The sequence below is a fragment of the Pyxicephalus adspersus genome, chromosome 3 (assembly GCF_032062135.1).
Source record: "Pyxicephalus adspersus chromosome 3, UCB_Pads_2.0, whole genome shotgun sequence".
Lineage (NCBI taxonomy): Eukaryota > Metazoa > Chordata > Amphibia > Anura > Pyxicephalidae > Pyxicephalus > Pyxicephalus adspersus.
The window spans coordinates 1,918,561-1,978,329 of record NC_092860.1 but is presented as its reverse complement, the minus strand read 5'-3'; the positions used below and the strand labels follow the sequence as shown (position 1 = coordinate 1,978,329).

Sequence of the window (59,769 nt, the reverse complement as noted above, 5' to 3'; positions counted from 1 at the left end):
CACAGAGTGATCAGAAGGGGAATTTGAATGGCACATGAGTGATCAGAAGGGGAATTTGAATGGCACATGAGTGATCAGAAGGGGAATTTGAATGGCACATGAGTGATCAGAAGGGGAATAATCTTTCAGAATCTTTTTTTTTCTAGATTTTCCTCCTTTAAAGTTGGGTGCGTCTTATATTCCGGAGCGTCTTATACGGCGAAAGATACGGTACATATTGTGTGTTAATGAAAGGGCCAGGGTTATAGTGTAGGCTACACAGTGTTTGCAACTATCCTTGTACCCAAAAAATATTCTGCAATTACATTGCCAGAAGGGATAGTGTTACAGATGCACATAAACCCTAGGACCAGATAGCTATGAAAACATTCTTTCATTAAATGACTTGACTTTTTTGTTTTGTTTTAGCTTACCTTAAAGAAAAGATTGTTATTAAAACACTTGAGGGCTATTTAAGAATCTGCAACTCTTGAGACAATAAACACTTTGATCAGTAGTATGTAATGTACAGCTCAGTGTTACGCTTGGGGAGACAGCCTCTAGAGGGCGCTATGGCTTTCACAGAAGTGCCAAGGCACAGAGTCTGAGTATTAACCAGATCCAGAGCCTCTAGTGGTGAGGATGTTGCTCTGCTGGCTGCCGCCAGGTTGAGGTCCTTGGGCACCCCAGATGAGCAGGAAGATGCACGGTACCAAATCACTAGGCAGGAGAATTGTCCAGGAAGGCCTGGGTCAAGGCAGGCAGCAAGCAATAGAGGTCAGGAACAAGCCAGGGGTCAAATATCAGAAATCCGGGAAATAGACACTGGTGCCATAGGGGCCACCGCAGGATACTGCTGACACAGAGGAACACTGGAACAGCACAAGGGAACAGGCAGGGAAATACCAGACTGGGCAACAAGGGATTAACATTGGAGCTGGACAGGGAAAGCACTGAATTAAACAGCAGGTGTAAACAAAGTGCTCAGCAGAGCTAGGGGGTTGGCAGCAATGGAGACACTTTGCATAAACACAGAGTGCTGTGCTTGAGACTGCTAAATACTTAAGGGTGGTTAAGAGGCTATTTCCTGATTGGCTGGTGGGAGGAGCGATATTGATCAAATCTGAAAGTGCAGGCAAGTCTGGGCTCAGAATTGCCCTTATGTGCAGGAGAAAGGAGTCTGCACTTTAGCAAGGAAGAGGTAAGTGTGACACCCAGCTTACAGAATGCATCAGTAAGGACTATGTAACTGATGCCATAGTGTAAAGAATGAGAAGGGGCGGACATTTGGAGGTGTAACATGTACTGCTGCCCAAGGCCCCCGCACCCTTTACAACCTTAAGTCAGCTACACAAAGAAAGGGGTGGCAAGTTAGTTTTGCACAGGGGCCCACTTTTAGCTAGGTCTGCATTGGTAAAACGGTAGGCTTATAATGTACAACATAGCATATACAATGCGGAGGTTAGAAGTATAACATACAATATAGTGTATACAATGCGGGGGTCAGTAGAATAAAGTACAACACAGTGTGCACAATGCAGAGAAGGGAGAATAATGTACACCATGGGGTATAAACAATGCAGAGATCAGAAGAATAAAATACAACATACTGTTTGCAGTGTAAGCTACAGTGTTTTCATTTAGAACAGAATTCAAGATACAGCACTGTTTACAGAGTGCATGGTTGGTAATATTGTGTCTCTTATTGCTGGGCAGCTGGTAAAAATATATCCTAAAGTTGGTATTATTGTAAGGAAATGAAGTAATAGATCCTCCGCTACTCCTTTTTGACCCCCCCCCCCCCCCCCATATAGGACCCTCAGCCCCCCATCCACACACAGAATATGCTGGGATGGAATAGGGGCAAAATTGGCTTATAAATGAGCTGGGGACAAGAGGTAAAGGTTTAGGGTTGCTGTGTAGATATGTAAAGGTACAAGTACAAAAACCTGACATAGAGCAAGTCCTGGGGGGCAGAAAGGGCGGATCATAAAAAGGGCAGATGTACACAGTGCCATCACTCTCTGCCCCCCTGCATGTGCTAATATTAAAATGTTGTCATGGTGTAACTCTGTACCCAAATATAGTTATTTCTAGTACGCCATTTCATATTTTGGCTGTTTTTGTTTGCTAGTGTCTTGTTTTGGGTATATTATTGATTCTGCACATATTAATAAATTTACAATTTTTGCTTATGGTGGTGTGGATTTTCTAAGTTTTAATTTGTGTCTTCAATTTCCAATAATAAAGTTTTTTTATGGCTTTGTACCATGACACCCATACAGGGATGATGCAGTTGTCATTAGGAGTGTAATCCACAGACCACTAGGTAAATGGGTTTTGTAGTTTTGTATTGAATTGTTCTATGTTACTGAAATTTCCTATCAGTTCCCAAGACTGGAAAATGGGGGGAGTAGTGGAAAGTGGAAGAGAGGAAGAGTAGAATACAGATGGGAGAGAAGGAGAAGGAAAACGAGAAGAAGAAAAAGAAGAAGGAGATGGAGAACGAGGGAAGAACGAGAAAGAGAAGAGGAAAAAGGAGAAAGAGGGAAGAAGAAGAAAGAGAAGAACGAGAAGAAGGAGAAAGAAAAGAAGGAGAAGGAGAAAAGGGCAAGAAGGATAAAAATGAGAAAAACAAGGCGCAAGAGGAAGAAGAGAAGGAGGGGAAGAAGTAAGAAGTATGAGAGGAAAGAAGAAATGAACAAGAAGAAGGATGAAGAAGAAAAGAATTTACTCTCAGTACAGGTCCAATCACCAGATGTATTATACTCATTCACCACTAGATGGTACATACTGCAAACCCATAATAAGAACATAAAATATATATAATAAATATAAATGAGGATATAAAATGAGCAGCAAGCTTTATGTGCTGGGATGATCAATGTCTGATGGATAATTATTTACATTAAAAAATCTGTTTTGTGCAAAATAAAGCTTCAGTCCCAAATGTACAGTTATAATATAAGATTTCAATATCATTGGTGTGAATGGGCAACACATAAAATTGATTATTTACAGCAAAAAACAAAGTAATATATTCTATGAGCTAAGCAATTTTTGAAATTTCTATTTTTTTTTTACATTAAAATGACTCCAGTGGTAGAATGTAGAGTCTCTGTGACAGTGTTAATCAAACTTTTGTACACGGGAACCGATTGAAATAACTTTCAGATCTTCCAGGGAAACTTTACTATAGTTAGTGTAACCACAAATCACAGTACATTGGTGTGGGGTCAGTAGGAAGAATGCCTCTTTCATTACTGGGCAGTGGGAAGAATGTCACCCTTACAGATAGCTCAAGGAACTCCAGCAATCTCTGGAGTAACCCCAGGGTTCCGCTTTATGTTACAGCTAAATGATTTGCTGCTGTCATTTTCTGAGTAAGCCTGTTGCCACAGAAACCAGTTGAAGGAAATAGGTCTGTTACCATGGCAGTGGTGAGGGGGTTACTATGGCAACTCATGTAGTAATCACCAAGGCAACAGAATACTTTGTACTATGTCAATTTTTCAATAAATATTCATTGGAGTCAAACATGGAGATTGCTTTACCCTCTCCTATGGAAAATGCCAAGTCACTAGCTGTCAGGTTGAACCTTTGGATTCAGCAATGATATTGTGTACTATAAGGGTTTCATTTTGACAGATATCACGGCTTACTGAGTCTTTAAAACAGGTTTCCATGGAAATCGCCTTTACATCAACTGCTTTCCATGACAACTTCCACATTACTATGATAAACTGCTTTGCTCCAGTTGTTACCATGGCTACGAGTATTTTTCCATCAGCCAGTTAGCGCCACAGCTGCGGCTGAGTTTTCTGGGATTACGTATTGGCTGTTGTATTGATCTGTTGATTGACAGCTTTAATTTTATCTATACACCAATACAAAAATGTGATGGATGTATTCTTTTTTTTTCATTCATACATTCATTTTTACATTCATACTTTTTGCAGCAACTACAGAAAAAAAAACCTGTTGATGTTTCCAGAAATGTGGTGTCCTTTCCACCCATCAGAAAAGACATAAAGATTCTTCATTGTATTGTGTATATTGATGTAATGTCAGTCCCCTATGTTATAGAAATGAACCAAAGAAGACGTTTCAAGTCCAGCCTGCATGGCAGCCATGCCCGCCCCATAAATAGTGAATAGAGAAAAAAAGAAAACTAATGCAGCTTGACATTCATGGACTGGTAAGCTGCAATTGAAAACATTCTTGTTTTTGGATTCAGATATGAATTTGAATTTCTGCCACGTCCACCCCGCCGGCAACGTTCTCGCGCACCGGCATCACCGGGAATTTCCCTGGTAACTCATCGAGTGCAGAGGAAGCCGGCCGGAGGAAGAAAGAAGACGGACATCACGGAGAAGGACATCACGGGAAGCCCGCGGATCAGGTAAGTAGTAATTTACTATCACTTCCCATAGGTTTACCCATCCTCAGTGTGACTCGGGGTTACCGCTTTTAGCATCTTTTTTCTACCCACACTCGGGGTTACCGCTCAGGGAGTAGGGCTCCCAACTTTCCCTATAAAGTGGTATACAATACTGAACATTTTACCCAAGTTTTACATAGTTACATAGGTTGAAAAAATATATGTCTATCAAGTTTAACTATTAGGGAAATAATCATATCCCAGATATAAAACACTATAGATATAGTTGGTCCGGAGGAAGGCAAAAACCCTTCTAAACCCGGGTACAATTCCTCCATCAGTGGAAACAATTCCTTCCTGATCCCATGAGACAATCGGATGTTCCCTGGATCAGCAGTCTCTTTTTTTTTTTACTTTAAAGCTTAATTCCCCAGTTATATTCTGTGCTTCTAGAAATCATCCAGCTTTTTCTTAAAGTAATCTTTAGAACTTGCTGAAACTACTTCCTGAGGGAGCCGATTCCACATTTTCACAGACCTTACAGTGAAGAATCCCTTCCTTATCCGGAGCTTAATCTTCTCCAGACACGAAGAGCGCCCCCTTGTGCTTTGTAATGATCTCAAAGTGAATAATCAGGAAGAGAGTTCTCTATATGGACCATTTATATATTTATACAGAGTGATCATATCCCTCCTTAAACGTCTCTTCTCAAGGGAGAATAGATTCAGTTCAGCTAATCTCTCCTCATAGCGGAGCTCCTCCATTCCTTTTATTAGTTTAGTTGTCCTTCTCTGCACTCTCTCCAATCCCACAATGTCCTTTTTGTGAACTGGGGCCCAAAACTGGACTGCATATTCCAGATGTGGTGTGACCAATGCTTTGTACAGGGGCAGGATAATGTCTCCATCTCTGCAGTCTATTTCTCTTTTATTACAGGAAAGTACCGTATTTTTCGCCGTATAAGACGCTCCGGAATATAAGACGCACCCAATTTTAAAGGAGGAAAATCTAGAAAAAAAGATTCTGAAAGATTATTCCCCTTCTGATCACTCATGTGCCATTCATACCGGTATTCCCCTTCTGATCACTCATGTGCCATTCAAATTCCCTTTCTGATCACTCTGTACCTTTCAAATTCCCTTTCTGATCACTCTGTCATTCAAACTCCCCTTCTGATCACTCTGTCATTCAAATTCCCCTTCTGATCACTCTGTGCTTTTTTTCTATTGTACGGCAGTTAGGACAGGGAACAGCAGGTGGCGCTGTGCCGGCTTCTTTCGCTTTGCTTTACAGACAGGAGAAAACACGATGCTGGCAGAGGAGAGACGAGGAGACAGACGCTGCTGCAGCCAGAGACACACGCAGGATCGGGTATCGGGTGAGTATAATATTTTAATTATTTTTTTTAACACATTTGTTGTATAGGACGCACTAACTTTTCCCCCCCAGTTTTGGGGAAGAAAAAGTGCGTCTTATATGGCAAAAAATACGGTACTTTACTTTCCAAGAGACAAGAAACTCATATCCTAAATTTGAGATGTGAACAGATGTATGGATCCTAATATTGGCCAAATTGAGCAGAAGATGAATGATATATGAAAATTTCAAACATAAATCATTTATTAAAAAGCACACTAAGGAAGAAGTTTATCCTCATGGTATTAAATGAAACCAATAAATTATACATTTGATGCTTCTCAATAAAGAATAAACTATATCCACATACCCCACTTATTTTGTTGTCTTTTCACTCACTGTGTTTCACAAACAATGCTTCAGCAGGGGTGGACAAGATTATAATTCAATGGACTGTGTGACAAAGACAAGAAATGTTGTTAAATGTACGGCTACATAAACACATTAGATTTTTGTCATTCATGAAAGATCCTTTCCAACGACAAAAGACTGAAAGATGCATGAAAGAGTGTTGTACATAAAGAGTCATTCTGCTCCATGGAGAGAGGAGGGGGAGAACGAGCGAGCGGCACCCTGCTTTGCTCTCTCCCCTTCACTTGCATTGCGGTCCTTAGTCTTTCGTCGTTTGTGAATCCGCCAGGATGGATCCATGAATGACGTCAGATGGCCACTGTACAGACGTCAGATTCTGGACCTGAGGCGAGAATTGGACAAGAATCATCTGACGGATGTACATAGCCTAAGTCATGATATAAAAGACTAACATTTACCGTGTGTAGTGAATTACCCAGCATCAAGTAAACTGGTCAAAGACCAAAGATGGAGATAAAAGCCTAATGGCTCGAATTTATGATTGTCTTATATTGCATCAATCTAGGTATTAGAACATACAGGGATCATATTCCCTTAATCTTTTTCCCCCCTTCATGTTCTCTCACTTTCACTATATGTATTCTGCTACACTCATTTGCAATATTGCTTAAATTGCAAACAACATTTTATCATGTGTACAATTTTATATTCACTTTAAGGGCTCTTTCACACCTGCAGGATGAAACAGTGTGGTTGGCAGTTTCTGTGTCTGGAAGCAGCAAACCAATACATGGGTTCACCAAGTTCGTCAGACAGCAACATGTTGCTTTTGGTAACTGGACTGCAATCAGGAGCATCCATGTGCACTCATGTGCAAAAATAGTTCCAAAGTGGCCCTATGCACATTAATGGGGGAGTTTGGGACTGCTGTTGACCCGGCGGTATAACTCTACCTTTCGCCACAGGTCTGCTCTCACTTTGACTATATGTATTCTGCTACACTCATTTGCAATATTGCTTAAAGCCTCAGAATCTATCTTATGTCTAATGCTTCAGCTTCTGTCCACTTTCCTAAATTCCTGGCTAGCAAAGCTCGCACTCAAGATTAAAAAAAAATGTTTAGGACTACATTCCTATTATCCACTCTACTATACAAAGGGCATGTAGTTGTATATGAATGGACAACATTTACGTAAGAGTTGCGGTTCATTATTTGCATTGTAGGAGGAACGTGTGTAGATTTTGTCTTCAGTTTGCGGGAAAACCCAAGCTGTGGGGGAAAGCAGCATTTTTACTTTGGGATTGTTTCAAGCCGGGTATAGGACTATGTAAGTCAATGTACCCACCCAAAACAGGAAGAGGGGCAATTAATGTAAGATTGTTGGAAGAACATAAATCAAATGCAAGCTGGTTAGAAAGAAATGCTGTGGTGATTAGCTAATTACCAATTACCTTGTTTTGCATTATCAGGGTTTAATTACACTTTAAGTAAAAGTAGTGTTACAAAAGTACTTTTTAGTTTACCCAATCATGCTTTATTTATTCTTCATAGTTCCTGTATCTGGGGAGTGGCAGTCTCCTTTGTTCATATATTTTGTGCCTGTTAAGGCTGCACCCCCTGGCAGGTGACACAGGATTACCTGGGGCATGGAGTCTAAGTGTCTAAGTCAGGGGTGATGGGTCAGCAACCCTAGTGGCCACCAAACCACTTCGCTGCATGGAGAACATCAGGTCGTGGGCCCTAGGCTCTCCCCACCAGGGCTGCCATTGGCCATTGGCTGTTTGGACATTATGGCCTCCCTGCTCCCCGTCACTAGTGCCTGTTGTAGCACTAGCTGGGTTTTCTGTTCTAACCTTTGCCTGTTTCCTGACATTCCATTGAACTCCGCGTGGACTGACCTGTACCTACTCCCTTGTACCTTGCTTGATGGACTGATTACACGGTTTGACCTTGGCTTGTATTTTGGATCACCTGGTATTCCTGTACTGTTTATCCGTGGGCTCCTGGTCTGCTGCCAGCCCATCCCCAGACACCATTCCTAGCGGAGTTGTAAGCCGTGTACCGGGGGCTTTCTAGGATACAGCGAAGTCACAAATAGGGAAAAGCAGCCCACTGACACCAATTTATATAAAACAGGAAGTACTTTACTGCATACTATCACAATAAACAAAATTCCAAACAATAACCCAAAGAAAACACATTAAATACATTCACCCCAGAGGTCAGCACAGCGTCCTTTTTCAAGATTGGTTATTATGACCTGCCACATACATAGACCCTAACTCACTAACTATTGCAGGTATAATCTCAGTCTCTGGTATTTCAGGCGCCAATCCTATAATGCGGTGCGTGCACGATTTTACTGACCCGGGTCTTGTTCTGGATCCATCAATGTCTTTAAACTGAAAAAAACAGCAACAAGTCTCTTCAGCAAACATGAGGTCCTGCAGGACAAACAGCTCTCGGTTCCTCAGCTTCTCTCAGCCTTTCTGGACAACAATCCTCTTTCCTCTGGACAGGATCTACCTTGGATGGTTGTCAGTTTCACTCAGCCACAGCTTCTGAGTCTCTAGGAACACGCTGACCCTTGGATGCGAATGGATTCTCTTTTACACACCCAGTCCTTGCAAGATGTCTGCTCTCCTCCTTCCTGTTTCCTCTCTAGAACAACCACACTTCCTGTCAATATGAAAACTGGCAACCTATTCAGCTGTGTTAAGAAACAGCGACATCTTGTGGTTGAAATGCAAAACGTCAGTAGTCTTATATTTAATTACAACCATTAAACAGTGAATGCTATCTTCTCAATCTCACACAGTAAGTCCTGGGGGCAACCAAGTGCAACCGAGTGCTGGGAGATGCAACCAGTATACCGAGGCTGAGCGGGGGCTTACTAAAGGCCAAGAGAGAGTGGGGGACTGGTGTCTGGTCAGGGCCTTACATTCTGTTTTTATTTTGCTTTTTAAAAGATGTGCCAAAAAGGTTCTGAAATGCTTATATTGCAGAAGTGTATGGTGTTTGTGCATGGAGTAGACAATTAGACATAGCATCCAAATCTATTTGATTGTAGTTACATTAAAACACCATATACTGTAAATTCCATTAAAAACATTCATACTCAAAATCCAGCAACATGGCGCCTCTACACAACGAGTGCTTAGGGACCTTTGAGGCGCCTCTATTATCCCACCAATCACTCCTAAAAGATTTCACTTTAGGGGACCAAGGTCATTAAGTGTGACCATCTACCAAAATACATTTCTGCCTGTATTCTCCACATGCTTGATGTGAAGTTGTGTATCATTGTGATGGTTTACTGCATTCCACCCAATTTACTATCCTTTACTATTTAAGGCTATAAAAAAGAAAAAAAAGGGAAAAAAAGGAAAGAAAACAAACTGTTATATATAGGATTCTGCTGCCTCACCCCCTGCCTCCTTTGTTTTTTCCACTGTCCACTTTTTCCCAAGAAGGATAATGATACAGAGCTGCACTTTGATCTCTCTCCTCATTCAGACTGTGGGTGGATTATCTGAGAAGGAAAGTTTCCAAAGTCTTCTGGTGACCTGGGACTTGGGTTCAGTGTAATGGGGTAGTTTGGGTTCATAGCCTTGAAATCAGCTGCTGGCCATACACAGAGAAAGCAGGTTTTAATCATGAAAAAATAAATTTGTGCTGTCTCTGTCATAAAAAATATTAACGTGTTGCTGATAGGTGTCCTTAAATAGTCTGTCTAGACTGAAAGTTCTATAGAAAAAGTTTTTTTTAAATTAGAATACTTGCACAAAAGATTTGTGTCCTTTATGTGTCTCCTGCAGTGTTAAGAGACAATCCATAAAAGAGTTAATATAAAAAAAAAATAAGCTCACAAATGTTAGTTTTCATTACTTTTTCTGCAAACCAGCTCTGTGTAATAAAAACAAATACAATAATTAAGAGGTTGGAAGTGAATGTCTAGCTAATTTTTTTGTATTAAGGTTTACAATAAATTTGAACTGTGATTAGATGACTACTTATATGTTTAAAATGTTGCATGGTTTATTAGTCAAATTTTATAGATATCTAAACTTCAGTCTAATAAACAGAAAGACAACTAATGAGGAGCAGAATAGGAGAAATGAAGAACAAATGAGGAACAGTTGGGAGCTTGTGTCCTATAGGAAATTTCAGCTGCAAACTAGAGACAGAAATACTTTCCCTCTTTTTAAAATCTCTCTGTGTCAATGACAACGTGGGCTGCCTTCAGAAATGCTATAGGGATTTCCTGTGAAAATGGTGCAAGGATTCCCTGCATTATTAACACAGAGCAAGGGAACTAATATTTAGTGATCACAGTTACCATTATTGGTTGGGTAGTTGCCATGATTGGCATGGACTTCTGTTGACATAAATAGTATTCTAAAAAAACATTCAGTGTTGTTTTTATTGCAAACAACATTTTAGTATGTGTACAATGTTATATTCACTTTAAGGGCTGTTTTCACACCTGCAGGATGAAACTGTGTGGTTGGCAGTTTCTGTGTCTGGAAGCAGCAAACCAATACATGGGTTCACCAAGTTTGTCAGACAGCAACATGTTGCTTTTAGTAACTGCACTGCAATCAGGAGCATCCATGTGCACCCATGTGCAAAAATGGTTCCAAAATGGCCCTATTCACATGAATAGGGGAGTTTGGGACTGCTGTTGATCCTGCGGTATAACTCTACCTTTTGCCACAGGTCTGAAATAGTCCTGGGAAGGGTTAGGGTACTAATGTACTCTGTACTCATTGTCCTGGGTGAAGTGGTGGATAAATGGAAGTCCCCTATTCAGGTTCTCCAAGAAGCTCACACATTCTTTTAGGGAAAAAACATGAAAAAGAGACCCAGTAATGTGACTACTTCCTAATGTTGGGACAAAGCATTTGTCCTGGTGTTGCACTAGAAAGGGGTACACAAGAATGTACAAAAACCAACTAACAAAAAAGAGTTTTAAAAGAAAAAAATGAAAATGGCCCAAATATCTCCTAAATTCACCTTGCGGGGTCACAGTCCAATTGCTCTAAAATAATCAGTGAAATAAATGTCATCAACAATCCCCATATTTAATCAGCTTTGATGGGTGATATGACAGTGCTTTCACTGCAATCAGGGAAGTGCATCTTCACTGTGGTCTTCAAAGGCCGGGATTAAGTTATTAAACTGAGCCGCTTTAATCATGCAGCCTAGAAATGAGTGTAGAGGATTAAATGTATTTTTACCACACAATCCTGTGCGTCCATTAACATACATACACCCTCTGCTCCCTCTCGGAGCACAGGGGTATTCCCGAAAGCCCTCTACCTCGCACTGGAGCAGAATATGGGCCGTAATGGAGTTTTATTTGGAAATTGACCCTGTAACGCTGAACTTAATTATACTGGTAGCTAGTTATGTTATCCTTCTGCTCGTCTTCCTCGTGTCCTGCGTGCTATATGACTGTCGGGGCAGGGATCCCAGTAAGGAGTATGCCCCGGAGTCCATGCCAGAGAACCGATCGCCCATCCGCTTGGTGGTGATGCAGCAAAGTGCTACGTGGGGCAAGGCATATCGGAACACCACAGACCTGCTAGAGAAGAAAATTACTGTTGTCTAAAGAGATTATCAGACACTTGTTTGACGCAAGTTACATCTTCACAATGCTGGCTTTCAGGACGAACAAGTGAGTACATGAGGCTATTGTGCTTGGTTTGCTTTGCTTTATTGACACATGCATCATCTTAATAAATACCAATGTATAAAACAAGATAAAGAGAGGCCAACATAATCAGTAGACATTTTATTGGTGAATACGTTTATATTAAAAAAAACAAGTTTTAAATAACATTTCTTATCAATGTCTTTTGGTTTAGGAATTGACTGAACAGAAAAAGTATTTAAACTTAAATTACTATAGTGAAGGGGTAGAATTTTTCAGCACAATGCTTACTTACCGTCATATAAGGAAACTGTCATTTTGCTTTACTTGTTACTTACAGACAGCCACAAGCTAGATGACAAAGTTGCACAAGTTCCAAATATCTATTTTTTCCCTTTCTACAGGTCTGTATGCCCTGACTCTTACCCTTGACCCAACGACTAAACTTCACCCCCTCCTTATAATGCACCTTCAAACTAATCCCTAAAATGTTGCACTTAACCCAAGCCTGAAAATAAAAGGATAAATATGTATATATATAATAGGATATATACAAATAAATATAAATAAAAAATCAAATATATTGCAGCTTGCCAGTACTTATAGAAGGAGGCTGCAGTCATTTTTTTGGCTTCTTTTATTTACCATAGTAATGCTGACAGTAAGAAACTTTCTGCCCTAGGGTGACAAAGCATCTACAGAGGAACATTGTTGTCACCCTAGAACAGGATAACAGAATACTTCACCTTCTCTTTATTGTCATAATATGAAGAAGTTATTACAGTCAACAAAGAAATGAAAATTAAGTAGTTATCAGCTAGCTCATAATCCCAACCTAAACCTGAAGCTTTATTCTTGAACGTCCACTTAACTTAACCCGAAGGCCTCTTGTGTGGTTAGCTGCTCCTAGGAACATAGCAAACTGCACCATAGGTTATTGTGTTTGCATGGGTTACCTTTGCAGTTGTAGTGGGGTTCTTCCTCCAGAGGTGGAAAAACAACCACACTTCCAGAAGCCACATGTCGCTTCCAGGAACCACGCTGCAACCCCAACTAATTCTTCAACCTGATCACAATCTAACACCTTACCCCTAACCTTTAAAATGCTAATGTTACCTCATTGGATGGCAAACTTGTTTTATAAAGAGAAACAATCTTTTAGGAAATCGTTGAGCTCCTGTCATCGTTGAGCTCCTGTCATTGCTGAATTAGTTTTCTGATTGTCATGCTAATCCTCTGACGTCCATAACTTTCTGAGTCACTGTCAACAGGAGCTTTGATTTTATTTTGGTGGGACCTGTAGCATACTATATTGGGGTTAGTGACTCAAAAACAATTAAAGCCATTGGATCCGCATGACAGGTCAGCAATTAGCATTTTCACAACGAAGTACGCAACGTCAATAATAATATTATTTGAACTTGTCACACACCTAGAGTTGAATGAATAAGAGATGAGATACATTTCTAGCCTTGCACAAAGATCAGTTCAGCTAAGAAACATCAAAACTGTCAAAGAAAAATATAAATTTTATATTATAGATGTTATAGTAAAGTGATAGATAGTGAAGAAATACACAAATGTATTATAATTTTAAACAGAGAAATACAATACAGAAACACAAACTGTAAAGTAAAAGTAAACCCTAAATGTATCATAAAATACTGTCATTAAAAAAAATATCAAATACTTGATTCATAACTTCTTGGTTTAGCTAATCCATTTCAACCTCCTGACAGCCTGATACCCTCTACACGCCATGCTGGACAGCATTTGTTAGGACAGGTTTCCTGACTATGACAAAACTGGAGTAATGAGTGTTGTCCTAAATGAAATTATCCTAAATAATTGGTTCTGTTTATAAAACAAATTTGTGATCCAACAAGATAACATAAGGTTAGGGGTTAGAATATGATCAGGTTTAAGAATTACGTAGGGCTGCAGCATGGCTCCTGGAAGTAACGTCTGGCTCCTGGAATTGTGGTTGCTTTTCATTTTAATCTCCTCTGAAAGCCACGTGACAACGCAGGAGCACAGTTAGGAGAAAAGAGTAATATTTGGGAGGGTCGAATTTGTAGATTCTTGATTTGAATCGACAAACATTTAGTCAAAATTTCTATTGGCTTTTGGGCCAAATGCATTAATAATGTTAATAAAAAAGTTTGATTCAGCTTTTTTAAGTCAAAGGGCTAACAAGTAGAATCAACTTGGCGAGTCGTGTATTACATGTGTACTACAGGGATACACGATACAGTAATGTACAACTACATTTGTAGAAATTGATAGTTTTCTAATAGAATTTTGGTAGCTTCAAGTAGTAGAATTGTTCTAGATGGAAAAAATTCTGCTTGATTCTACCTGAATGCCCCACAGTGTACAGTGCAAGTACACAATACAATTAGGTCTGCATACAATAATTAGGTCTGGACACGACTTACAGCAATGTTCCATTCTATACAGAGCATTTAGGCTGGCATGTTGTTGGGGGAAAAGTCTGCAAATTGGCTGCAATGTGCCTAATAGGCTTATTCCTATGTAAACTTGCAAAAAAAGTCAGTTATCTAACGTTTTTAGGAGATTTAATTTGAATTGATTTAACCTTGAATCTCTAAACTCTTCGGGGCAGGGTCCTCTCCTCCTGTGTCACTGTCTGTATCTGTCATTTGCAACCCCTATTTATTGTACAACGCTGTGTAATATGTTGGCACTATATACATCCAGTTTTTTTTATTATTATTATTATTACTAATAATAATAATAATATTAATCTCCAATCCAAGTTTTACCTAATAAAAAATTCAATGCTTGTTCTTAGTTTTTACCCACTTGCAGCAAATACCTAACCTAGCCCTTCATGGCTGTTTATAGAGTTGATTTTATTAAAAGCTGCAAATTTAAACATATCAAATAATAATTTTCATAAAAATTTTATTAACAATGTGAAGCTGAAATGAGATCATAGTGATTGGGTTTTCATCTACTTTAGGTAACTTTGGACCAATGCCAAGGAAATTAGTTCCACCTCCATGATAGAAAATATGTCCCGTTCCTCTAAGTTATTTTTTCCTGATATGGCAGATGTTCTTCCAATCAATGGAGAATTTATCTGGCAGCGCATTGTAGGGGCCTGGAATGATTGAAATGCAACACTAGCACAAACTCAACATGAATGATGTAGTAATTAAAGCCGACCAGGGATCAGAGAGTGTAAATCAGGAAGATAAAGGGCAAACAAGCGTCTGGCCAAGGCAGTTAGTTTTTTCTATCATTTACCTTGATTTTTGAGTCTCTTTTAAATAAACATGCAAAAATGTACAGTAGTTTTAAATATCATGAGACTTCAGTGGCTTTCTTTTCGATTCTTACTGTTATGTTTGAAACAGAAGGATGAGTACATCCCTCTCCTATTGTGTGTAAATTCCCCCACCTACTAGATTGTAAGCTCTTCGGGGCAGGGTCCTCTCCTCCTGTATCACTGTCTGTATCTGTCTGTCATTTGCAATCACTATTTAATGTACAGCGCTGCATAATATGTTGGCACTATATAAATCCTGTTTATTATTATTAATAATAATAATTATAATAATACAAGTGTACAAGTAATGAAGTTAATGTCCCAATACATATGTTGCATTACAGAACTTTATTTGCCACTGATTGTATAGTTCGTCATTTTTCAGTGCAGCAATAGTCATACCAGTAATGTGAAAACTAGGATATGTTTTTCAACCTAAGGCACATCTGAACTTTAAGGTTAAATCTGTTAAATACAGTACATTGCAGATAACTCACCATAAAAAAGGTTTCAATACCTTATAAATCATTTTCCTAATAAAACAACCATAGTTGTTGTTAGAGTAGAAAGCCACACACCATTGGCTAATGTGTTTGCAAGGGATACTTTGGCGGTTGTGGTGTTGTTCTTCCTCTAGATAAAGAAAAGCAACGACACTTCCAGAAGCGATGTGTTGAGTCCAGGAACCACCCTGCAACAGCACCTAATTCTTAAACCTAATCATAATCGAACACCTTACCCCTAACCTTAAATATTCTATAACCTATAATTCTAAACCTTCTATAAAGTTACTTAGTTCGATTGCAAATGTGTTTTATAAAGCGTTTTATAAATAATTTTAAGCGTAGGTAGTCACACTCGGGGTTGGAACACCTATGGAAGGTTAGTAAATAGAGCGCTTACCTGATCCGCCGGGGTCCTGCGCCGCCCAGCGCCGCAATCTCGTCTTCTTTCTTCTTCCTGCTTCTGCATCCGATGAGTCACCGGGGGAGTTCCCAGTGACGACGGTGCATGTGCACGTCCCGGCCGGGATTCAAAATCTATTTGTATTGCACTCAATACAAAATAACTGTAATGAATGTAATACATTAGATTTATATGTGAAAAAGTAGTACATTGTTTTCAAGAACATTTTTTACAGTATATATAATAGTATGAGTATATTATGTATTTTTTTTTTATTTTTATTTTTTAATATTTAGATTTTTCAATTTGTTCAATTTATTGTTTTTAAATGAGTTTGTGTTTCAAACTTTATTATACTCATACTATTATATTATACTGTAAAATAAATTTTCATGAAAAACAATGTACCGCTTTTAGACAAATAAAACCAAAAAGAAATGAACCACTAGAAAGGTTAAAAAGTGTTTCAATTTTCTTCAGTTTTGGGATTCACAAGTTTTTGTCATACTGTATAAAGCAGTGTTTCTCAACCATGGTTTCTTGGAATTTAGAGTTCCTCCAGAGATTGTTAAGGTTTCCTTCAGTAATGAACAATTTGTACCTCTCAGGTCAGATTTACAGGTGCCAATGATCTTTTTGTAGGGGTGACATTCTTCCTAATGGCCAGCAATGTAAGAGACATTCTTCCCACTGACACTAATGTACTGTGAGCTACGGATACAAATTGTAATTATAGCAGGGATTCCCACAGGACCTGAAAGTTAATTCAAGGAGTTCCCATGTGTTAAAATGAACAAAAAACACGGCTATAATGTACAGATATCATTATTTTCTGCCCAAGCCTATCAGCGTCCAGTGCCACTACTCTACAGACAGCTCATTGGGCAATAAATATTCATCCTGGTCCAATTTGCAGGTGGATGTCAGATTCTTTATATACATAATGGTATTCACCTTGGCAAACCACAGCCCCACAGTTGGAGGGAATATTTATTTCCATTTTGTGGGTATGCCTGCTATTGCAGTATTCAATAAATGTTTAGGAGACTTACAATAGCATTGCTGCATGAATCTAGCTCAGGCAGGAGCGTTAGTTCTGGCTGGGGATGGATGGAAATGCCAGGGATTTTGAAAATGATTATATGAAAGAAAGGAGGGGCGCAGATGATTCTTTTGTGTGTCCTGCTAACTCAGTGTTGTTTTAATGTTTTAAGGCTTGTTCACAAAAATTAAAGTTTCTTATAAGGCAGAGTTGTAAAAGATAGCTAAAGTCAATATTTAAGAGACAAAATCACTTTTTCCCAATTGCATTTTGACCAAGTAGACATAGTGCATACACAAGACATGTAGAAAATAAGTCCCTGGTTACCTAGTTCTGTCCATAATGTCCAGCTTTCTCCTTCTCCCTGACTCCTGCTGCTTGTCTATGTGTGGCAGACAATCGTCATATATTACACTAAGAAATAATTAAATTAAAAAGAGTAAGAAATAATTCAAGCTGATAGTGAATGATTTTTTTTTAACATCACTGATTCTGGCTTTAACTATGATGGCAATATTAGGGCTGGATTTCTCATAGCTTAGGGTACATGGCCAATGTGGTGGCTTTTGTATTAATATTGTGGTGGTAATATTTATATTATAATAGATAAATGTACTCAGCATAGGGTGTTCTGCTCACAACTATCATAATTCCCACCAATGACCCTCCACTATCATTGTGGCCACTCTTCTATATCCCTCAAGCACAAGCCAGCTGGCCTAAGGGGGAAAAGGTACAAATCCTACCCTGGGCATTATTTTCCTAGGGGAGCAGGTCTCCATACCCTGTAACTGTGAAATATTCTGATTATTATGAACCTTTATTTGTAAAAAAAAACAAACATGCATACTTGACAAGTACAAACAATGGCACATATGGAGAGGAAAACCTTGCCTGAAGGGCTTACAATCTATTATTTACAAAAGTAAGTAGAGAGAACAAAAGGGGTAAACCTGAAGTATACAAAGAAATTGGACACAAAATGGCTCTATAATAAAAAACAATCAGTTATGAATAACTAGGCTTTAAAATATCCCTTTTATTTTTCTCATCAAATAAACAACTTTTGCACATTTTATACTTTTTTTACTTTTAAGATTTGCTACTTCTGGGACAAAAGTTCCATTTTAAAAGATTGTGATCAAAAAGGGCATTAGGAAAGGCGAGTATAGCAGGGTTTAGTTCCACTTTAAGTGTTCTTTTTCCCTACCTTTATATTATAATTAAACACATATTTGTGATAAGAAACCAACTTTCCACAATTTGTCAAAACATCACCTAAAATTACTCCAAACCTCCCCTTACATCTAGATCATCCCCTAACAATTCATTCAATTTTCAATTCATTTACCTTTTTCCTGTAGAAAAAAAACAGCTTTTTATATCCTGTAACATTATTAGCGGGTTTGTAAAAGTTGTGCGGGGGCAGCTGCTAGAAATTCGCGGTTACCTAGACTTACCCCCAGAACTGCGCCTGCCAGGAGCCCAATCCCTACATGTGTAAGCAGATCCTTGGCATTGTTTTGCTGGATTGGGGCATGAAGAGGAAGTAGCTAAATTATGTATTCCAAGATTAAGATTTAGGGATTTTTTTTTTTTACTTGCACAATAAAAAAGGAATGAAATTTGGGAAAATGTGCATAGGCAGATGTAATAATTTTTTTTTCTTTGACATTCATCTTGTTTCTAAAACAATTGACTACTACTTGTATGAAATGCCAGGGGGCACAGAAAACGTTGACATTTGCCATGATTTCTTTACAGTGGTTGTATCTAGTATTCCCCAAACAAAAAGGACAAGGAGACCAACTTAAAATGTCACACATTTCTATGCAATAAATGATTTAGCTATTTTTTTGCTCCCAGTACCAGAGTATATAGACAAGTTCTTCATTGATGCCTTGAAAACAAATTTTGCACACAAACTTTTAGCTAAAGGCTATTCCTCATTATACCAGAGTCTTTGTAAAGTTGGACAGATTCATTGAAAAAAAGTACATTGCGCAGAACTTCAATGTCTTTCTAATACTCTAATACTGCGGTCACCACAACACTGGTTTTGTCTCCGTCTCTAAGCTGGCAAGCTAAGCATGGAGCTATTGTACAGGAGCTCAATTCACATAATGCCAATACTTTACCCCTGAGAATGTTCTAGCTTCAACTGAAAAAAACAGCACACAAAAACGGTATATTGTGTGCGTAAAAAAATAGCTTAGAGTGTTCAGCACTTGGTTTATGTTTCCAGAGCAACTTCAAGGAAACTGGGCTGGCATTCTCACACTCTTTGCAATTGTATTAAAAAAGGATTATATAAAAAGGGCCATCTAGAGGACTTAACGTAGATATAACCCAGCTTCTAAAATCGTAATTGTAAAGTAGTTTCAAAAGTCTTTTTCACCTTTTTGATTGTAATTTTACCTGGCGATCCTACCATGAAGGTTCTTGTTCGGCACTCTCTGGTATTGTATGACAACGCTCTGCTCCGGTCTCCTTACTGAACTCCAACTTCAACTCCACCTTGTCACCCTAACTTCTGCTGGGATTTATGGACAGTTGTGATTAGTCATGAGCAAAATCAATATTTTATCATAAAAAGGCATATTTTTGCAAAATGGTAGTTATTAGGACCATTATCCTATCACTGCTTTCACTGTTTTTGAGAGTTGTAAAATTATTTTAATTAGGAGTGATTATTTTATCAACTGTCCTTCTCTCTTTTATGATGATCAGTGTTTGTGATGAATTTAGGACATTAAATAGGTGGCAGAAAAAATCACTAATAAACAAATTTGAAAGTTTTTAAAGTATACAAAGGGCTAAATTTGTGTACAAGTTAGCAGGACTGTCACAGTTTTGCATTTGGGGAAGGAAAAGTGGCAGAAGCTTTTGTTAAACATCTTGGTGAAATGTATGTGTAGGGGGTCATCCAGGGAGCCAAAACTTTCAGAAACTTCTTTGTCTATTGTGTCAAGGTTGTTCACAGTTCATATAGAGTGCTGCAACAAATGTGTGGATATCGATACCATGCAATTGGAAACAATTGGTCGTGGGAACAAAAATCTTTACCAGCCTGTCTGCGTCACGCTTGGAGAGACCAGTAGGGAGTGCTATAGGTAATTCAATGCTGGTGTGAGCCCTAAGAAGAGCCAAGGTGCAGAGTTTAGGCATCAGCCTGGTTTTCTCCAGAGCCTCTAGAGGTGAGGATGTTGTGCTGCAGGTTGTTGACAGGTTGCGCTCCTTGGGCACACCAAGTTGGGCAGGACAATGTGTGGTACCGAATCAGCAAGCAGAGGATAGTCAAGGAAAGCCAGGGCTGAGGCAGGCCAGGGGTCATGTACCAGAAACCCAGAGAATAGACTCCAATGACATGTGGGTCTCCGAAGACACGGGGTAACACACAAGTGACACAGGAAGCAATAGGAGGCACGGGTGACACGGGGGGCACCAAAGACAAAGGGGAAGGCAGGATACACAGGAGGCATGGGTGGTAATATTTACAATATAATAGATAAACATACTTAGCATAGGGTGTTCTGCTCACAACTATCATAATTCCCACCAATGACCCTCCACTATCATTGTGGCCACTCTTCTATATCCCTCAGGCACAAGCTAGCTGGCCTAAGGGGGAAAAAGCACAAATGCTACCCTGGGCATTATTTTCCTAGGGGAGCAGGTCCCCATACCCTGTAACTGTGAAAAATTCAGAATATTATGTTCCTTTATTTGTAAAGAAACAAACCTGCATACTTGACAAGTACAAACAATGGCACATATGGGGAGGAAAACCTTGCCTGATGGGCTTACAATCTATTAATTTTAAAAGTAGGAACAAAAAAGAGAGAACAAAAGTGGTAAACCTTAAGTATACAAAGAAATTGGACAAAAAATGGCTCTATAATAAAAAAAACAATCAGTTATGAATAATGGACTTTAAAATATCCCTTTTATTTTTTTTTATCAAATAAACAACTTTTGAATGACTTTCTCAGGCAAAAGTTCCACTTTTTAAAGTTTTTGATCAACAAGGGCATTAGGAAAGGCGAGTATACCAGGGTTTAGTTCCACTTTAAGTGTTCTTTTTCCCTACCTTTATATTATAATTAAACACATATTTGTGATAAGAAACCAACTTTCCACAATTTGTCAAAACATCACTTAAATTTACTCCAAACCTCCCCTTACATCTAGATCATGCCCCAACAATTTTCAATTCATTTACCTTTTTCCTGTAAAAAGATTTTTATATTCTGTAATATTATTAGCGGGTTTGTAAAAAAGTTGTGCAGGGGCAGCTGCTAGAAATTCCCGATTACCTAGACTTACCCCCAGAACTGCGCCTGCCAGGAGCCTGTTCCCTACATGTTGCTCTGGACTACAATGACGTGGTTCACCGAAGACACAAAGTGACACAGGAAGCAACAAGAGGCACGGGTGACATGGGGGGCACCAAAGACAAAGGGGAAGGCAGGATACACACAAGGCATGGGTGACGTGGGGTCACCACAGACACAGGGTAACAATGGAACGGCAAGGGACCAGACAAGGAAACAACAGACTGGGCATCAAAGGGTACACACAAGTGTGGAACTAGGAAAGTATTCAATTAATAAAAAGGTGTCTAGGTTGATGTCTGTCGGTTAGTACTAGGGGCCCAAAGGGTGCCAAGAAAAAATCCCTCATACTATTTCCCCATCACCACCAAATGGAAATGTTGATATAAAGTAGATTGGAATCCATAATTGCATGTTGTTGATGCCAGATTTTGACCTCACCATTTGAATGTTGCAGCAGAATTAGAGAATTCATCATCATTCAACATTTTTAAATTCTTCTCCTGTCCAATTTTGTGGAGCCTGTATGAACTATAGCCTCAGGTGCCTGCTCTTACCTGACTGCTTTCGGCATGAATTGCACCAGATGTTCTTCTTCATATCTCAGTTGTAACAAGGGGTCATTTGAGTTGCCTTGCTATCAGCTTGAACCAGTCTGGCCATTTTCCTCTGACCTCTGGCATCAACAATGAACTTTAATCCACAGAATTGGCACTCACCGGATATTTTTCCTCTCTTCTCAGATCCTTTAGAATTGGTTATGTGTTAGATTTACCTTCTCAGATCAGCCTAGAATTGGTTATGTGTTAAAATCTCAACAGATTATCATTTTCTGAAAAATTCAGACCAGTCCCTTTGGCACCAAAAACCAAACCACGTTCAATTGTCACTTCAATCATCCTTCTTCCCCATTTTGATGTCTAGTTTGAACTTCAACAAGTCGTCCTGACAATGTCTACATGCTGATTTGGCAGATTAGATATTTGCGTTAACAAGCACACATATGTACAGTATATTTGACTGTTGATGAGTCAGTGATGATTTGTTCTCTATAATAAACCCCCCCTTTCCAATGTTTGCAGTTGGTACCAGTTATTTTCCAGCTGCCTGCTTTTCTAATGAGATTACAATGCTGTCTCCAGGCTTTAGGGAGTTTATTTATCTTCCATAATCTGCTTTGATGTCTATGACACAGAATAACAAAAGGGAATAGTGATTCACCAGGGATGGCTGTGCTATGATTACCAGCTAATTGCAGTCCGGGCAGTTAGCAGACTCGACAGACACAATACACCTTCAGTACTCGGCTCATGTTTATGCCATTATTTACAGGCAAGGCTGTGTCACACTTCATGCAAGGCAACATGAAGTATTCAGTTAGTTATTGTGTTACCATAAAACTTGGTTAGAACAATCAAAGTTAATCCATGACTCTCCAAAAATACTTAAAAAACCAATTTCAGTCTTGGAAACCACACCTTAAATGAAATGGGGATTGTAGCTTTAATAATTGTATCTTTAAAGTGAACCTATATGTTTAATATTTCATGCCAAACCATGGATGTGGTTGAAAGGAGATGTGACAGAATATACAGTATTTATACATTGCTGCAATATGCATGATGGGGTGCGAGGTGAACATATGCAGCATCGCAAATTGGGCTGTCCAAATTATTCCTCAAAGTGTATCTCATAGCTAAAACTTTTTTTTTTATTTTCATCAGTTTTTAATCCATAGTTAGACAAATCTGATAAAGCGGAAGTTAACCTTTACTGAATGCCAACAACTTTCAGAGAGAACTCATATAAAACAAAAGGAGAAACATATAGGTTATTTATAGGTTTACACAATGGTAATAATATTATGGGATAGAAGGCAAAGCAATGAAACATCACAATGTACAGAGGTACAAAAGACTGTGTATATTTATACCTCCCCCGTTCCACGTGCACTACAATAATACCAAGTTGCATGTGGTTTTCCCACCACATACATATTACATAGCTGTTACCAGATGCAGGTGTATTTCATAGGCTTTTATTTGTAATAGTCACAACGTTGGAAAATTCATTGGCTATGTGCATCAACCACAGTTTTCTTTAGGAAAGCATTGATAAGGCAATTTACTGGCAAATGATTGTGGAAGAGTTCTTTCTAACTACAGCGTTGAAAGCCTTCTCTGACATGAAAGCAGGGCAGGCTAAGAGCTCAAGCCTGAGTGGGCCACATCCAGTGGTTTTTTTATGTAAAAAAAGTAAAATTAAACATAAATCTGTAAACAATGCTTAACAACGAATAATAAAAATGACCTTTGACAGGTAGTAAAATGTGGACATACCCGGGTCATGAACAAAAGGATGGGTGCCAAGTTTTGTCAGCTGGCATTAAAAGTAGTTGAAGTATTGAACTAACATACAAGAGCTGGGTATGTGGGGAGTATAGAGATTAAGAAATTTCTTTTTTTCTGCTCCATCAAGGATTCACTTTGGCAATGAATGGGCAGCCTATGGTTGTAGTATTGGATGCTAAAGCATTGTTCTTCCCCTATTGCCCCTACAGAAAAGGCCAAGGAGGAATAAAAAGAAATTAGGATAAACCTCCCACCAAACATGTAGGCGTCAAAGAAATCAAGTTGGATATTTCCTTCTTTTCCAGTCACCAATATGATTGTGGTTTTGAACTGTATTTGTACAATCAGTTTTGACATTTTATTAAAGCTTGAAGACAATGCAGTTTTGTACTGCAAAAAAACAAGCTGTGAAAAACTATAAAAATAAATCTAGGGGCTTTGCTTTATAGCTTTTATATCTGTGGCTGCTACTTCTATTGGTCTTTTCAGGCCTGTTCAGCCTAGCAAAGGGCACTCCCAATTGTCCCGATTGTGCCCCCTCTGTAGCTATTAGCCCCATGCTAACTGCTCCTCTGCCCATCTCTCTTCACAATCCATTTCCCCAATGCCACCCGCCAACCTTCTGCCAGAAGCGTACACATACTTTACCTATCTTAGAGGATCCTGGCACCATAAATGCTTCCAGAGGGGTATTGCATCATGCAACTTAGTTCCAAAGCTTTGCAGCAAGGACAATGCAACTGCTATGAACAAGTTTTTATTGTTTGGTGCTGGACCAAGCAAAATGCTTACTGCAAGCTATTTTATATGCAAGTTATGATATTTTGTTATTTGTACAGAGGTGACAGCTGATGTGAGAGCCTATTTGTTCCCTTTGTAACAAGAAAACACTTTTAACACATATATCCTGACTATCAGCACAATGTACGAGAATTATTAGATAGCGTAAATTGCTTACGTTACAAGGTCATGTTTGTGTTACCTTAATCTTATGTTTTACATTACTGAATTGAATAATCAGATTACATGACTCTGTACAGTTCAGTAAACTAGGGTGCCACATTTCAAGGCTAAAGTCCACAGTGTAGTACAATGTACAATGTATAATTCAATGCTGTTCATTAAAAACAATCATAATAGAAAATTCTCTCCTGTGACATGTAGGATCAGTTTGAAATGACAGAGCAAGGCAAGGCAACATTTACCTAGGCATGGCAAAGTAATGGGATTATAACTCCATCTCCATGTGATGGGGTTGGCCCCTTAATGGTTAATTGTCAGTGTGATATTACAGAAGGGGAGTCACATTCTCCCCATACCTGGATTGCTCCTGGAAGTTATCAGAGTTGTGATAGAGATTAACCATTCTACATGAGCCAGCATCATGTAAAAGATCTCAGATCTAAATAAATAACATTCAGATTAATAAAAGTTAAAGTTATATTTTGTTTTCAAGAGCTGCAACACATTTTCAAGAGGAAGTTTCAGAATGGTGCAAAAATTCCCGAAACTGTCTTTTATTGGGAACAGCAACTTGTAATCTCCATTGGAAACCTTTGAATCCGAGTGATATTCTGGTCACAGTTAGGGACAGATCATTATCATGATACAACTGGAGGTGCCTGAAAAAGGCAAGATCATGAAATCCTTCCCAACCCTTCAATCATGAGACACCTTTGCTATCCGATAGGAAAAGGAGAATGCACCACATCCTCATTTGCACCTGGATGTGCTGGGTGTTTCATTCCATTTCACCTTAGAATCAAATTTAAGCTCCTGTGCTTTGCCTTCAAATCCCTCCACAGTTCTTGTCCCACTTACATTTCTGACCTGGTAATAAAATACTCCCTCTGCCGCTCCCTCCGCTCCTCCAATGACCTACTAATGACTTCCTCACTCATAACCTCATCACATGCACGGATACAAGACTTCTCTAGAGCTGCCCCGACTCTCTGGAATGGTCTCCTCATCCTATTCGGCTTGCTCCTACTTTCTGCTCATTTACAAATACCCTCAAAACCCATTTTTTCAAACTTGCCTACCCGTCTTCTTCTGTCTTTTGAAATCATCACTACTTCCCACCATTACATATCTCCCATCCTATTGTGTGTGAAATTCCCTCACCTACTAGATTGTAAGCTCTTCGGGGCAGGGTCCTCTCCTCCTGTATCACTGTCGTCATTTGCAATCCCAATTTAATGTACAGCGATTCGTAATATGTTGGCGCTATATAAATCCTGTTTATTATTAATAATAATAATAATAATAATATTAATAATAATAATAATAAAAGGGGTAAGTAATTTATGGTGCTTGTGTGTCGAAGATTTAAATTTTCATTTTTTTTGCTTGAGCAAAGAAAAGAGCAACTTTAAAGCCCAATTTAAGTCACAGAAATAGATATTCTATCAGACAGACTTTTCCACCAGGGAGGTGCAACATGTACTACTGCATGAGGGCCCAAGACCTTTCTCAGCCAACAAGGGCCCCAAGTCAGTTTGATGGGAGGGCAAAGAGTTTTCTGCACTGGGGCCCACTGTTGGCTACATCTGCCACTGTGTACTACATACTCCATCTTTACAGTCCTATCTACACATAGCAGAGACAGCAGTATTACTAAAGGTCTTCATATACCTGCTAAGCCTAGTGCACCCGTAGGCACCGGAGTCTGACCACACAGTCCTGTACATTCTGAAATCTAATGAAATCTAACAAATGGAGCTAGACATATCTCTCTTTCCCAGCACTACAAATCTGTAGGATGAAACTTGTTCTCAAGGGTGTGGCCATTACCCTTTAATGCCAACATATAGCACTGGAGTGGGAGAACTGGAAAAAAATTGGGGGAACGGAAAGTCCAATGGGGAGAGCGGGATTTCTCTATCATAGATGCAGTAGTAACATAGAGATCCCAGATGGTCCCAGAGAAGTGCAAGAAACTGGTAATTTCATTCGCCAGCTTCTATGAAAAGCAAAATTTTTAGGGGTATCTAGCTTTGGAAAGAGTGGGGAGTACAGTCAGTATAGAAGTAGATGTGGGCATTTTCCCTGAGGCTTTTCTTGGGTGTCCGGTATTTGGATAGTAAGCAGGACACCAATGGACAGGACCGCAGTCCAGCATGGGAAGTTGAAGAAAATGCAATGCTGTTCAATGTGTGTAGTTCACATTAACATGCTGCATTGGTGTGCACTGGGCTAAAACTCTGCATGCTGCTGCCTGGAGAAGCTCATTACAGTGCACTGCAACATACCACTGTACACACAAAAAACAGGACCGGTCACGCATTTGGGATGTTCCATGCCCTGCCAGCACCCTTTGTTGTTCTGAAACATACTTCCAGGCTCCTGGTAAGATGTCACTATAGTGTCACTGTTGTGACCTGGCTCTGAAATAATGCTGGATAAATATCAGAATGTATTCTGTATAGCTGTTGGTTATTAGAAGCAGTTCTGCACTTATCAACCTCCAGTCAATCAGAATGATTTCCAATATTTACCTCCAGCAAACAATGTTGGGACACTGTACCTTCCTGGGAACCTGGTTAGTATAATTTATGGATTTAGCAGCAGGGTTTGCTGGCAGAGGAGCTGGCCTTCCTTATAAAAAAACAAATAAAAAGAGCTGCAATGCTTTTTAACAAAGCCAATGCTGTTTTATTTTAATTCACGCCAGCATACATTGAATGCACGACTTTCTAATTCAACTACAGAGTAGAAAAGCCTGTCCCCTGGCAGCATGCTGCAGATCAGGACCCTTGTTCTCTGTATGGAATCTGTGCCCTTAAATCCACACTGGTACAATTGGCCCATTATTATTTGCATAGTCAATAACCCTTTTTATGTTACATCACTAAGTCACATCAAGTGATGCCTGATTTTACCACCTGCAGCTTGTGCCAATTAAATACTGGATTAAGAGCCTTACAGCCTAATTTTAAACCGGTCAGTTACAGCTGGGTCAGCCCGAGCAATTCAGCTATTGCATTCAGCAGCTCCTCAAGTAATTATAACATTGGCAAAGACTCAATCTCCCCTGCTGCTACATATTAAAGCCATCCTGGTCCGGCTAAAGAAATTGAGTTTTAAAGTGGTTTTGTACTTTCTACTGAAGCCTCATTGTAAGATAAGAAAGCTCAGAAGAGGATAGAAATGTGATTATATTTTTCAAGGATACAGAACCGAATACTGTTATATAAAAATCTGTAATAATTGTCTTTAAGCTAAATATTATTTCATTTTTATTCTACAGAGGGGGGAAGGGGTAGGAATTTGGATTCTGACCAGGGGTACTAAGACAACTGACCTAACATTTAGGCATCTAGAGGTGGCTGCTCAGACACAGAGGTGGTTTAGACAATTTTTTCTGCAAAATTGAATGCAAACCAAAAACATTTTGGTAGCGAAGAAGCTCATATTACAAAAACTATTCATGATTAAATGGTGGACAGAAGGAAAAAAGGAGCAAGTTTTGTCATTGAAAAAGTGTCGGAGTATTTCGCTCTGACCCAAACTCCTTGTTGGGGTGCACAGGCATAAATGTCCCACCTATGCCCCTTTTATCTACTAAAGGCTTTGTATGTTCCATGTCTTGACAGCTGAAGTCGATCAGTTGAGTTGGATAGTGACTTAGGAACAGGAATTGAGCTGCAGTGCTTGCATGCTCTGTGTCTGAGCACCTGGCGTGCTTGCATGTTCTGTGTCTGGGCACCTGGCGTGCTTGCATGTTCTGTGTCTGGGCACCTGGCGTGCTTGCATGTTCTGTGTCTGGGTACCTGGCGTGCTTGCATGTTCTGTGTCTGGGACCTGGCGTGCTTGCATGTTCTGTGTCTGGGCACCTGGTGTGCTTGAATGCTCTGTGCCTGGGCACCTGGGGTGCTTGCATGCTCTGTGCCTGGGCACCTGGGGTGCTTGCATGCTCTGTGCCTGGGCACCTGGCGTGCTTGCACAACCTGTTTTTTAGTAGTTTAGGAATGGGCTTTGGTGCTGGATGCAAGGCAGTACATAGAGTAGCCAAATGCATTGAGTTAAGTTTGTTAAACCTCCTGCGTGGACCCAACGAGCCCATATAGCCAAAAAAGTCTTAGAAGAAAAATAGTAAGTAATTTAAAAAGTACAAACAATTTTCTACTTCATTGTTTATTTAATGTTGAGTTGTAAACTTTAGTAATATGGAAGACTGCTTCAGTAAAAAACGAATCTTGCTGTCTTGCAAAATGAATGCAAAAATCTGATATTCGGTTTAGTACTTGTAGAGCCAAATAAACAAAACATTCTTTATCCATGTTCCCATGTACATTATTACTGGGCTGACAGACGTAGGTAAAGATTTGTTCATGTTTTTACTCAAACCATGGTTGATAAGTTTCGGTCATTTTCACTAGTGAAAGCAAACTTGTTGTCAAAACAGCAGGCAAGAGATGGAGTACTTTCATCACTGCGTGTCCTGATATACTTTAAACCAGTTTTTCTCACTCTTTTTAACATGGGAGAATTCTAAAGTAACTTTTAGGTCTTAAGGAACTATACTAAGGAAATACATAACAAGAAACTAGAAAGGCTTGGTTTAGGCTGGCAAAAGTCAGATTTATAAAATATATATATATAATGGTATGTTAGACAAAAGCCACCTATTTGATGTGTTGGAAGAGTCAGGAAAGACCCTCTAGCGGCCTTTTTGAATATTCCGCTGCTAACCACTATTAACCATGTCCTCTCCAGCTTCCTCGGGAGCGTATAAGGGAGCCCTTGCGTAAAGGGACACTTTTAACCCCTTACAAACAAGTGCTACTACTGAGCTAATGCGGCATAGATTATCTACTAGTTCGCAGTTGCCATAATGGTCTCTATTGATCCCCTGATGAAGCCTACCGGCGAAACGCGTCGGGTATAAGACGATTACTATCCTGACTCTTCCAACATATCATATAGGCGGCTTTTGTCTAGCATAACAGGCATTCTTCCCTCGCAAGTTCCATTGGGGAAGCCTGAATTACTGTATAAATATATATATCATTTTCTTTTTGAATTACAGTTTTTGTATATCCACTCATTGGCCTATGTATTAACATACAAACTAAAAATCTAACTTTTGCCAGCCTAAACCCAGCTTTCCTTGTTATGTATTTATGTATTACCTCTGAGGCAGGCGAAGCTGGATTTTATTCAGTAGGGTGACACCTCCATATATATGTTTGTACCCTACTAAAAGTACTATATCCATAGCTCACAATATGTTAGTGTGGTTGTCAGTGTGAAGAATTTCTCTCACATTGCTGGCCAGTTGGAAGAATGTCACGCCTACAGATAGCTAAAAAGATTATTGGTACCACTTAAACTGACCTGAGAGGCTCAAACTGCTCATTGCTCATGGAACCCCCAGAAACTTCTGAAGGAACCTTGGGGGTCCATAGAATCCTGGTTGAGAAAGACTGCTTTAAACCTTTTTTCATGCCAGTAAACCAGGGACAAAGGATTACCTGCATTATATTAAACCTTTTTAAACTATAACTTTTTTTCTTTGATTGTTGGTTAAAGCATTGAAAGGGTAAAATTCCTTTTTAGCTTTACACAGCTATTTGTTATTCCCTCCATTCTTGCTCTGATGGCACCGGTTCCTCCACATGTAGAATATTTCTTCTGTCCATAAACATAGACAACAACGAAGAGCTGATAAAAGTTCCTACCCTGCCCCACTAAGTTACAAACAGAAAGTTACAGCTGGAGTTCCACCTTAAGTAGGCTGTAGATCTTAGTGAAAATAAACATGGACATGAACAGCTAGAGTATATTGTACATTTCTCTCTCTCAGCAGCTGTTCTGATCTCTTATCTTGTGCAAATGTATCCACAAGAGAACAAACAAGCTCCTGGAAAGAAGCCATTTTTATATATTTGTATTCTTGTCACTGTATCAGGTTCCAGTCTTATCTGCCTCTAATGTAAACTGTGTACTGCTGGCTCGGTCAATGGCAGAGGTGTGTTTGCTTGACTGAAAGCGGGTAACTTAAAGTGGAGAGATGATGGAGGCTGCCATTGCTGAACTCATAAGGAATAATAATTGCCTCAATGTAAAGCTCATCCTTTGTTTTTAGTATGGAGCATGAGGATTACACAATTAGCTGAACAGCTGAGCTGTGTCCTCATTTTAGGTCAGTGGTTCAAGGTATTCAAGGCAGAACACCAAACAGGCAAGTTTTATTTTTATTTTATTTTTTAGAATCAGATATCATAGGTAGGGAAGAGCGAGCGTAATATTTAATTTCGATCTGGCGGCGAATCGGCCTTTCTCGCTTACAGCCTTGTGATTCACCACGAAGTCGTGTTCTCGCCTAACTCAGAAACTCTCAATGGAGAAACTCCATTGAGAGTTCGCCTGCAGTCACAGCTCATTGGAAGCACTCGCGGCGAATTGGGCCTTTCTCGCTTACAGAACATGTAAGCGAGAACTGCCTTGTGATTCACCACGAGGTCGTGTTCTCGCCGAACTCAGATGAACTCTCAATAGAGAAATTCCAGAGTTCGCCTGCAGTCACAGCTGATTGGAACCACTTGCCAAACTGGAAGCACTTGCCAAACTGGAAGCACTCGCCTAACTCTGATAAACTCTCAATGGAGAAAACCCATTGAGAGTTCGTCCTGCAGTCACAGCTGATTGTAAGTACTCGCATGCCTTGTTATTCACCACAAGGTCGTGTTCTCGCCGAGCTCAGATGAACTCGCAATAGAGAAACTCCATTGAGAGTTCGCCTGCAGTCACAGCTGATTGGAAGCATTCACGGCAAATTAGGCCTTTCTCGCTTACTGAACATGTAAGAGAGAACAGCCTTGTGATTCACCACGAGGTCGTGTTCTCGCCGAACTCAGAATAATTCTCAATAGAGAAATTCCATTGAGAGTTCGCCTGCAGTCACAGCTGATTGGAACCACTCGCCAAACTGGAATCACTCACCAAACTCTGATGAACTCTCAAAGGAGAAACGCCATTGAGAGTTCATCTGGAGTCACAGCTAATTGGAAGCACTTGTGTGCCTCCAATCAGCTGTGACCGCAAGTTCCCACGCTGAACTCTCAATGGAGAAACTCAATTGAGAGCTCATCCAGAGTTCGTCTACATCCTAAAGATCCTAAACCCAGAAGAAGACTGGTTAAAGATACTGACGCGTGGGATGAGCAAGGAGAGGTAAGTGTTTTTATGAAATGCGAACAGGCAGGTAAGTTTATCTCGTTGTAGAATGTCGTCCCCTACCCCTTTTGGCCATGCAGTTGCTGTTTTACAATTTGTGCTGTAGCTGCAGCTGTGCGCCTGGGAGCTGTCAACCGCACAGTATAAAAAAATGCAGATGTGAAAAGGCCCTAAAAAGTACAATTTAATAAACAAATAAGAACATTTTGCACTAAACCTTTATCTTACCTCTACCTTATTACAATGCTACTATGAAGGAAACATAGGGAAGATGGGCTATCATGGGAGAAACTGGGTGGTCCAGCAAACTTTTAATGAATTTATAAAAAATAATTTGCTGTTGGCAAATGTTCTGATCCCAGACCAGATCCAGGCTCTTCAGTACTGGGGATATAGTGTGGGGGGAAGTATTTTTGGTCTAATCAATCGTTTCTGTGTTTTCATCCTCTCCTCAAAAGTCCTCAAAATAGAGGTTTATCAGTAAGGTTTTATTTGCCAACATGGCAACAAGATTTGTCTGTACTTCTTATAGTCTGAAAAAATGAATGCAGCTAAGAATGGTAAGTCAAAATATATATTTAATGTTAGTTGTTGGGTTAAGGTATTCTTTAAAAGGAAACAATATTAGCTTTCAAATGTTTTATTTATCAGTTTAATTATATGTGTTGAATATTTTATCTAAATTAATTATTCGGCATCAGGTGCATCTATAACACCTAATGGACACAGGATAGTCTATCTGCTAAGAAAGATAAGAAGGACAAAATGAACGCGCCAGCCATGTATAGTACTAAAAGACTTTAATAATAAAACATGATGAACTCACAATATCCAGAAGTAAATCCAAGAAACTGTTTTATCTTGGCGCGGGGCAGGGCAGTCAGTAATGCTGGGATCAGCAAACACACAGAATCCACTGTTACCGCAATCATCTTTTTTTCCCGAGGTTACTTCCACAATTAGCACTTGATGCATGCTTACCTACATATTGCAAACTGAATAAAGGTTATGTAAACCCTAACAATCAATTTCCTTTTTTTTAGTTCCTTCTGGTCTGATAAATCTCATAAATATACAATTGAAAGTATTGTCTATATCTGTTTCATAAGTAAAACATATACCTGTTGGTCCTGCCAGAGATAAGCTGCAAACGTCCTGTGCTTAACCTCCCTAGCGGTAACCCCAAGTGTGACTCGGGGTAGAAAAAGTTGCTGAAAGCAGTAACCCCGAGTCACACTCAGGCTAGGCAAACCTATTGGAAGGTTAGTAAATACAGCCTTACCTGATCCGCTGGCATCCTGCGTCGTCCATCGCCACAATCCAGGTCTTCTTTCTTCTTCCTTCGGCATCTTCTGCACTCGATGAGTCACTAAGGGAGTTCCCGGAGACATTGGTGCGTGTGTACGTTGCCGGTGGGGCGGGGTGGGAAATTCAAAATCTATTTGTATTGCATTCAATACAAAAAAACTGTATTGAATGCAATACATTGGTTTTATTTGTATAAAAATAGTACATTGTTTTCAAGAACATTTATTTTACAGTATAATAAAATAGTATTATAATATTTTTTTTATTTTAAAAAAATTAAAAAATATATATATTTTTTTTTAATTTATTCAATTTATTATTTTTTACATGATTTTGTGTTTCAAACTTTATTATATTCATATTATTATATTATACTGTAAAATAAATTTTCATGAAAAACAATGTACCGCTTTTAGACATAAAAAACCGGACAGTAATGAACCGCTAGGGAGGTTAAGGGTCATGGTAATTGATATCAAATACAATATTGTCAGATATAACCAAGCCACTATCCTGTTTCTGTTGTTCCTTTACAGTGTGGTGTGTAAGTAACTTCGAAGCTGTTCCGAGGGTGATTCCTCGTCTGACTTTAGTGATTTAACGATCCATTTTAGCACAAAAGCTGCAGCAAAATTTAATTTGTATCTAACTAAGGAAAATGCAAAATACAAGTTTGTATAACAAAATAAAAATAAAGACAATATATACAAAAACACCTATACCAAGGTGAGCACTGAACAGACATGGTGAGCACAAATTGTCAATATTGTATTTGGTGCAGCTCCGGGCCCATGAATGCATCATGGTAAATACAGTCCTGCTTGTATTATCACCGCCAGCAATAAAGTGTTAACACGTGACCAGTGACTGGAAGATCCAAGTGCTTTCTGCATTGTGGTCTCCAGATTAACAGCAGCCTTCTCTCTGCTAAAGCCCATAAATTTTCCAAATGCAATTACTTGCAGTTATACACATCCACAAATGACCATCTGATGGAGGATTTATTGTTTCCCATCAATGTTTTTTTTTAATATTTCTTCAGGACTATAAAAACAACAAAAGGATCTATTTTTTTATTTGTACTTAAAGGAACCTTAGTTTTTATACAATATAGATACAAATTATTGTGTATAAAGTTGTTCTTGTTTTGTTTACTTGCAAAATGCAACGTGTAGAGACTTCCAAGTTCAGCATTTTTTGACACCGAGACCATTTTCAACCAGTCCTCAGCTGTCCCAAAGCCTGGGTCATCCCTGAAATGTGTTTCTTTTTATCCCTGTTTGTACAGGCATATGGTTTTGATGCATTTTTGAGACCATGCAACATCTCAGGCAGATGCTCCTGGATGCCCAGAAGGTGAAAATGGGTGCTCGGGAGTGGTTTACCATGTGGTTGACAAATGCTCTTCTGCCTTAAGGTTCCACAAAGCTAGCGATCCCTTTATATGTTTTGCTTGTATGTTTTATTCTGTTGGAAGAATTGAGAATTGAGCCACTTCCTATTGCTTGTCTGTGGTGAGGTTCCCTTTAAATCAGCCAGGAATTATTATCAATAATTAGCATGGGCAGGAACCCACCAGCACAGGCGCCATTCCAGGGTTGGATCGGTAGTGGGGCTGTCCATCGACCTGAATGGTGGATTTAAGAGAGAATATTTTCCTTTACAAGGTTGGAACTTGCTTGATTGTGTAGAATGGGTTAGAGGGTGGGGACAGAGGGGTTTATTATAAATTAACTTTGATAGGTCTTAATGTTGGTACTCAAAGATAATTTTTAAGTTTCCTTTCCTTGAGGTTTACACTTACTTGCATTTGTAGAGATGAGCATTGAATATTTGGCCAGTTAAATTTCAACTTGAACATTCAACTTTGAGGTAGTTTAGAAAACTTTTACCTCTGTAGAGATACAACTTTTTTTTTTTTCTTTTTTAGATGACCTCTACATTACCAGATGCTGTTGTTGACCATATTTTTGGAGGGATTGGGTCATGGAGCGTCATATACCAGATTTTTACATAATATATATAAATTTATTTGCCTAATTCTATGGACATAGAATATTGTGCTATGGGAAATTCCAAAAAATTCCATTGTGTAAACACAGCAGACAATTTGGGGCATTACTGTAACATATGTTCTGAAATCACAAGGGAAAATCCAACCTTGGATTAGTTTCCTAATTCTACTGTTTAATTGCACCTTAGACTGTGGGATATATCCTTGTGGTTGCAGTAGTTCTACCTAAGAACTGCTTGAAAAGTACCTAATTCTTTTGAATAATTGCACCATACACTATGGGCCTGATTTGTTAAAGCTTTCCTTGCCAGGAGTCAAAAATGCAACATGTGTCCTTGAGGTTGAAATGCAAAATGTTACCTGTATTTTATTGTGAAAAGGGCCTAATTCTGCTCTCTAAATTTGCATGAATTTAAAATGTATATGAATTGAATCAAACTGATTTTTATATATTTGACCATTCCTAACAGACACTGATATTATATTTTTGTTGTTAGAAAAGAGTTTTTGTACTTGAAGTTTTCAAAACCCTTATTCAGAAAATAAAAGTGATGCAGAGCTCAGCATTTTTTATGATTGCTTTGTTTGTAAATTGCGTTATTGCTTGGCATTTTATTGTAAAATATTATCCCCCTATTTAAAGTACAGCGCTGCGTAATATGTTGGCACTATATAAATCCTGTTTATTATTATTAATAATAATAATAATAATAATAATAATAATCTTCATTTTTTTAGGTGGCTAGGATAAGTTCCATGGAGTTCAATGGAGCCATAGCCAGCATTGTGCATGAACATGGCTGGCACTGGGAAAATAGTACTCGTGCCATCTTAAGGTGGTGCTGAAATATAATGGAATGCATGTTCTGCCATGTTGTATTGAGTATAGATAAATAATAAAGGCTAGCAGGGATACTTTCTGGGCAATTTGTTTTTTGCACACACAAGGGACTAATCTACACCAGTAACTGAATCATGCACATGCAGAATGTGACATATAGCAATAGTTATATGTTATTTAGCAATAGTTAATGGAAGCCTTTGTCTTGCCTATATAGAAACCAGAGTCATAGCTGATAACTAATGGGTGTCCTTGAATTATTAACACGCTTTTCCATTCAGAATCTTATTTATCACTCGGTGCTTAATAACCCAATTCTGTAAAGTTATTTACAGCTTCCAATGATTAACACGGACTGATTAGATCAGCTGGCAACATGCAGCTGTACACTTAAAATAGAGGGAGATTACATAGCAGCAAGGTTTCACATTTGAGGGCAAAGGTAATCTATTCATCTTCATGAAGATGTTACAGTGAAATGCCATAAAACAGATCAATTCTGATCATTTGTACATGGGCAGGCAGACCTTGTAAGATCCTTGTTTTATCCAATCAGGACTATTTCTAAGCTTAGAATACCGTACTATGTGGTCCCTCTTGTTAAATGAAACAAATTAGCGTTAGTTGTGTCTTCACCTGGCATTCTCTAGCTGTACCATATGGAGTTTTGCATCTATGATTAGTGCAGAATATTGATATAAACCTTAATGGTTTCCATTCATAGTTTGGGAGGACACCTAATAGCGTTTTTTACAACAATCCTTTTAATTTGAAGGTCTCTACCCTTCCATTAGGTTTTCATTGAGTATATTTGCTCCAACAAAGGCAAAAAAACAGTCTCTTATTTTCTATATATTCTACTCCCAGAAGAAATGTTTTTTTTTTTTTTTGCGAAACGCGTCAGGGTTAAAATATTATCTAACTGTAACATCATAATTTTTGCCTAGTTATGGACCTTTCTCTAAAATAATGCATGTGTACTGCATGTACTCTGATTCTTACCAAGTTTTTGAAACCATTGTCTAAAAATATATTTTATTATTAAAGTATGTTTGATGATTTTATCTATCAATTGATATCACTGAAACTCCCTGCTACCTTCAACTCCAGTGTTTGGGTGTTTGAATGTTTCTTTTTGGTTCTTATAAAATATGTGTAATGCACTCCGTGCATGTTAAAGAGACCCTGTCACCTTTTCCATGCAGGAAAAACGGACAGTTTCTCTGTAAAGACACCACTCCAAATCCCATATACCACCTGCCTTGCATTCCTCCATCAGCTTGACATGTCATATGACTGAGCTTTTTTCCATTTTATTCCGATTTTGTAATGCATGTAGCATACATTCAAAATTATGCCAATTTTTTCCTTAGGCTACATACACATGTGCAATAATTGTTATTAGAAAGGATCCTTCTCGATCATTTCCAATGACAAAGGATTGCACAATTTATGAACGAGCGCTGTACGTACAGCACCATTCTGCTCTATGGAGAGGAGAGGGGGTGGAACAATAGAGCGGCACCTCGCTGGGCACTCTCCCCTTCACTTTCATTATGATTGTTCCCCGTCTGTCATCCGTGGATCCGCCAGGGCGGTCGTTCAGGCGTCAGAAGACAAGCAATATTCACACACCAGATTCTCAACCAATATCAGCCAATTATGGGATGAGAATCATCTGAGGTGTGTAAGTAGCCTTCTACATCTCTAGTGCAAATCAGACAACACGGTGGGTTGTTTCATGTTGTCCATTTTTTATTGTGAGTCAAAAAGTTACAGAAACACACTCTATATTCTAGTTTTCTGCTACTAGAGAGTAAGGGGGGAAAGAAACCGGAGCCACAGTACACTAAGAAGAAGCCAAATCACTGGTTATGGGGGGAATTTTGCACATTGCTTATTTTTTTCTCATGCTTCTTTTATTGCATAAGCCCAACTGTTTACCATGACTCAACCCAAACTAAAAGATGTATCAAATGATCTACCTCACAATGTACCATTATTTACGGTTAAACACACCAGTATCTTGCAATCCTGCCTTTGTGAATAAACAGGAAATTCTTTTTTCCATTATGTACATTTTTCTGTACACAGACTGGAACTTCTAATGTTACAGGGACTTTGTGGAGTGATTTGTTGAAAGCGGTCCATCTAGATTCTTGGACACGGCTCATTTTTCAAGATTGTTTTTCAGGTTGTGCTAAGAAGAGCGAATGTTATAACTGTTAACTACTTCAGGGCTTCTGGTCACACTTATTCGCACATATTGGTGACATAGCAGATATTTTTAAGAACTCCATGAAATATCTTTGATTGATAGGCTGAGGACAGTAAATTGACCACTGTAGAAAGACACTTAACTCCGTGCTGTCCCTTCTATAATCCAGCTCTCCTAATATTGTATCAGAGTGCAGAATCATTACTGATAGCTTTCAGCCCGTGAACTTTTTACTTTCACCCCCTGATATTTTTGTAGCAAATGTTGGCCCCATTGGGACACACACACTAAAGCTGGCATTATATTGGTGTGATCAGATTTTGTATGGTAGCCATTTTGACATTTTTAGGACCCCTCTCCTTCAATCTTTATCACCATTGGCGTTATATACTTATGTCACAAATCCCAGGAGGCTGTGGATGGTTCCTTCTGCGCATGCCTGTGATCAGACATGCCTCATAAAGGACTTACCTAGAATGTAAAATAAAAGTGCCAATCCTACATATGTACAGTGAGGTCGACACTTTTTTTTACATTTTAACATATTTTTAAACTTTTTTATCAGATTGATATGTCATTCGATCTCGCACTTACCTAGTGTGAGATCACGTGACGTGCGCAGAACCTGGAAGAAGAAGATGGCCACAGTCACTGTTCCATCCATGCCAGAAAAAAGAGAGAAGCCAGGACTGCACAGGACCTATTGGTTTCAGTTTGCAGAGAGATTGCAGAGAGAAAAGGGCTCTTCACCAGGAAAGTGTAAGGCCATGGTCAGTGCCAGTCCCCACCAGACACCAGTCCCCCAATCTAACACTGCAGTCTTCACCTTTAGTAAGCCCCCGCTCAGCCTCTGGAGACTGGTTGCGTCTCCCAGCACTTGGTTGCCCCCAGGACTTACTGCACAAGGACTGGTGTCTGGGAATGGGCTGGCAGCAAGCCAGGAGCCAACAGATAGCAGTACCAAGATTCCAACAGAGCAGAGGTCATACACAAAATATCCATCCACCAAACGAAGTACAAGGGCACAACACAAGCACAGTTGGGGTAACAGGCAAAGGTCGGTCCAGGCAGCATAAACTGGCTATAAGAGGCTATAAAGTCTCAGCAGCCATTGGCAGTGCAGGACTGAGTCAGTAGCTAATTGCCTCTGAAATCCACTTCAGCTATGCACAGCCTTACAGAGTGGTGCTGGGGATGCCAAAAATACATCAGGCAGCATTGCTAAAAGGAAACAGGGGCTGCTGCTATCTTAGTTTTCCTGGCCGCTCCAAATGACATTGCTGGACAGAATAAACAGTGTTGGGACACAGCACAGAGTCACTGGACAGATGAGCATCTCCTAACAGAAAGTTAGCTTTTTGTTTTGTTTTGGTGAAAGTTGCACTTTAAAGCAAACAGGTGAACAGCTCAGCTCCAGATGGTATCTAACACGTGATACTTCAGCAAAGAATTGCATGTTTACCCTTAGTAAATGAACTGTGTACACTCCAGTATCAGCAAACATTTCTACATTATAAGCATATCACCTTCCTTTATCTATTACAATTCTACTTCCTCTACAGCGCAGAAGCTATAGTGTCAAGGTAATGTCATTTTCAGTTACAATTTGCAAGCAAGCAGGTGCACTGAATGCATCACCTGCAGTGGTATTTATGCATAGTGGTGTGTATTAGAAAGCAGTGGAAAATCTGTTATGAATATTGAATATTTTTACAGTACACTAGAGAACTGGGTAATGGAGGTCCAAAGAAAAAGTAAGCAGCAAGGACTCCTATAGAAGAAAACTATGATAAAGGGAATAGGGCAGTACAGTGCAAGGTCAAGGTCTTCATTTTCTGTCGGGGTCCTCCCCTCTGTATTATAACCTGTATTACTTATTTGCATTTGAATCTCAGGGGTCAATTTGAGTTTGAGTATTTTTGTAGCAGTATTTAGGGTAGCCTAATGTATTTTATTTAGGCATCAATATATACATTTATAAAAGATTCACCCATGTTTTATTCAGAACTGTACACAAATTTGATATTGGATTTAATTAGAAAATGCAAAATATAAAGTTTTACTCATGCATTATACTTTTTATATGAATCCAGTTTGAAAAATGTGTGAAGTTTAGGGTAAAACATTTATAAATAGGCCCCATAAAATCAAACTAGCTAAAAGTATGAACTCTAAAATTTTTAAATATTAACTTTAAAACTGAACATTCATAGAAAAACAAAAAATCTTTTGAAGATCCCTGAATCTGCAATCTGAGTCCAGTAGGTCCTTCATCATCCTGGCTTCCTTTTTCTTTCTGGCACAGACCAGGCAGCGGACATGGCCGTCTTCTCCTTCTGCTGACATCTCCTGATTTCCCACTGCGCAGGAGTGAGATTGGTTGACGTTATTTTTTAATAATGTAAAAAAAAATTACAGACGTAACTTCACATGAGTGAGATTTGCACTTCCATTCCAGGGAAGCCCCTTAGGACGAATGCCCGGTATGGTATGAGCAGAAGGTATGAGCAGAAGGAGCAGCACAAAGCTTTCTAGGATATGTGACATATGACTTAATGTGGAACTAAACTAAAAAAAATAAAAATCACACTTGCATTTAATATGACAGATCCCTTGTTTGTGCTGAGGCTTTCCTCGGGCCCATGCCATCCTGGGGATTGTTCTGTATTCCCCTGCCATCTTTAGCTTCTCCTTCCTTCTTCTGGCTAAGTCACCCGATCTTACACTATGTAGGTGCGAGATCTGGTGACGTAGCCCGCTGTAAAGGGGTAAAAAAAAGAGAGAGCCAATCCCACTGCGAATGCGTGAGATCCGCATCTCTTTCCCCTCAGTGTAGGAAAATGCCCCTTCTGCAAATGCCCCAACTCAGCAGAAGGAGCAGCCTCCTAGGATTCGTGACGTATGTATCCCAAAAGGCTCTGCATACCCATTCCGCCACGCTGCGGTAATTAAGACAGAATGGGGAACTGCATTTAAATAACAAAAAGAAATATTTTACTTTATGTCCACCCTTTTGTGTACCATTTTTGTCCACCCTTTATGTAAAGTAAAAAACTTGAAGTTTAGATCAGCTTTTATTTTTTATTGCTGTGGAAGCAAAGAGAGTGAGGTGGGGTTAAAAAAAACAATTTAACAAAAATTAAAACAAATTATATAGGAGTTTACCACTTTTTTATATAATGGTAAAGATGTGGTGATATGTCTGCTTAAAAAATGGCAGCAGGAGTATCTGAACCTGTAAAATCCATAGACATAAAATCTATATAATGAGAACAAAGGTGCAGTAAAAAACAATTATTATGGTGTACTGGAACACAGGAAGGAAAATATATACAAGATACTGTGCACTTATATAGAATAACAATAATACCACACAATTTTCCTTTTTTATTTGCAATAATTGATCACATTTTTGTAAACAAATTACAAAGATAAAATACATAAAACTTTGCAGACACATTTGAGCAATGTTTTACTTTTGGATGAGTTTCTTCAGGATATATTACAAGCTAATCTACTGCATAAGGAAAATATATTTCCTCCTATACCACCATTCCCTGAAGCACAGGAGGAGTTCACAGTTTTATAATTTTCCTTAATGAAATCTAAGATCAACCAAAATGTTTCTTAAAAGCTTTTTTTCCATGTCTGCAAGCATTTGCCTTTCTATTCGCAGAACTGATGCATACGTTATATTATTATTACTTATATTTGGAGGAAGATATAAAGCACATTTTGTACAGTGCTTTAGCATTTGGTGTATTTCTAATTACACGTGGCTGCCATGCATGAGCTAAGACTGAATTAGAAAAATGTGTGACTGTTGGATAAATTTGTATAATTCTTTGGTGAAACCATCGATAAATAGATGTTGTTTTTATTATTATTATTATTATTATTATTATTATTATTATTAATAATATTGTTGTGCTTTTAAAGCTGAACTTCAGTTTGCATAGTAAATTACTTCTTAACACAGACATATGTAATCCAAACCCCAGGGGAAGGAAGTCAGCGTAATGAAGGAGGTTAATGTTTACACTTCAATGTAGCACTGGACTCCATGGAAGCAAAGTATTGAATTGTTGCATTGTGTTCTGATCAATATGGTGATGGTTCACTAAAGGTGATTAATCAATAGACTTTAATTTTGAGGCACATTTGATTGATTATCCACCTAATTGGCATAGATAAGAATTTGTATGCAAGCAAAGAGGAAAAACAATTTATCTTTGGATACAGATTGGAACTTCAATATAGATTGTGGATATTATATGTCTTTTTAAGGAAGCCTTTACGTGAAACACGTTGAGGACAAAAAAATATATATGTAAAAGTATCTAACATCTCATGAAAGTGAATTATGTGCATAGGTTGAATCTATGTTAAAATAGATTATTATATAAATCATGTAAAATGTTTATAAAACAGAAGTATTGATGTAGGGCCCCCTAAAAATACCCAGAAATAACAAACTGTATTTGGAATTAGGATAGTAAATTACCTTTGCATTGAAAGTAAATCTCCGTAGTAAGGGTAATGTACTAAAAAAAAACACATTCACTTAGCCTATATCTTGGTAAGTTTCCAAAAAATGGCAATAGTGTGGATAGCGGAGATGCCCAAGAGGAAAAGGAGATGGTCCAGATTTACATTATATAAAATAAAATAGTATTTATTGGTTGGAGACTGATAAAAGTACCCATTGACATGCCACTTCTTCAAGATTTTTGTAGCATATACTTTAGGGTATAGGGCTCTAGGGTAGCAGGTATTCCTGGAATTTGTGAAGTGTCTCCCAACACAGACAAAAATTCCACATTCTAGAAATAAAGCAAATGCTCATGTTGAAGGATTTCTCTCACACCTCCTGTTCCATTGACAATGGTCACTGAAACAAATAAAGGGGTAAATCAACCCACCATGGTGTAGTCCTTTTCTGGTTGTGGGAAGACTCTTGGTGTCCTCACAATGCAGGACCATTGGCCCTCATTAGTCCTGCATTGTAGGGAAAGACTTTGTGCCTAGGATAGCAGCACAGATTGGTTTATAGGGGGAACAGTACACATAAAGAGCCTAAAGGGGAGAATGGTAAGTTAACTAATTTTTAAAGTACCCCTTGCAATAATAAGAAAAAGTGTAATTCCACCACAAAAAACATTCTTTCCTTAATGGAATAGGATATTCAACCCACTTTTCTGTGCTTGGGATGGGGACCCTCCTCCAGGTTTGGGTATATACATGGCCCATTTTAGAGTTTAACTGGCTTCATCTCATAAATTTTGATTGATGAACAATCTCTGATTCCGCTGATCGAGCTGGAAAGAGAAATGGAATAATTTTATCTGTGATGGCTATAGCCAAGCTAAAATCCATTCAGCATTTCCTTCTTTGAGTTTACAATGCTAGAATGACTTACAGTTGACACTCATGGTGTTAAAGAAAAAACAAAAGTAATGTGCTTGAGCAGTTAAAAACAGTTGCCATGGAAACACAGTGTTTGCCGAATACTTGGAATTCCAGTTGCTATCATCTCTATAAATAATATCGCTTCCCGCACCTTCTCCTTCTTACATTATACCTAATGTACAAAATACATATCTCAATTTGGGTCTGAATAAATCCAAAAATAAAAGTGTGTGCACACAATGGGCCTGAATTCTTAAAACTCTGCAACACTGGACTATCATGGGAGAACCTGGGTGATCCAACAAACCTGGAATGGGTCTGGTCCAGGATTGAAAATAATTGTAAACTAATAGCAAATTATTAAGAAATGCATTCCAGGTTTTAGATCGCCCAGGTTCTTCCATGATAGGCTATTTGTTCCAATCTTGGAGAGCTTTATTAAAAGCAGACATAATAAATGAAGTACTGTGATTTAATCCAAATGCAATGATATCTTTCCAGTGCATGTTAGAATATATAAAGACCTAAGTATACATTTTGCATTGCACCCGACTGTATAAAACTTGTTCTGAGTGTGTGGGGGGATCCTGGACCTAATGTAATAAAAGGAGAACTTTGTGTAAAGCTTATCAAAGCACAGGAACAAAACAAAATTAACATTTGGTGCGAAAAACAGGTACTCCATGGAACAAATACAACAAAATGCAAAACATCCATCAAAATAAAAAATCATAATAATAATAACAACAACAATATTAATAAATATTAAGAAAGATCATTGGTATCATGTAAACTAAATTGCTCATTGCTCAAGGAACCCCAGCAACCTCTGAAGGAAACACTGACCTATTGGGCCTGATTTATTTAAGTTCTCCAAGGCTGGAGAGGATACACTTTCATCAGTGACGCTGGGTGATCCACCAAACCTGGAATGACTATTCGCTAGTCCATTCCAGGTTTGCTGGATCACCCAGTGTCACTGATGAAAGTGTATCCTCTCCAGCCTTGCAGGTAGTTCATCTGTTGAATGATTATAGTAATATAATAATAATACTATAAGCATAGTAAGCTATTCAAAAAGATTGTAAGAAGCTTATGAGCTTTTTCTTTTTTTATTATTTATATATATGTTTTGCAAGGAAAGCAAGAAATACATAAAAATAGGAGAAAGCTTTTTCTTTTTTATTTGCACAACTTCTTGTTGTCATCGATTGCAAATCATTGACTATGGACCATATGTTAGCAATTGTCATTGTTTCTTTGTGCTAGATTGTCCATTGTTTCATAACCTTTTCCCTCTTTCACTTAAGAGCATAAACTTTGTTCTTTTTTTTTTTTATACCAAGGAAAGTACAACAGAAATTAACTTCCTCTAGTTTGTTGTTCATCATCGTCTTATGTAAAACCAGCGTTATTAATAGCTCACAAGTTGCAACAAACCAAGCTGCAATTTCCTCCTCTGCAGGATGTTGTTTATGTGTTCTGTACTTTCCTTCTGTCTCAGACAGTTAACAACCCTGAAAGTTTCCTAAAAAATAACATATTTACTATTAGAGCAGACTGTATAGAATAGTATTCCTATGAAAGGTGAATGCTGGATGAATAGGTAATTATGCAATTTAAATAAATGTATTGTAGTTGTTTTATATTTCTGTTTACTCAGTCCTATGAGTTATGCAGTCCATATACATCAGAGCCAGGCTGGTAAACTAATATTTTCTACGGCAATTAAACAATACATTTAGGTTATTCACCCAACCTATGGATGAACAACGAAGGGACAGCAGTGTACTGATAATACCATGCATGTATTCACTCTGCTCCCTCTTGTCAGCATTGTGATACATGTGCATGTTTTATACATAATCGTCTCCCTCTCCTATACAACGGCATTCTATTCAAATAAATACAAACATATATTAATGTTTAATTTACCTTCATCTGCCTCGCTGCAGCAGGACGTATACTAAATATACAGAGATACAGAGAAAATTAGCATGGCCCCTGCGCAAGGATGACTTGCAAATTCGTGAAGCGTTTCATGTTTTTTACAGACTTTCTCGCTCACCTGTCACTCGCACGGCTCCGAGACTCTTCTAGAGCTGCCCCGACTCTCTGGAATGGTCTTCCTCATCTTATTCGGCTTGCTCCTACTCTCTGCTCATTTAAAAGAGTCCTCAATACACCGTTTTTTTTTTTAACTCACCTACCCATCTTATTCTGTCTTTTGAAACCATCACTACTTCCCACCATTCCATATCCCCCTCCTATTATGTGCTGCTCTCTCCCCCTAATAGATTGTAAGCTCTTCGGGGCAGGATCCTCTCCTCCTCCTGTGCCACTGTCTGTATCTGTCTGTCATTTACAACCTCTATTTAATGTACAGCGCTGTGTAATATGTTGGTGCTATATAAATCCTGGGTTCACAGAATAACCATATTTTTGTTTTAGGGGTATACCGTATAAAAAAAATTGTAATACCCCAAAAATAAGCAATATAAAAAACTAAATGAAATTACTAATTTTGCTGTCAGCAAAAAAAAACTTTTAGATCAGTTTTGATCATTAGGCATAACTTATTTTATTTTTTTTAAATAGGAGAGTAGGGAGGTGTTTATGGTAGTTTCATTTATTTAATTCAGTGTTCCTTGGAGATGTGTGTGTGTTTTGTGTGTTTATGTAATCTTTATTTGTGAATGCGTACTTTTTTCTTGAATTTTGTTGAAAACATTTTTTCACCAAATTTGGTGAAAAAATGAGGGGCTAATATACAATACAATTAGTCACTGCCCCAGGACAAGCGCGCAGCAAGTAAGGGTGAAAAAAATGAACTTTCATCCAGCCTACCTCTTCGCACCGATTTCAACCTGCCAGGACTTTTTTTATTTGTAGTTTTGTATAGTGTGGGTAAGGGTTTGAACATCTATCAGTTTTTGCTTTCCCTCTCGATTATGTGTCAGAGGGTTGGCCCTGGATCACCTGCGTATCTCTTAGATGAGGGACAATGAAATTACATTTATTTAGCAGAGTGAAAGAACTTAGAATATTTGCCAGTTTTTTATTGCTGTATGTGTTTTCCTGTCCTAGTGTCACCCACACACTCTCATATCTTGTCCCGGGCTAAGGATACAAACGTCAACTAAAATGTACTGTATTTAAAGAGGAAGTAAACTCAAAAACACCTAAAACAAAAAAAACTCCTACCTTCAATCCCGCTGATCCATTCGGAGGTGTTTTCCATCGGGTCCCGCGTCGTCCCAACTTTCGTCTCTGAGCAGGGGCCGGGCCAATTCTTCTTCCTGATTCTTCTTCCTACCTCACCCGACGCAGACGCAGGATTAGGTGACTTAGTTTAGAAAAAAAACTTGCTGTTCTCACTGTGCATGCATGAGATTGCACGAAAAGCTCTTTCTAAGTGTGCCCGTATTTTTAAATGCAAAAGCGGAACATTTAAAAATACTTAGTGTTTTACATTTCAGCCTACCAGCCCAATAGTGCCGCTCTCCAGGGACACACTCACAGGCTGATACCTGGCTGGCCTCTACTACCCCTGGCCTTGTGTCCCCAACATTCACACGCCTGGGACGCAGATGCCGGGTCGGGCATTGCCAGTTTACACAGATGCCCAGCCGGCATGGCCAGGGGAAGAAGACACCGGGCATCACTGAAGGATGCCGCGGTCATTTCTGGAAGACACCGCTGAAACGTGGGAACTAGGACTTTTCAACCCCCTGGCAATTCCACCCTGAGTGTCTCGGGGTTACTGCTTTTGGTATGGAAAATTCACCCGAGCCACATTCGGGAATACCGCCAAGAAGGGTAATGAAAAAAAAACACATTTATCATAAAGGGTATCTACCCTTCCATATAAAGTACAAACTGTGGTAAACGATCAACTTTAAAAAAATAAATGCATCTTAACATGCTAAAAGAAGACTCTAGCTCTAGCAGTGCAAATAAATGGCACCACCATGCTTGTTGGTCATTAAATTGAACCCATCCGGCCTTAAATTGAACCCATCCTATTACAAGCCAACAGGGTCATCCCTATCCCAATATTTATTGGGAACTGATTTATTGGGAACTCCTAGCTGTATTAATTTTTGCAAGACAGCTATTTGTACGATTTTTGTACGTTAATGGGGTTAGAAGGATAAGTAAACATAATCATGATCTGCAAAATGAAGTGGCACTTAATGCCGGATCGATCAGTCTCCAGACTGCTGGAATCCAGCGAGAAGCACACTGTGCCTTCGTGTGACATCAATTCTCATATGGAGCTCACTGAGCAGGGACAAAGGCCTTTGTTCTGTGGATGAATGCCGTCTGTTACTGTGACTGATTCCGGTGAATGCTAGCTGCCCAGTTGCTGGTTGCCTCATCTGCCCTAATAAAAGATTTTTTACAGCATGACCCAGTTTTACTTTCTAAATCTTTACCATGGAAAACATTTATTACATTTAATTTATATACTTCTTCAAAGTAGGGCCTTTCAGTAGCTAAGTCTGTATTAATAACTCCTAGATTGTAAGCTCTTTTGGGCAGGGTCCCCTTCTCCACCTGTGTCGTTGTATCTGAGGGTCATTTGGAACCCTGAGCTGCATAAAATGTTGGCGCTTTTTAAATACCATTTATTAATATTATTATTTGTAAAAAGATATAACTTACTGGCAACTTCTAAACAATATACAGCAAAAGCCTAACTTATAAAAAAGGTGTACCTATTATTTAAAGACAGCCATTGAGCTCCACTCTATTGAATATTGCCTGCTGTAGTCAGGACTAAACATTTCCTTAGACTCCCTATCATCTAGCTGCAAAAAAACTACAACAATGACATATTTTTGCAAGGTGAGAGGCTATAGCAGGGGCTGATATGTTTGAGCACAACCAAGAATTGCACAAACATTGGGATTATTGACTGTATTTTATATATATTTATTTAAAATAAATGTATATATGGAAAGTACATTTCTTGGAAAAATCTATAATCTTTCTCTAAAAGTAGATGAAGGTTGTGCCTGGAGGAATATTGTGATCTCTGTAAGAAATAATAATTGCCTATATGTGCTATACTTGCACATTTTGTAAAGGGAATTTGTCACCTTACCCATACATAAAAGATGCCAAAAATTAACTCACAGGCTGCACCTGCATGATATATCACTTTAAATAAAACTGGCCCCTTTAAATAATAACACGCATTCCCATCTTGCAAAAGCAATCACCACCTTGGTGGAAAATTTCGGTACGGAGAATGAGGAGGTGATGGTATCAATAAAAAGATTCCTGGAAATCTGTGATCATGGCTTTGAGAGGGAACAAACTTTAAGCATAGAGCAACCTAAGTTGTTCAGTTCCCAATATTAGATCTGATTGGACCTAGTAGGCAATAGTTCCAAAGTTTTTCCAGGTATTGTCAGCTTAGTCTACTACAGGTGATAAATACCTGCTATAGATTTGGAAATTATTCTTTATGTGGCTGCTGTTTGTAGTATAGATTCTATGATCTTGACAGAATATGATGTCAGCTTTTTTGAAGCTTTTTCCCATCCATGGTACCAGCATGCAAATATATATCCAGCTCCAATAACATTTTTAAACTTGTATCATCTCTGAAAAGGCAGTTCTTATAACAACAGTTTTACATTTTTACATAGAAAAGCAAATAAATGTTTATTCAGTGTATGTCCTATAAATGATTTGTAAAGCAGAAAGGCCATTCAAGCCAGAGATGTGTCATTTATGAAACATTCAGCTTAGATGCCAATCAGCAAAATCCCCTCAGACTCTCATTACATAATTGCTCCTAGGGGAACTCCTAACTATAATATGTCAGCTGTGATGTGAATATTGCAGACAGTCACTGAGTTAACCTTTCTCCAAAGTGTACAGGGATTTATGTGATGTAGTGAGAAAAATATGAATAGGTAGACACAAAATATTATTAAATCACAGGTAAGATACTTCACCAGTTATTATTAGTATTAATATTACCCAATTATTTTTATTTATACTAAAATAGTAAAGATAATGTTTCCAAGGCTGCATTTAGACATTGTATTGTCCAAAGCCAACTTGCGTCGTTTATCATGTAATTAGTTTTTGAAAATATAAAGCCCCCTGCTAACCTCTGCAGTGTATTGCAATGCATTGCAGTAATGTGCAATATTTTGCATATTGCATACTGCATGGGTTAAATGCTCATTTCATTTACAGGGTGATGAGTAAATCCAAATGCTACAAAATCCTATTCATGTCTTCTAACATTTCCTCCATGCACCAGGACTGGCCTCCTGAACCAACTTCTTCATTCCATGATGTCTTGATGTACAATGCAGCAGCTAGCAGAAGTATTGGCAAACTAAGAAAAGTATAAGTATTCCTAAAGTATTTGTATTAAGCCAACCTCTAAATGAAATGAGCATTTAACACTAACAGAGTGTGAATGTGTGTTGGGGTTGTACTGTATTGGTAAATTTTACAACAGCATAGAGCTCAGCTTTAGGCCAGAATATTTATTTTGAATGAGCTGCCGAGGAAGAGCAATGTACTGAAAAAGTGGAGTTGCGAATTTGGTTGCCTTGTGGTTCGCTGCAATGCACATCCATTGGGGGCGTTTTTGAAGCCGTAGAGGTGAATGCAACGTACCAAACCATCAGTGTGCATTCATCTTGTCTATTCTTTCTTCCCATTACTCTTTTGCTCTTTCGCTTTTTTTTTTGCTTTTTCTTACTTTCTCATGCTCTTTCTATCTCTCTCCTCTTCCCCTTTCTTTTTTTCTTTCTTTTGCTCTTTCTTCCTTTTGCTCTTTCGCTCTTTCTCTATCTCCTCTACCCCTTTCTTTTATTTCTCTCTTTCTCTCGCTTTATCTCGGTCTTTTGCTATTTCACTCTTTTTTTAGCGTTTTTTCTTACTTCCTTTTGCTCTTTCATTCACGTTTTCTTTCTCTCTCTTTCTTTTGCTCTTTCTTTCTCTCACTCTTTCTCTATCTCCTCTCCTTCTTTCTTTTTTTTCTTTTTTCTCTCGTATTATCTCTGTCTTTTGCTCTTTCGCTCTTTTTTTTGTTTTTTCTTACTTTCTTTTGCTTTTTCATTTGCATTTTCTTTCTCTCTCTTTCTTTCGCTCTTTCTCTCTCTCTCCTCTCCCTCTTTCTTTCTCTCGTTTTATCTCTTTGTCTTTCTTTTTCTGTCATTTTATCTCTTTATTTTTATTTTTTTCTCTCTTGCTCTCTCGTTTTCTCTCTTTCTTTTCTTTCCTTCATTATATCTTTCTTTCTCACTCTCTCTTTTTCTCTCTTTCTTTTCATTCCTTCATTCCATCAATGTTTTCGACATCTTTTATTGTATTACAACATCTCTGCCCTTTGTAGTAAAGGTGCAATGATTCTGATGTAGCTGGATACGACCTTAGCTGACATTGTAGCCTAACTGCAGAAACTTGTGTTATGGCGGTTCCTGCACTCACCATATATAGCTACTGTATTCTTCATATTTCTCTCTGGAATAGCAATTACTGACGTTGAGTAACAAGTGAACTCCCTGCTGAACTGTTGTTGCACCATTCTTTGTAACTACAAACATATCTACTAAGTGCAAGGAGAAAAGAGTCTCAAACCCAAAATTAAAGGCTGAAAGTAATATTCTAACTAAAATCAAATGTTTTTGGCATTTCAAATGACAACACAAAATAATTCCAGTGTACCCAAAAAAAACGTCTGGCTGTAGATACTAATATCTGTGAAAAATCTGTAACATTATTAGTGTATGCTTTTAAATACCAGGCACATATATATTATATATATATAATAGCCTGGCAGTAATGATATGAGATTGCTTCATCAATAATATGTGATTTAGTAACCAGATGTTGTCTATATTACTTGGAAAAGACAGGATGCTACAACAATAGTTGAGGGGCTAATCTTTTTTTTTTTTTGTTTTAATTTATCCACAACAAAATTCCATTATGTTTGTAGGTTCCAAGGGTCCAACTTTAGCAGGGATCACCATACTGGTAACAAATAAACTGAATTCACGCCAGACTAGAAAATGGTAAAGCCCATCTCCAGGTAAAGTTTAGAATTTATTCACTAACCCAATGTTTCTCAGTTTTTTTAACATGGAGGAACCCATTTAAAATAACTTCCAGGGCTTCGGGGACCTCTTACTATAATTATTAAATCCACAGCTTACAGTGTGTTGGTCAGTAGGAAGAATGCCTCTTACACTGGTGGCCTCTAGTGCTCTGTGATTGGCTGAGGAAAGGTAAACCCTGATGACAGCTCGAGCGTCATCAGGATTTTCCTTTCCCCAGCCAATCACAGAGCACTAGAGGTGAATGAATGGGGAGACTTGTTCCTATTTAACCTCTAGTGCCCGGGGATCCCACACTGTGTTCTTGGATAGGTCCTGTGGGGACTCCTGTGTTCTTGGATAGAGAATCTGTATCCAAGAGCACATATTATAATTACACTAGGGCTGCAAGATCAGTCAAGGGAGCGGAGCTGTCCTTAAAAATAACCCAAATTTTCCCCCACTGACTTAAATAGTGTTTGAATTCAACGTTCAATCACCCGAACAATATCGCCCTATTCGATCGAATAGCTGTCGAATCGAATAGTGAGATATTCAACCAACACTACTTATAACTGAAGATCAGATTGAAATTGGTTAAAAACAAAGGGCCTTATTTAATAAAGCTCTCCAAGGCTGAAGAAGATACATTTTCATTGGTGAGCCTGGGTGAATCTGGAATGAATTTCTTAAAACATTTGTTAGCAAATGTTTTAAACCCTGGACCAGAACTATTCCAGGTTTGCTGTATCTCCCAAGTTCACTGATGAATGTTTATCTTTTCCAGTCTTGAAGACCTTTAATAAATCAGACTCCAAATATCTGTATAAGAAAAACATGCTTCAGCAGCTAATTCCAACCTTTCTTGCTACTTTTAGATTTACTGTGATGAAATAACCATAATTAGACTTATAACCATTAATAGGACACTTCTTTCCTAAAAATGTATTTACATGTTTTAACCACATATCAGGCCACAAAACGTTTTGAGATAGGTACCCTTTAAATATTGCATTCTATTGGCTCTCGGGAACGTAAGGAATTCACAGTTTTGGCCAACTGCTGCTATTAGAAAGCTCGTTGATGGTTTTATGCTCCGTTGAGTTCCTATTACATCTTCCCTCTCGGCAATTACCACATTTGGAAAGGTGGACAAATCTTTTGGAACCCCTACACGATGAAAAACTCAAAAATAATTGCCATCATTGTTTAATTCTTATTTAACAAAAAAGACTTTGCTTTAATGTTCTGGTTTTACAGAATGTTTCAAATTATAACACAAATTAAATTGGCACAGCAATGGGACCCTAAACCTAACATTTTATTGTACAAAGTTTAGGGTCAGTCATTGGTAATAAGCTGCTCTCAATGAGAAATTGGAATAATTTCTGCTCTCAATGAGACTTTTAAGTTTGGCCTACCTTTTCCTAGCAAACTGCTCCAGTTGTGTCAGGTTTGAAGGATTCCTTATCCAAAATAAATGTTTAGGTTCTTTCCATAGATGTTCCATAACATTCAAATCAGGGCTCATAATGGGCCACTTCATCATAGTTCAAAGTGTTTTGTAGACATTCTTGGGTACTTGTTGGTGTGTTTTGGGTCATTGACCTGTTGTAGGATCTATACCCTGTGACTTGGACAGAACTCTTTGAGAAATGTTTCATTCTCATCTCATTCATTCAATCTCATGTTTCACTCTCTTGAGATTCCAGATTTGATCAGGGATAGCAAAACAGCTCCATAACATAACCAAGCCTCCTCCATGTTTTATAGAAAGCTGATTGTTCTCTTCTTTGAAAACTTTATTTTTTCATTTTTTGGCCACGGAGCTGCAAAAAGCTCCAGTTTTGTTCCATCTCTCTAATATTTTATTGTGCCTTCCCAATGTGCATTTTTGAAAAATTCCAATATGTTTTTTTTTTTCTTTCAACAGTGGAGTCAGCCTGGGTCTTCTTTCATTGAGTCCACTGTCAGAAGTTATGGATGGTGTGGTCGGAGACTGATGGACCTTGACCCTGGAGTCTCAGCTTGTACCTCTTTGGAAGCTGTGCTTGGCTTTTTGTCTACCATTTTCATTGTCTTCCACTCATTTTTGAGTCGATTTTCCTTTTTTCTGTGTGCATGGAGGGTGGCTACAGTTTCATTGAACTTCTTAATAACATTTGTGACTTGTCACAGAATTACCAAGCTTCTCGGAGATGGTCTACTAACATTTCTGGTCCATGATCAATGCGGGACACATGTTGATACTAAACAGAAGAGCGGATTTAATTGGCTGAACGACTGATTGCAAAACTAGAGATATGTGATGCTAATTAAGGAAAACCGCGAGTTTGATAAATCACTACAATCTAAGCAATAATGTCTTTTCTGGGGGTACAAACAAACCTGTCCAAGAATATCTTTGTAGTATAAGCAATGCTTGATAACTTATCAAAGCCAGACATGTATACATGGGTCTTGCCTTTTACATTCCTTTTCTATAATCTTTTGTAAATTGTTACCAACACATTGTTCCATTTGTGTATATTTTTTGTCCCATAAAAACGCTAAAAGAACAGAAAAATATTTAGGAAATTATCATATAATAAATATAGCAAGCTCCTCCATTTCTGTTTTTGCTTAGAACCCCATTTCTGCTACAGAACCCCTTTTCAGTTCTTCCCTGCTGGACACATGAGCAGCCCTCCAATGGTATGGGATTGGATTTTGTGGCTTAGTTTCTTTAAAAAGTAAATAAGTGAGTTCCCAAAAAACAGTCAAAACATACATTGCCACATCACTAAGAATTACCAATCAGCTAAATTTGAGGCCAAGGGCCAGAGAGTCCTCACTTGCAAGTCAGGCTAAAAGTCAGGGATATTTGTGGTAAGGGTACAGTTAAAAGATCAGAAATAATATTATGCATCAGAAATATAAAAACAAAAATTTGTACAATACCAAAATTAATAATTCCACATTATGTGCATTTAATAATCCATTTATACCAGATATATGGAATTACCTGTTTTGCAGGCAGATTTCCAGCTTCTTCAGGGGGACGTTGGTTAACGGGATGTCTCTGAATTAATGGAGTAACCCAGCTTCTGTAAAAAGCAGCTGAGAAAACTGAGATTACAGGGAAGCTAAGGCAATGCTATCAGCTCAACAGAAAGTCAAGAAGTCACTGAATTTATGGCAAATGAATAGGCATTTGCTAGCAGTGTTTGCTATGGGATAAGTCATATGGGAAATACACATATATTGCAGAAGTCCCCTGAATATGCCATTTTTTCCCCTAGATATACACTGTTTATAAAGCAGTGAATATGACATTCAACCAATTCTCTGGTGGAGAATCCTTTGAATACATAGGTTAAAAATGACAGTTTATTCAGATTCACTGCTTACCAAATGAACCCATTGCATAACTTTAAAGCTTAATATATTCATTAGATTAAAACTTTTACCAAAGTGCCTGCTGATCTTAAAGCTATGATTTATTTAGAAGCGTAGGAGGCAAGCATGCAAGCTTTGTCCCGGGGATCTGTACTTGTCTAGGCATAGAAATAGGTGGATCCCCAGGTTTAAAAAAAATACATGTAAAGACACCCAAGCAGCCTTGCGGGAATAAGTATGAAATAAAGAATGCCCCATTGTTATACTTTATATCATAATTATACAGTATGCAAAATAAATATTAAATATTGAAGTACGTAAAAGTTTATCCAGCATGAATAACAAAAGTACAGATTATGGCTTCTAAATTAGAAAGAAAATGAATACATAAGTGTTTTCTGATCCCATTTTAAAACATCAAAGAGGTGGGGTGCCAATATGGGTGGAGTGTAAGAAAATGTACGCATGATTGAATGGACATGATTTTTGGTGGAGTTTAATTTTCTTCTGATAAAGGTGTAACAGTTTTGGTGCTTAGGATATTTTATATACAATCTAATAACACAAACATATATAATCAGTGTGCATTTTACATAGTTGAGAACATTTTATTAACATTCTATTTTGAGGATCCACGCGCACACAATATTACACATTGCTAATTCATTTGAACACGGTGATGATGAACCATAATGCAGCAAAAATTGGACCCATTTTTTGTAACACAACATGTGGCAAGTACATTGTAGTATAGGTGTGTTTTAAAAATAAATACAATTATTACAATGTATGCATGTGAAAGGTCTTTTAAGGGAACCTTTAAAAAGGTGAATGGTGGAGTTTGCTATTGTTCATTTGTTTTGCATGGTTCAGGGCTATAAATCCCTGCCATTGATTCAGGTCCTAGTGTATTGCTGGCAACAAAAAATAAGCAGCTGCTTAAGTCACATACATGTCATGGGTTATTAAAGAAAAAGACTCAAAACCTAAGATTCATATGAATACCTGTTGAGAGAAATATGTGCCATTTAGGGTCTTTATACTTACAATGCTAGTTGCCGGTCTGTGGCGAACAAGCAGCAAATAAAAGTTATAAAAATGCTTTATTTGTGTATTTTCTTTGGACCTTTTTACTTAAAACATTGGGTCTGATTTATTAAAGCAGTCCAAGACTGGAGAATAAAGACTATCAAGGGTGCACCTGGGTGATCCAGCAAAACCTGGAATCATTTCTTAAAGCTGTTTTGCTATTATCTGGGAATTGCTGACGATCCTGGACAACATCTATTCCAGGTTTGCTGGATCACCCAAGATCATCCAACTTCACCAGTCTTAGAGAGCTTTATTAAATCAGGCTCATTGAGGTCAATGCATGAGAATTATAGCCAGGGTACTGGTAATTAAGCCAGCAATGGGAGCCCCCATATTTTCCTCATAGCAGTTGTACTTTATTACTCTCTTAATGTTACATATTCCAATTTCATAATAGCGTACCTGGAATACAAGCAAGACGGAAGCTTACCTTTCCAGAAACCTGCCCCATCAGAACATTGCTCAGTTTATAAAAATCCACATCTAAAGCCTGGAGGGAAACCAACACCTGCAGGTCTTCCGGCTGCCTTGTGGCATTCAATGGTTTTCTATTGGTTTTCCTATTTCTGACCCCTAATAATGAACTAGAGGTCAGTGGAAGAGACCACTAAATGCTGAGGGGACTCCTAAAAGTGTTGTTTTTCCCTGGACAATGGCGGAAAATTCTCACAAAGTGTTATGATGGTGCAAGCAGTGCAAAAGGTGAATATTTAGTGCTTTGCCATGTATACCCACTTTGAATTGTTTTACCTAATGACAGGGTCACTTTAAAAGTTCAGGTTTCATTGATGTCATCATCATCTTTACTTACTACCGAGCCAGTCACTGACCTGAAACAAGTTTTCCAGTTGGGAATTTTTGATGTCACAGACTACATACTCATTCTGGATCAGTAACTTACGCGGTAATGAAGAAAGAAGAAAACCCGGAGCTTTCTCAGATACTCACAATGTTTTCTTAGAAGCCTAAACATGACGTTCGTTTCAACTAAAAGTGTGTAAACACAACAGCCATTTTGTAAATTTGTGTAAGTGAACAATGAGGAATAGGATTTCTCATTCATAAAGGTAAACCATTACAATGCATGTTGTTGTAATTCACTAATGACCTTTATTCAGTTATAGACACAAGTTTGTCAGAGTTAGCGGGAAGGTCTCGTACAACTGACTATGCTGACATTCTGTAATGTAAAGCTGGGAATTCCTAGAGTTGTCTCTGCATTCTGCTATCAGTGGCCCATCCACGTTGCTTCTGGTCCTGGCAATTCAGGAGTTCTAAAAAGGAATGAAGGGTCTTCTGCTCTACAGAACACAAACTGGTACATACTTCAATGAAAAACAGGTGGGAATTTACCTGTTAATTTTCTAATAAGTTTGTTGAGTTCAGGGGGTTCTACAAAATTTTCCTTATATTGATGAGATGGACCTGATTTATAAAAGCTCTCCAAGACGGGGGAAGGCTATCATCAGGATGATCCAGGAAACCTGAAATGAATCCGATCCAGAAGTGAAAACACTTGGTGGCGTTTAGCAAATGATTTTTAAGAAATATATTCTAGGTTTGCTGGATCCCCCAGGTTCTCCCATGATAGTCTCTCTTCTACAGGCTTGGTAGCTTTAATAAATCTGACCCCATGATTGTGTTATTTTATTTACTCCAAAAATGTACTCCATCAAATGTGCTGTTATTCATTTTGCAGTCTTTCATGGTGCAGGCTAAAGCTTAGTCAAGACTTGCTGGGGCAACCAGCGTTCCCATGTGGCTCCCGGTGGCTGACACCTTGGCAGCTGCTCAGTCACCTGCATTTGCATATTTATTCAGGTGGCAGCCGTTGTACTGAAACAATCACTGCTACCCCCTTCATTTTCTATGGGCTGCTTGGGTGCAATTCTACTTGTAGCGTCTTACCCGCTAGAAAGGCTTCAGGGCCATGAGGAAGTGGTAACTGAACCACAACCTTACCGCCAGTATGAACATAAGCCTTAGGGAATTTAATAGACTGTTCTGGTCTATCTGTTATGTTACAAGTAGGGACAAATCCAGGAAAATTGTTTTACTAGCTCTGGCTTTGTCACACTTACCTCTTCACCACTAATGCACAGATACCTCTCTCCTGCGCAGGCCGGCAGGTCTGACCCTGGACATGCCTGCGCTCCCAAGCTTTATCAGTTTTGTCCATCCCGCTGGCCATTCAGGTAATAGCCTCCTAATCATCTCTTACTAGTTAGGTGGCTCAGACACAGCACTCAGCGTTCGTGCAAATTGTGTCTCCACTAGTGCCGAGCCCCCTACACCAGTAGGTTAATTTAGTGCATCCCCTGTCCAGCTCCTGTGCTAACCCATTGTTGTCCAGTCGTTTGTTTCCCAGCCTATTCCTTTGTGCTGTTCTAGTGTTCTTCTTAGTCTGTGAATCTTCCTGTGTCACCTGTGCCTCCTGTTGCATCCAGTGTCTCCTGTGTATCCTGTGTCGGCCGTGGCCCTTTGTCAATGGTGTCTATTTCCTGGATCCCTGGTATTTGACCCCTGGTGTTTGACCAGACCTCTCTTGCTTGCTGTCTGCCTTGACCCCGGCTTTTATTGACAATTCTTCTGCCTAGTGATTTGGTACCACGAATCATCCTACCCACCCTGGTGTGCCCAAGGACCGCAACCTGGCAGTAACCAGCAGAGCAACATCCTCACCACTAGAGGCTCTGGAGAAGATTTGGGTATGCCATTTCTGTGCAATCCCTAGTGCCCCCTAGTGGCCCTGTCTCCCCAAGCGTGACAAGCTTGCTGCTAAAGGTGTAAGTTAGGGGCGCAAAGTCCACAACAGTAAATGTAATCCTATAATAAATAAGACATCCTATACTGAGAAATTCTTATCACGCCTTCAGTTGTGTTACTTGAAGTTTACACCTTTGCAGACTTCCTGACACCAAGGATGGGATTAAGATAATAACATAAGGTGGTTAAACAAATTTCACACCTCCTGGTCTTGGCTTAAAACATCTGCAGTGTCACATTCCATGGTGATTAGTTTAAGGCAGAGGTAGACAAACTCCGGTCTTTAGGCTTAACGCCCCCCTAGTTATTGTTGGATCCGGCCTAATTGAATTGTCGTGTTCTCGCGAGTTCACGCGATATCATCGAGTTCCCGCACAGTAACTCCAATTACTATGCCTAAAGAGCAGAAGCAACGCGCGGCTACCAGTCTCTGGAAAGGTTGACCTTGAACGCCGTGTTTTCAACCCCGAATGGACTGACGAATTATTCTTCGTCCAACGAGGCAACAAAGCCCTGTGTTTAGTGTGCAACGACACCAACAGCACTTTCAAGCGGTCAAATCTCAAGGGGCATTTCGATGCCAAGCACGCGCACACTTACAGAGACTACACCGCGGAGGAGCGGAAGACTGAGGCTGCTCGCTTGCAGTCACGGTTGGAGAAAACCTTTCCTTGGACATCTTGTTTCTTCTGGCCTAGTGTGCCTTCCTGACCACCTGAAATGGCCTAGTAGTCTGAAATGTTTGCCGACCCTGGTTTAAGGTGTTAGTGCTGTGTGGATGTAATGTATTCAACAAGAACAAGTCAAGTTAAAT

At 38.8% G+C, this 59,769-nt stretch overlaps 1 protein-coding gene and 1 non-coding gene across 3 annotated transcripts; both read left to right on the top strand.

Moving 5' to 3' along the window:
• The first annotated feature begins 11,345 nt into the window (after window positions 1-11,345).
• Window positions 11,346-54,095, top strand: SMIM36 (small integral membrane protein 36). Of its 2 annotated transcripts, XM_072403314.1 has the most exons (3): window positions 11,346-11,769; window positions 51,623-51,715; window positions 53,653-54,095. In XM_072403314.1, exon 1 carries the CDS (start codon window positions 11,440-11,442, stop codon window positions 11,701-11,703), a length of 264 nt encoding a protein of 87 aa, XP_072259415.1. In that variant the 5' UTR covers window positions 11,346-11,439; the 3' UTR covers window positions 11,704-11,769; window positions 51,623-51,715; window positions 53,653-54,095. The 2 variants fall into 2 exon arrangements, with proteins under 2 accessions (XP_072259415.1, XP_072259414.1); XM_072403313.1 differs by lacking the exon at window positions 51,623-51,715.
• LOC140327874 (U6 spliceosomal RNA) lies at window positions 45,588-45,693 on the top strand. The gene has a single exon (XR_011920162.1). It is a non-coding gene; the product is annotated as a U6 spliceosomal RNA (small nuclear RNA).
• Window positions 54,096-59,769: the final 5,674 nt, after the last annotated feature.

What these genes read in the sequence shown, in the direction of transcription:
- SMIM36 (XM_072403313.1), top strand. Translation starts at nt 11,440, where the DNA reads ATGGAGTTTTATTTGGAAATTGACCCTGTAACGCTGAACTTAATTATA.